The 70,829-nt window shown below is 45.4% G+C and overlaps 4 protein-coding genes across 10 annotated transcripts; all 4 read right to left on the bottom strand.

Annotated features, from left to right (window-relative positions):
• Positions 1-3,492: 3,492 nt before the first annotated feature.
• Positions 3,493-10,303, bottom strand: LOC119218727 (homeobox protein NOBOX-like). The gene is made up of 9 exons (XM_037473325.2): positions 10,173-10,303; positions 8,393-9,129; positions 7,100-7,262; positions 6,916-7,022; positions 6,585-6,736; positions 6,362-6,477; positions 5,774-6,041; positions 4,911-5,215; positions 3,493-4,369 (listed from the first exon to the last, which is right to left on the bottom strand). Exons 1-9 carry the CDS (start codon positions 10,204-10,206, stop codon positions 3,924-3,926), a joined length of 2,328 nt encoding a protein of 775 aa, XP_037329222.2. The 5' UTR covers positions 10,207-10,303; the 3' UTR covers positions 3,493-3,923.
• Positions 10,304-13,461: 3,158 nt separating this feature from the next.
• sdc3 (syndecan 3) lies at positions 13,462-42,236 on the bottom strand. The gene is made up of 5 exons (XM_037474343.2): positions 41,567-42,236; positions 22,169-22,262; positions 18,483-19,297; positions 17,756-17,945; positions 13,462-16,440 (listed from the first exon to the last, which is right to left on the bottom strand). The coding sequence occupies exons 1-5, from the start codon at positions 41,618-41,620 to the stop codon at positions 16,274-16,276; spliced, it is 1,320 nt and encodes a 439-aa protein (XP_037330240.2). The 5' UTR covers positions 41,621-42,236; the 3' UTR covers positions 13,462-16,273.
• Positions 42,237-43,238: 1,002 nt separating this feature from the next.
• On the bottom strand, positions 43,239-62,926 carry pum1 (pumilio RNA-binding family member 1). Of its 7 annotated transcripts, none has more exons than XM_037474177.2 (23): positions 62,804-62,926; positions 59,375-59,547; positions 58,073-58,195; positions 57,715-57,786; positions 57,050-57,155; positions 56,525-56,718; positions 56,142-56,314; positions 55,782-56,046; positions 55,461-55,554; positions 53,366-53,464; positions 53,089-53,231; positions 52,822-52,960; positions 52,512-52,646; positions 51,582-51,932; positions 51,198-51,440; positions 49,994-50,264; positions 47,889-48,018; positions 47,606-47,740; positions 46,806-46,943; positions 46,052-46,177; positions 45,735-45,856; positions 45,383-45,575; positions 43,239-44,939 (listed from the first exon to the last, which is right to left on the bottom strand). In XM_037474177.2, exons 2-23 carry the CDS (start codon positions 59,534-59,536, stop codon positions 44,808-44,810), a joined length of 3,546 nt encoding a protein of 1,181 aa, XP_037330074.2. In that variant the 5' UTR covers positions 59,537-59,547; positions 62,804-62,926; the 3' UTR covers positions 43,239-44,807. The 7 variants fall into 7 exon arrangements, with proteins under 7 accessions (XP_037330074.2, XP_037330078.2, XP_037330076.2 ...); XM_037474181.2 differs by having other exon boundaries at positions 51,633-51,932; XM_037474179.2 differs by having other exon boundaries at positions 57,050-57,152.
• Positions 62,927-64,209: 1,283 nt separating this feature from the next.
• Positions 64,210-70,375, bottom strand: nkain1 (sodium/potassium transporting ATPase interacting 1). The gene is made up of 8 exons (XM_037474245.2): positions 70,036-70,375; positions 69,422-69,824; positions 68,420-68,557; positions 68,240-68,320; positions 67,637-67,834; positions 67,376-67,436; positions 66,421-66,502; positions 64,210-65,974 (listed from the first exon to the last, which is right to left on the bottom strand). Exons 2-8 carry the CDS (start codon positions 69,473-69,475, stop codon positions 65,965-65,967), a joined length of 624 nt encoding a protein of 207 aa, XP_037330142.1. The 5' UTR covers positions 69,476-69,824; positions 70,036-70,375; the 3' UTR covers positions 64,210-65,964.
• Positions 70,376-70,829: the final 454 nt, after the last annotated feature.

Raw genomic sequence — 70,829 nt, 5'->3', positions numbered from 1 at the left:
TTCAGCAAATGTACTACAAGCCCAGCACCAAAAAGTTTCTCCTCTTTCTCCCCTTGATCCTTGTTCAATTCCAGAAAACCATCAAATCTAATATAAAAACAAGCATATTTGCTTTATATTGAAAAAGGAAATGTTCCCGTAAGACGCCTTTTACTGCCAACGGCCAAACCATCATGGGGAGCTCGATTTAGAGGATATTCATCACAACAGCACTGCCATCCCATAGTGTAAGTGTAACCAGCTTCGGACAAACACATCCCTCCATCACAGCCACACTGCATACCATTGGGCATCTTTACACAAGGCCATTTAAAAAAAACAACCCTCAGAAAAGACACTTTCCACAAACATAATGAGGTGAGATATTACGCAGCCTCAAGTCCATTCATTTTATCCAGTAATTTGTTGTTGCTTATTTGCTCCCTCGTGTCTCCTCCAAACCCAACACCAGTCTGTTATCTTTACAAAACAAACTAAACCTCATCCGCCTGATGCCTCCAGAACCAGAGAACCAAAGAACAGGAGGATCTCCGGTCCAAGTCTGACTATTACTATTATTACTGCTGTTATTACTTGTAACTATATTACTATATTACTTTCAATCACTTAGATCAATAAACTTGATTCATTAATATCAACAAACTTCATCACTGGACTGTATCAAAGCAGTGTGTGAGGGTGTGTGCGTGTGCGTGTGTGTGTGTCCAAACACTCCCAGGGTTTGGACATACTGTGATGACTTTGTGTTTGACCACATCCATAAATATTGAAACAAGTTCCCTTTCTTCAAATCTCAGAATACCGAGTAAATATTGACACGTGGAATCGGGCTGGACTGAAGCATCCCATACGTGTGCTTACCCACTCTCTCCCTCACACACACACACACACACACACACACACACACACACACACACACACACACACACACATATACACTCACCGGCCACTTTATTAGGTACACCTGTCCAACTGCTCGTTAACACTTAATTTCTAAGCAGCCAATCACATGGCGGCAACTCAGTGCATTTAGGCATGTAGACATTGTCAAGACAATCTCCTGCAGTTCAAACCGAGCATCAGTATGGGGAAGAAAGGTGATTTGAGTGACTTTGAACGTGGCATGATTGTTGGTGCCAGAAGGGCTGGTCTGAGTATTTCAGAAACTGCTAATCTACTGGGATTTTCACGCACAACCATCTCTAGGGTTTACAGAGAATGGTCCGAAAAAGAAAAAACATCCAGTGAGCGGCAGTTCTGTGGGCGGAAATGCCTTGTTGATGCCAGAGGTCAGAGGAGAATGGCCAGACTGGTTCGAGCTGATAGAAGGGCAACAGTGACTCAAATAACCACCCGTTACAACCAAGGTGGGCATAAGAGCATCTCTGAACGCACAGTACGTCGAACTTTGAGGCAGATGGGCTACAGCAGCAGAAGACCACACCGGGTGCCACTCCTTTCAGCTAAGAACAGGAAACTGAGGCTACAATTTGCACAAGCTCATCGAAATTGGACAATAGAAGATTGGAAAAACGTTGCCTGGTCTGATGAGTCTCGATTTCTGCTGCGACATTCGGATGGTAGGGTCAGAATTTGGCGTCTACAACATGAAAGCATGGATCCATCCTGCCTTGTATCAACGGTTCAGGCTGGTGGTGGTGGTGTCATGGTGTGGGGAATATTTTCTTGGCACTCTTTGGGCCCCTTGGTACCAATTGAGCATCGTTGCAACGCCACAGCCTACCTGAGTATTGTTGCTGACCATGTCCATCCCTTTATGACCACAATGTACCCAACTTCTGATGGCTACTTTCAGCAGGATAATGCGCCATGTCATAAAGCTGGAATCATCTCAGACTGGTTTCTTGAACATGACAATGAGTTCGCTGTACTCAAATGGCCTCCACAATGACCAGATCTCAATCCAATAGAGCATCTTTGGGATGTGGTGGAACGGGAGATTCGCATCATGGATGTGCAGCCGACAAATCTGCGGCAACTGTGTGATGCCATCATGTCAATATGGACCAAACTCCCTGAGGAATGCTTCCAGCACCTTGTTGAATCTATGCCACGAAGAATTGAGGCAGTTCTGAAGGCAAAAGGGGGTCCAACCCGTTACTAGCATGGGGTACCTAATAAAGTGGCCGGTGAGTGTATATATATGTATGCTTACACACATGTGCCTTCCAGCTGTGATCTGAGGACTCTCTGTTCAAAACATGGAAGACCTGGAAAAATTAATTACAGGGTTAAACGTGCATGAAACCTGCCTCAGTCACACGTGCGAGCTCACTGACACACGAGAAAGAGAGAAAGATGGAACCGTGCCGGGGAACACAAGAGAGGGATACACACAGCGTCACAACAACACGGACACAACCCGAAATCCAGTGTAGACGTCCTGTTCCAGCAGGTTTGAATAGAGCTCTCACACTCAGGTTTCATTCCTGAAATGAATGTGTGGTGTGTTTCATTATGGAACAGACTTTGAGAAATGAATTTTTTATGTATGTGTGTGTGTGTGTGTGTGTTTATGCTGCATGTCTCCTGCCAACAGTAACAGCTCAGTAGCCAGTGAGCAGGAAGAGAGAGGTTCATTAAAAACCCAAATACAGCAGTTACATAACCAACAGTCCTGTTCCTCCCAGAACCCCTCTGTGCTACAAGCGCTCCTCCCTCATCCCCATCTTCTGCTCCCTCCCACGCCTGCTGGCAGAGCCCGACCATCATCCTCTCCTCCTGCCATAGCAACAGCTCATCTCGGCTCTCCTCCCTTGTTCCCAGAGACACACAGAACCCCCCCTCCCCCCCTCCCTCCCTCCCTCGCCCCTCCTTCATCTGCTCCCCTGGTCCCTGCCACCTCCAGAGTTCCTTCTCGTCCTCCCACATCATCGTCATCCAAGCTTTGCTTCAAACTTTACTTTACACAAAGCAGCGTTGCGAAACAGGAATACTAACTAAGAGTTAAAACAGGAAAGTTTTTAGTTTCACTTGCACTACTGAGAGGGGGAAACGGCACAATGGTCTCCGCCCTCTTCTGATACTTCAGAGGCGGAGAATAAACAAGAGAATACAGCAGAAGGCAACAGCGATTAAGGATTTGGGTTGCATCAGCAATTGTCTGGGCCCTGGCCCTGCTCGCCCCCCCGCCGGATTAGTGACCGTAGCACACGTCTGAGAAGCTGACATGCTGTCAAAATACCTCCCAGCAGGCGGTCGTCTGTCGTGACGAAACAGCGCGCTCAAGTGGCCTGAAGACAAATGAGCAGCATGTCAGCCGTGACCCACCTCAGGGCTGCGGACTGAAAAAAAAGATAATATTTGAAGAAAATTATAGTTCATAAATGAATTTAAGTAAATATATTAAACCCGTGTACATTTGTGTAGCTATACGGAATTCTTTGTCCAACATGCTCATTTACTACTGGCATTTAGGTGATTTAATAGTCACATAATGTAAAACTTCTGGAACTTTGAGTGCGCTCTTTTCTGTAATCAAGGCTCATGGGTGTGACTGGGTTCAAAAACTTAATTAAAAATGTTTATGATTTGTGAACACACATATATACCGAAGAGGATGAGGAAAACAATTACGCTCGGCTATTAACCCACCTCCCACGCCCCTCTCAGTCGGGCTTGTAACTAAATTGTCTCAATAAAACACTGTTCCCTGGTGCAATGAAATGTTGAATAATAATATGATGATGGAGACTGTTATTTAAATCAAGAGAGTTTAACGTAAAAATAAAAAAGGATTGGCAGAACAATGTGCATTTATTGAAGTCAAGCTAAATGCAGCTTATAATAATATTTCAACCAGCATCCTAACAGTAATACAAATACAGAAATACTCCCATTTACACAGGCTATATCAACACCGATACTTTGATCGCACTCTCTCACACAAACATAGTTAGTAGTCAAAAGTGTATGGGGGAGAATTCGCATTGAAAGTGGCTGTGAATCTCTCGAGGGCTGTCATACTCCATTTTGGCACCAGGGGGCCCCGGAGAGCTGTCTGGAGAAGCAGGGCTGACCTGAGAAGACAGCAGGGAGGCAGCTTTGGCCGGAGTGATCTCTGCTCGGAGGCGAGAAGGCCGCAGGGTGGACACTGGGGGGAGGACGGTGCTGCTGCTGCTGGAGTTGTGCGTATGGTTGTGTGATGAGCATTCAGAGGTTACATGCGAGGAGCCCTGGTCCCCCTGGGCGAAGAAGGAAGGTGGAGGCAGGGTGGTGGAGGAGGGCTGATGATCTCGAGCACCTTCCAAGCTGCCGGGGTAAATTGGAGGGCACGGAGTCCGCTGGTGTAGGGCTGGTTGACTGTACAGTCCGCCCCACGGGTACGACTGGTACGCGGTGATCCCCCCTGCAAGGAAACACACAGGGATGAGAAAGCTGAGCTGGATTAGATGTAATGCAGCTCAGGAGCAGGACCACGCCTCAAACACTCCACTTCCTGTCATACTAAAAATGTCTGCTTGCCAGCGTACCTGTTCGTTACCGTTTTTCTGTGCCTCTCTGAGGTTCCCCCATTTTGCTCTATCATTGATCCCCAAGGCGTCTCCAAAGCCCAGGAGCTATTGTGTCTCTTCCCCAAAGCCTTTCCCATCCCGCAGTAATCATCCTGCTCCTCCAAGCTCATCTGCCAATCTCTGCTTATAAGTGTAATATTCAATAAACACTTTTACCGGGGCGTCCCAGTGCCTAGGCTGAATACTACTGAATAGGAGCTTTTCATTTTTGTGAAAATGCTTAAATAAATACAAATTATTCATAGATTTATATAAATAAGTTAAAAGTATTCCTCAATTTTTGAGCAGACTACGACTAGACGCTGAGCACTTCCAAGGCACGGATGGATATGATTCAAATATAAATCAACAATATAAAAAAAAAAAAGGACTCACCGCGATGACCTGCCGACTGCAGAAGTATTTGTCCGGTGCTCTGCAAGTAAGCGTGGCTTCCCGTCGAATAGGTCACCATCCCAGTGGAGTTTCCTCCGGGGCCAAAGGTCAGGTACGAGGTAGGGTTGGATTCCGGAGGGTTGGGGGGGAGGTAGGGGGAGGGGGTGAGGTAGGTCATGCAGGGCAGAGATGCTTGAGTTTGGTGCTGGGTGGAGGAGTAAGAGGTCTGCAGCTGGTAGGAGAGGGGGTTGTTCTGCTGGCCTGAGGTCAAGAAGTCAAACTTCTCCCCAAATTCGAAGAAAGAACTGAGGACAAAACAAAGAAGAGCCTGGTCACAAACACACACACCTATATATATATATATATATATATAGCGTGTTTCTACAGAGATTGGTATATCTTGCATACTCAGGTACTTCCATTTATCTCAGACAGTCCGTCTTTACATGACTGTCCTCCAAAAGGTGATACATTACATTTCTCTACAGAACTGTGACTGTGAACCGATCAAAAAAAATCTTTGTTGAGAAGTTACAAGGGCGATTTTTAATTTGGGAGAACTGAGCCTTTAAGTCCCTTACCACTCATTTTGTTATTTGTCTTTTCTTCTTTTTTTAGTGCTGTGATTCATCATTGTAGTCTAACAAACACATTTTTTCGCTCATGATTTCTCAAATATTTCACACCGGCTGAAACCGACTCTCCTCTATTACAGCCGCTGTCTAAGGAATCATTATCGCAGCACGTCACAGGATCTCTGCTCCTGTTCCACAGCCTCTGTCATCGCGTGTACCCCCAGGGCCCTGCTCAAATCAAATCACCCGCTAGTGTTCAAGTCGCTGTCGGCTGCGAGTGGAACTGACCAGGCGTCAGTCTGCAGTGACTGGGCGTCGCGGTGGGCCAATGCGGAGCCCCCCTCCAGGGCGTCCAGGAACAGAGGTGGGGTGTGAGCCAGGGTTTTAAGGAGAGGAGGAGGAGGAGTTGGGTTTGCAGGGTTGTAAGCCACTGGAAAAATAGGGAGACTGGCTCGACGCAACGGGGGAGGGCTCGGCAAGGGGCGGGGGTGGTACTCTGCCAACCCCCCCTGAGAGGAAAGCTGGTGCTGGCCCACATCCCTCCCTCTGGGTTGACCTTGGAGGGAACACATGAGACAAAACATTGGTCTGCTTTCCTGGGGAATTGTACAATCTCAACATGCAGGTTGAATGTCCACGGAATTCAAAGCTCAACTCTTACACACACTTTCCCTTAGAAATACACCTTGTCGTTCAGAATGGGAAGACTGAATTTTGTGGCGATTTCGTTTGGGTGTGAATGTGGTGGTTTGTGCCAAACGACAGTTCCTCAGAAACCAAAATGATTTTAAATAGTAACTGTGGAGCACAATGACCTCATAATGACCAGTACATTTGCGAAAATAAATTGCGTAAATGCAAAGTGGATTTCAACACCTGGGCTCGCCAGAAGGTTGTTGTATGGGGGCGGAGTCTGGTTGGGCAGGTTGGGGAAAAAATTTGCTGCAGGGGCAAGCTGAGTGGCACAGTGACTGGAAAAACAAGGTCCCTTACTGGAAAAGAGGAAAAGACATGACTTACTACATGTCAAGATATCAATTCATGTTAAAATACATTTCATTTGCACCATTTAAGGGGATACAGGCAAACAACTGAAGACCTGCTGGGGGCCAGTGAGGGCAGGGTGGGATTGATGTGGTGATGTGGGGGGCTGCTTCTGCTGCATCCAACTTTGCTCAGTCTGTGGTCAACTCTTGCCGTATTGGATCGCTCCGCCTTCCTCCACTTAGCCCGGCGGTTCTGAAACCAGACCTGGTTCACAGAATGTTGCAGAGAGAGACAATGAAAGGGCTTTTAGTGAAAATGACAAGAGGGTGGTGCAGGGAAATGGAAGGAAACGGGATGTCGGAGCGGAGGGGCGGAAAACGTCAGTCCCCGTTTATTCATTTGTGTTTCTTCCAGGAGGCAGGTAAACGCTAAAAGAGTCTAACCATAATCCTTTGCGGTGTGACACCAACTGACGCCGCGATGACTTTCCTCTTCTCTGCGTCAGGATAGTGGTCCCCCTGGAACAAGGCCTCTAGGTGGTCTAACTGATCTGCACGCACAAAGTGAAGGTAAACTATTTGCATAGTTAAATCTGAGCACACCTGGCCAAGCGGTCAGTAGGGTTACCGGTACTGTAGAGTGTTCGAGTTTTCTTCTTCTGTGCAGGGGGAAGCATGCAGTTGTCCACAGTTTCTAATGCCGGCAGCAGAGGGACGCTCAGAGCGCGGCCTTGTCCCCTGCTGCTGTAGCGGATGGAGCGTCGGGTGGAGTGGACCTGGGTTATCTCCATCTGCCGGGAACCAGATAAACTTTTTCTTGTCTCAGTCAAATTCAAAGAGGAAAATAAAATGATTATATACCTAATTAATTTCCAGTGTACCTTTTGGAAAACGGGGAAGGAGTAAAGTTTTGCTTGGAAAAAGCTTAAACAGTTCATCAACTTTCAAAGATGATGATTATTCTTTTGCAGTCAATCAACAATTGTTTCAGCTCCACTTACATTTAATTCAACAGGTTGCTCGTTCAAGATTTAGTTTTTGTAAAGAGTGACGTTGAGCCCCGAAATCTGGGTAAATTAAATGCCTTGTTGTTATGCTCAGTGTATATATAAATTATATTTATAGATCCATTCTGCCATTTTTGCAGCTGCGTCATTAATATTCCAGAAGGTTGTAGAAATGCATAATAAATACATGTTACACAGTAATTCTATACAAATTAAGCATTATTAGAAATTTGGAGAATTTGCCAACGCGTCGGTAATTATTTTGTGCAAGTTAGAGACCTGCGCCAGCACAAAGACTCTACCTATACGGGTCCATGTGGGATAAGTGTGATGACATACTACTGAGTGGGCCGGTTGAAAATGAAGGAACATTAAAAGTAAAATGTCTTCTTTGTTAATCCTCCAAAATGATCCTTAAATCTTTTCACACCTTAGAGAACGTAATTCATATTTTATTGCTGTATCATTCACAAATGACACAGATTATCCACACATTTGCTTAGCGGCAACCTTTGGGTCTGAAAAGTGAATTCAATAAGGAAGGTCCTTAAAACCTGCATTCTCTCTACCAGCTGGCAGGAGGCGACTCCTGCGGATTCAAAAAGTATTTTGATTTTAAAGAGGTCCATGAGAAAAATACTCTACTTCTCATTTTGCTTATTACCCCTCAGTAAGCATTATTAACACACGGTTATGGTCTCAATCTCTAGTTCGTCTTCTGTTCATTTTTTAAAAATTATAATTTATTTAGAGTAAAATAGACCATAAAGCCAGGTGTGCTTTAGTCATAGTCTATATCGACAGTCTATGGTGCTCGCGTCTTTAACTGCAATCATCACATCACTACCGTGCAGGTACAACAAGGTTCCCCATTAACTCCCAGTGATTGATGAACCATGTCCATCTATTCTCACCTCGAGCGGCTGAAGGCCCTGCTGGTGGACATGGAGAGGTGGAGGAGGGCTGTGAGGCCTTTTTGTCCCTTCGGGCTGAGGAGGTGCAGGTTGGATGGAGGCTGGAGGCTGGGAGGAGTGCGGCGGGGGGAGAGGGACATGCGTCCCCGGCCCCTCAGAGTCCAGGTGGACGGGATCCGAGAGGCCACAGCTGTCTGTCAGTCCAACGGGAGGCTCCGACGGAGACAACCTCTCCTCAGAGTTCACGGCTGACGCCTCCTGTGTTCGACTCTCCTTCTCCACGAACTGCTCGCTAACATCTTTTAAACTTCTCCTGTTTTTTACCCGCTCACTTTGCTTCCTCCCTCGCCGCTTCCTGCTCTTTTTCTTTTCGTCCCTCTCCTCTGGACTTCTTGTATCTTTGTCCTCTGGCTCTTCAGCGATTGTTTCCTTGATGTTCTCAATCTCGTGTTCCACCTGAACCTCCTCGGTCTCCTCTGCTCCACACTTACTCTCTGGGTTCGCCTGCTCCTCCTCTTCTCCCTCTGCTGCCGTCCGCTGCGTTTCTGACACAACAACTTTCTTTTCTTTATCCTCATCCCCCTGTTCTTGGTCTGCCTCCACTCCAGCCTCTTCATCCTTGCTCTGATTAAATCCTTCCTCCTCTTCCCCTTCGTCCCTCTGCCACCTCCTCGTCCTCCTCTGGTAAATCTTTGTTTCCAAATCCTCCAGTTCCTCACACAGAAGGCGTGAACAGTCTGCAGTGGAGTGAAGTGAGAGTTGTCATTTTCATTTAGATAACATGAGGTCGGTTATGTCCAATTTACCTCTAATATTCTTTGTTTTGATGAAAAACCACCTAAAGAAGATTCATTGCATATTCATTCAGATTCATAGTTAAATCACCAAATCAGCTTCTGGTACTGACTTAGTAATGTCTCTTTTATTCTCGCTTTTAGTCTCAATTCAACTGAGTGAGTCTGTCTATTGTTTTAATGCTCCCATTTGCTGAATACGGCTCCCTGAGGACTTTTTTTATTGGTATACTTATATTCTTTGTTCCCTACTTCTTTATGTGAAGGACATTGCGTTTTCCTGAGTGTAACGTAATATCATTTGATATATTCTGTAAATATAGAGCGGAGAGGTTTGGAGTTAAGTGTCTAGTTTAATAAAATCAGCGTTTTGGTTCAGGCACCTTTGACAGAGATATATTCCAATCAATGTGTTTAACTGCCAACGAAGTAGTGTCTAGTAAGAAATGGATTTTAAGGGCATTTCTCAGGGGTTACATAACCTCGGAGTACCACAGACAACCACTTACAGAAACCTCCTTTGAAGTGCCTAGGTATAAAAAAAGTAGTTGGGAGTGGCATCTTTCATATTGCATGAGTCATGCGACGACCTGCAGGTTCAATACCCCGGAGAAACGTCATCCTGCAGTGACTTAATTAATTTCCCAGCTGTGCGGTCGCGCGAGCCGCCTCACCTGCCCGCTGACGTTAATTAACTCAGAGCGGCTAGCTGCGGCTAAAGCGGCTAACCTGTCCCCATCTACCGACACCGGGTCGAGAATGTTAATAGCAGAGTTTTTAATTCCTGAATTGTCTCAGTGGAGCACAGAGAGCTGCATCTAACAGAGAAGATTACGAGCCTTAAATACACCCGGGGCGTTTTTTTTAAAGTATTTTAAAAGTTCGCAAAATGACACAGAAGTTTCACAAAGAAAGTCTTGAGTCGACAGGGGAAAATGGCCGTAGCGAGCCAATAAACCAATAAATGGCAGCTGGACTGGCCTTACCGAAATCTTCAGCCACGCCACAGTCCCCCTCCATTGCGACAGTCAAAACCAATAAACTTGTGCTAATAATCAATTAAGCGGTGCACGGTTACGAAGCGATTTGCTCCTGGGCAGGAGCCTAATGAGGTTGATTGATTGATTAGCCTCCCTCGGCGGCGTGTGACGCACAATTATCGCGTGAAGGTTGAACCGGAAACAGCCAATCAGTGACTAGAACGGCTCTGAACCCAATCTATTGATATCTGATAGAATGTGTCAATACAAACTGTCACCCTTTACCTCCAGTTTACATTGAGAAAAGTTGAATGTTGTGATCAATTAATATTTATGAATGCACATAATCAAATCCAGCAATAATCAACAAAAAAAGCACCAGTAAGCTTTACAAAGCTGCCACCTATAATCTTTATTGGATTGTTGTACACATGTCAACTTAACATGATTAATTTGTTAAAAAAAAAATTGTGGTGAAATAGAACAATATACTATGTGTCAATAGTGGAAAGTAGCTTTGTTTTCTCAAGTACTGTATTTAAGTTCAAATTGAAGGGGCTTTATTGTATTTGATGTAATCCTCTTTTCTTTGTTACATTTACATTTACATAATGTTAAACTGTATATAAAGTTATACAACTTAAGACGATACCTTCATTCTGAACAGATAATACATTATTATAGCTTGTGTATTGATGTTATTAGTATCAGTATAATAAATCTAATAATATAGGGTTATATTTTAGTCACAGTTATTCTGCAGGACGTCTTTTATTTTTGATACATTAATTACATCTTTGTTGTACTGGACTATTTTACATTGTCAAATTGGTATTTACGAGGCCAATGTGTGAGAGGATTGTAGCGTAACTTAAAAACAGAAAGCTCCCCTGGTTTCTCAAAAGCTTCCATTGTATCACTTTAATGTGCCATAATTATGTTAATCCTGCTGGGACTCGTGTGGAGCATCTCAATGAAGCTGACTGTTATTATCACAGTTATTTTCTGTAAGATTGGGTAGCCTATAAAAAATGAAAAATCAATGGCGCCTGCCATTAAAAATAATAATGCCACATGAATCGCATCACTATAAAAGATACTGGTTATTAAAAGATCTTTAACGCGTACTATGATGTGTTTTGAGTTTGCAGTGCAGGTTGACTGAACAGTTTATCACCTATGCGTTGCAACTTTTCAGATACTTTTATTCAGACTTGGCTGTGACCTAAAATCAGACACACAACTGAACTGAACCAATGCTATCAAGAAGTTTGGCCTTGTAACTCCTTTCGAACCTCAGTTGAAACCAAATTTTCTTTTTTATCCTGAGTAAAAGTCAGAAAGGACTGTGTTATATCTCGTGTTATATTTTTTTTGTCTTACGCCAAAAAACAAAAAAAAACAAGATGTATTTGCAAAAAAGAATACACATGAATCAACTCATCATCGGATATTCAGGTTCATTTCAGGTTGTCTTTTTTCAGTTGTTCCACACTTACCCACCAGATGGGGTACTAACTAGATCCCCAGGCACCTGAATCTTCTTCTGTCTACCCCAACTCTGCTGTTTGACTCCTCCCTCCCAAGCAGAAATTGCTCACATAAAACCCCCATCCTCCCCTGTGAGCGGTTTCCATTTCAGCAAAACGACTCAACGCCAGTACAGCTCGTTGTCTTTTCGGGATCTTCGGGAGGTTTTGGGAAGACTCCCATGTCCTCCTCGGCACCAGGTGACCTTGGTTTTCATCTGGTTTGATGCAGATAATATAAACTGAAGCCCCATTTCGAATATTGTGCTCTCAAATCCCCACAGACCGTTTATCTGATCACTTCATGAGTGTATTTTCATGCGATGGCTTAAGAAGAATCTCTGGCTGTATCTCCTAATGAGGGCCCACTGAGGTCAGCCAGTGCAAATAGGCTGGTTAGAGGCTGTAATCACACATATAACTAAGCACACACACGCATGTGTATATATATATATATATATATATATATATATATATATGAATACATATATGCACACATGTATTTATATACACGGAAGCTTGGCCCCAGAGCGTATAGTGTTACTGGGTCAGAAGCGGTATGGGGGCCAAGCTGCTGGTGTGTGATAACACCCCAAGCGGGAGTTCCTGTCTGCATGCAAGTTCCCTAAAATGTATGCTGCTAGAATATATTGCCGATCTGAGCAGCCTTATTTTCTTTTTTTTAAATCTTCCATTCTGAGTGACTTTATGTTTGAGATCAGCCCAACACTAGGAGGAGGATGAGTCAAAGCCATGATGACATGAGGCCATGAGAATCCAAAGGGTCAGCCCACACAAAAGGTAACCGACACGCTGGCGTCTCGTGTTCTTCTTTGAGATCTCCGACCCTGCGAGTTTTCCCTTTTCACCCCAGCAAAGTGAGAACAAAAGGAATTCCATTTGCAATGCTCACAGCGTTGAAATATCACATGTAAATAATTCAACAATAGTGTGTCTCTCCAAAAACTCTGTGTCCTGGTTACTATGGTTTCCTCCAAAGACCACGCTGGCAACAGTTTTGACTGGAATCTAAGCACCAGTATCCAGGACAGTTGCTATTTCTGAAATGACCAAAAGAGGTTTGGTAAGGAAATATGTTGTAGTCAGGGACTCAATCTAGACATTTAAAAAAACTGCTGCTTAAATCAAGGACTGGATAGATGAGATGATTGAAGAGGTCAAAGGTACTTGCGTTAAAAAATACACAAACAGCTCTTTTTACAGGTACATGTGAGGATGGCAATAAGTAAGGAATAACTAACATTTATAGCCACACTTTATATTATACAGAAAAGCTTTTTGTGACATCATCTTTGTAAAATTGTTGGGATTAAATATGTAATTTAATTTGTATTTGCGTTTCACCCATTATCTACAGACCCGTATCTTTTTTTCATGGTCGCAGGAGGTTTATATCTGGCTATTTTAGTTTATATTGAGCTCACAGTGGTGCCTAAGTTCCTAATTGAAGTCAACCAAAATTGCCCAAACCGACAACTAGAAAATATTTTTCCAAGACAGAGGTGCTGGTTGGCAACTAGGTCTTTGAGAAAAATACCGAAGCTGTAATGGGTTGACTGGTGAGTGCACTGCACTCAAAGGAACAGTTTGACATTCTGCAGAAGGCCGGGAGTAAGAGTAAGAGGTCGATGCCAGCCGCAGCTCAGCATTAAGGCTTGAAACAGCTAACATGGCTAACAGCTAACAGCTAACGGTTGTCTTTGTCTTCATGTATCCGCCTGAATTGAAAAGAAGACAGAAGAGGAGAGATTTACCCAACCAGGTTTTTTTATTTGGAACAGAGTGGCAGATTAGTGACAGGGCGGTGGCGTGGAGGATCCGCCTCCTCTCGCTCACTCAGCCAATGACAGAAACTCAGCCTTAAAAAAATGCAAATGTATAAAAACAGGAATGGGAACAGCAAACATAGAGTAGTGTAGCCTCCGTTGGGCTTCACACACACGCACGCACACACACACACACGTACAAATTCACCCTCTTTATAACACACACACACACACACATCTTATTTGGCTACGCAGGCTTAAATGGGTACAAACACACACTTTGACAGTCACTTTAAAAAAGACAGTACGTGTTAATATCATTCCTGCCTGTGAAGAAAGTGGCGTGTCGTCTGGCCGCGAGAGACAGACAGGCAGACAGTTGGACAGTGAAAAGACACAGTCAGTGTGTGTGTGAAAGCCACTGCGAGGACCAGCTGTCCCTCGCTCAGCGGTGAACTGACGAGAACACTCGCAGACACACTCAGGAGCACGTCGACGGGCCGGTCAGTGTACACAAGAGTCTGCTGTGAAATACCAAGGTGAAAAGCTTAGGCGCACACACACGCACACACACACACACACACACACACACGGGTGGCGGGTTTAGATGAAGTGTAGACACACACGTACAAACGCACACACGTATATTCTCACACTGGCGACATACACACACGTACACACACACACACACAGAAGTGGAGGAGGTGTGTTACCTGTCTGTGGAAGAGCGTGAGAACTGCTGGAGTAGGTAAACACACACTCAACCACAGTACATTCCAACCTTAACTCGTCCCCAATTTTCTTTCAAATCGCACAAAACACACACAAGCATCCACACACACCCAGACTAGTATATTGTTGACTCCCATGCATTTATATTCTACAGTACTGAGTATAATAGAAGCTACTAGCCCAGTCACACTGGTGTGGTTATTGTTACAATCTTTTAGATAGAAGCACAGCCCTCGTTCTGACATTCCTCTTCCCAAACAGAACCCCTGTTCCCCGTTGTCCCCCGTTGTCCCCTGTTGTCCCCTGTTGTCTCCTTCCCCAAAAGTTAAAGTTGACCCAATGAACACTAATCCAAAGTCCTCTGCTTCTCACAACCAATGCTTTGGTGAGGAAAGATTTGGACTGAATTAGCACATCTGTGTGCAACTTACTGCGAGGATTTATACTTCCTGGTTATTCATTAACGCCCCCCCCCCCCCCCTGCTTCCCAGAGGCCCCTCCCATCCCAAAACAGAGAGCCAATGGTGGAAGAAAAAGAAAGTGAGGCATGCTGAAGGTGCGTGGAGGGGTGTGGTGGAAGGGGTTTGTCGGACGACGCGATGACTGGACATGACGTTGTGCTTTTACACAAACAGACCAAACTCAAAACCAACCGGCAACTGATCGATAACTAATCAATAACGTATTGAAACCACCTGATCTTGCTCATTACACAAGTGATGACTTTCACAATGACGATGATGATGATGATAATGGTGGGGGTGGGCTTGATATGTCTTTTATTGACATGATTAACAGTATACTGAACGTCTGTGTGGTGTATCTAAATGCACAGCAGGTTACATATCTGCACGTGTGAGGGTGTGCGAGTGTGTGTGTGTGGGTCCGTGCGTGTGTGTGTGTGTGTGTGTGTGTGTACATGTGGCTGACGAGAGCACAGCTCATCTAAAGTGATGACAGAAGTGATGAATAAAAACTCTTCATGATCATGCAGATGATTAGTGATGCCAGAAAGGATATGCTGATATTTACATATAAACTTTTTTTTTAACCTGCTAAATACACGTCCTCCTGTTTAAGTATTATCATTATTATTATTACGGTATCATTATTATTATTACTCACCATCCCGCCCAAAACATTGATATATTATTGGTTGTTATTACTATCCGGAATTAGTCTTTGTACAGCTTAGAGGAGCAGATTGGCCGCTTAAACACAACTTTAACCTCGACATCGTGAAACACAGCGAGGGTCGAGCACTGTTTTCTGATTGGCCGAGCACAGAGCGCGAGGCCCCAGCCACCTTCAAGCAGATGCGAGAGTGTGTGTGTATGCATGCGCCTGTGCGTAGGCATGTGTTCATGTGGCCGTGTGGATGTGCTGATGAGTCTTTGAGCACCAGAGGGATGGAAGGCACAAAAGAGACCTTTCCTCTCACCTTTGACCTCTGGCTCTGTGCGGCCAACCAGACGCTCTGTGTGTTTTTTGGGGAGGGGGGGTTTGAGGGGCAGAGTCAAGCCTCGAATTTTTTTCTTTTGTGTCTCGCTCTACTCGCCCCTCTCCTCTCCCGTCTCGCTTTAGCCTTTTCAATCGCTCCATAAAAAATGGAAGAGGAACTTTTTTTGTACCGGAAAACACAGTCAAGAGCTTGTGTTTTTGTTTTGATTTTCTTACAAAATAATCATATCATTAACATACACAACAAGATAATCTGTAGAATATTAAGAACAACACTTTAAAAACATCTCATGTGTATGTGTTATTTTTTCAGAATATATTTGGATTTTTTTTTTTTCCCTCTTTTCCGTTTTCATTGAAAAGAAAGTTCCAAGTCCGCAGAGAGAGAGGCGCTCTCGACTGTTTTGGAGACGAGAGGAGAGAGAGGGAGGAGGAGGGGCGAGCAGACGAGGAGGAGGCAACGACGAAGAAGAGAAGGAGCACGAGGAGGGCGAGGTACACCGGGCTTAGAGTATCTTCCTCTTTTCTCTCTCTCTCTCTCTCGCTCTGTCTCTCTCCCCCGGCGGGCGGTGTGTCTCTCTGGCAGTCTCTGGGAGCGTTACGCGTAAAACTCCTCCTGCTTGTCTGGCTTCTGGTAGGTGACGGTGGCCTGTTTGGGTTCCTCCAGTGTGTAGCTTCCCTCATCCTTCTTCTTCATCCTGTACACCAGCAACATCACTAGGAAGGCCGCGAACAAGGCGCCCACCACTCCTCCCACTATGACCGCTGAGGGAACACAGAAAGAGAGAGGGTGGATGTCTTAGACAAAAACCCTCCGGAACATTACGAATCCTAAGAAACACTTCAAACAAACAAACAACAAAAGCGTCGTTACAGACACGGCCTCCGACGGACTACAACACCACTGCATCAAACACTCCCAGACTGAAAAGCGGAGCGAAACTACCACCGCCTCCCTATCACCTAGCTGCTAAGTGGAGACTGATGAGCCTGAATGTGCCAACATACACCCTGAGTTGCCAACTGCTTGGTGTTAAATGGCGCTCCTGCAGCGCTACATGGTGGTTTAGCCCAACGTGGGGCTGGTGTAACCCATCTGAAGCAGCTGCATTTGACTGCTGCGTGCAATGGATTGTGTGGTCATCAAATGAGAAAAAAAAAGAAAAAAAAACTTTCCTATGTAAAACTAATCTAATAAGGAGAACAAACTATTCACTTGTTTCAATTTATTGTGTGGGAGGTGTTTATTCCATTCATGCCAATATCTGAATACACAGCCTGCGCTATTTGAATAATAATGAAGAATAATAAAAGTAACTTTTCACTGTTGCACTATTACTGCAAAAGTATTCCCTAATCTTGACTTCTCCTAGTATCTCTTGCATTAAAATCAATGCCTAATTCATAATTTTGACACACTTTGGCGGAAAGTAGATTAAATAAATGTACCTGCCCGTCCCTGTTCATCTTGTATTTGTTACGGTGTTACTTTCACAGATAAAGATGTACACAATGTCTATACATGTACAGCACTATGCATGGATGTACGAGTCTGACATGGCTCTATCCCACATACAGTCTACTCTAAAGCCTGTTGCCTCCGGCTCTTTACCGATGACAAGGAAATCAGCAAAAACCACCGCCAGCAGTCCACCAATCAGAATAGCTGAAGGAGAAACAGAGAGCCAGTCAGGTCAAGCAAGTTGGCTGGTCCCTCACTTTCTACACAAGATCTTTGGGAAGAGGAGAAGGGGCCACTTGAAAAGAAATTGGATTCACCCAGAGGGAAAATGATGGGGAAAAAGGAGGGGTTGGATAAGCCAAGAAGAGGATTGCTTGTTCTCAACGGGTCAAACTGGGCCAAGTAGCACATTCAGTTATCGTGATGAATCTTCACTACGTGGAAGCGAGGTGATGCCAGTTTATCTCAGCAGCTCCCAGGAAGCAGGGACCGACCACAGGAGGCAACGGGGAAACCTCATCTGTTGATCTAAGAGGTGGCTACCAAGTGGTTTATCCGACAGACACAGAAGAAAACAAATAAAAACATCTTTGGAAGTGACTCGAGTGATGTTCTCACCTATCAGGACCTCCTTTCTCTCCAGGATGTTCTTCTGCGGCAGCTGGGCGGCGGAGCTTCCTCCGTCCACCGTGTTGCCGATCAGATCGGGATCCACTGGCATTACACCTCGGCCGAGATCATTTGGCTGATTATCGCGGACCTCGGAGTCCCCGCTTGGCGCCGCGGCGCCCGCCTCGTTGTTGCCCTCCTGGGAAAAGAGCAGGGAAGGGGAGACTAAAGACTGGAAATCTACAGTTGATGTGATCACATTTGTTCCGCGCAGCTTCCACTGTAAAAAACGTATGCAAACCAACACAAGCACACAAGAGCCTTTCCATGGCACACGCGTTCTCCGATGAAACAATGAGCCTCTGTGCACCGCGGCTCGGGGGGAAAGTTTCACGACGTCCATTGCGGTAAACACACTTCAGGAAATCTGGCAGCTCCATTATGAAGTGGAAAACCAGACGAGCGCAAATGCATCGTCCCTCAAGACGACGGATGCGAATAAACCGAAACGCGGCATTCTGTGAATAACGGAGCTGAGCAGTTTATTGATACCGACCGGTGTCCGGGGTCAGATCAATAATCGCAATAATCAGTAGTAAATGTATGAAGCTGACATATGCGTCACTGGTTTGGTTTTACTTCCATTGGATTTGTTTACTCTCCACCTCCTGCTGTTGAGTCTGGTTCTTTTCTATTCTGCTCCTGATCCATAAGCTCGGCTGCGTGTCACTCTCACCTGTGTAACTGTCGGCTGCTGTGGACGCATCGTCCTCGCTGTCTTCACCGCCGGAGTGGCCGTCGCCGTGGGAACCCTGGGCCTGAAGGGCAACCTGGTCTTGACAGTGGCGGCGGTGGTGGTGGCGGCAGGTGCGGCTGTCGTGGGCTCGGGGGTGGGCTCTGCTGTGGTGGACATGTCTTCCTCTGTGGTGGTTTCCATGTTTGAGCCCGGGTAAACGGCCGAGGGTTCAGGTGACAGGTAGACGTCCTCTTCTTCTTCTGTGGTGCTCAAGTCGTCCCAGCCGGCCGCGGGCGGCGCGCTCTCTGTGGGGCTTGTTGGAGCGCTGGTGGGCACCGCGGGGGGTCGTGGGGCGGCGGTGGTCCGGGCGGCGGCCCTGATTCGCTCCAGCTCTCTCTCCCTTTCGAGTTCGCGCTCCCTCTGTCTCTCTCTCTCTTTCTCCCTCTCCCTCTCGCGCTCCCTCTCTCGCTCCCGCTCTCTCTCTCTCTCCATTTCTCGGACGCGCTCCCTCTCTCTCTCCCTCTCTCTCTCCCTCTCCAACTGCTTCTCCCTCTCCCTCTCTTGCTCTCTCTGTCTCTCCTTCTCTAACTCTCTCTCCTTCTCCAGCTCCCTCTCTCCTTCAGTGAACACACCGCTCTCTCCGTCGGCCTCGGTGGGCAGCAGGGTGGCGTTGGGGTCCTCCGGGTTGGGGCTCGGCTCGGCGGCGGGTGAGGCGGAGGGGGCGGGGCCGGTGGCCTGTGTGGTGGAGAGGAAGAGGGGCTCCTCCGTGGTGAAGGACACACCTGCCGATGTCGGCTTAGAACTGATCCCAGGAACTGGAGAGAAGAAGAGAGAGATTTGAAATTGAGAAATGACTTAATTAAAAAACACAACCAGCAGGGGAGTAAAAAACTATTTAGACGTCTCTCTCATTCGCACATCGCCGTCATCACACAACGCATCTACACACTCACACAAACAAACACACAGGATATCAGACACTCATTAGCTACTCCCTGTATAACACTCACTCATTTACTCTCTACTGGTCTGTAAATTAAAATTTCAGACACTTACAGCTTCACTTTGTATCATTAATAACAGGTGTGGTGTTGGGTGATATTTGGGGATCTGTAACGCAGTGCGCGGTGCATTTCATGTTTCTTTTTACTGGGGGAAAGCTTTTTAGAATGACATGATGAAATACACGTGTGTGTCCAAATGGCTGCTGTCAAAAAGGTCTTTCGCAAGTTGTGGGACTCACAATGCACAGCCTCAAAGAATATGTAAAGAGGCCTAGCTGTCCCTACCCTTTAATGATTGTATTATTCAATTAACAAAAAGGCTGGAAACTACACTTCCAATAATGGAACGCTAGAGCTTCCCGGGCGAGTCCCTTCTCAATGCTGGAAATGTCCAACGTAGCATTCTTCTGAGGGCTGTGTTGACATTAATATTTCCATTCACGAGGCTCCACAGAAGAAACGATACAAAACGGAGTACTATCCATGACTAGCAAATTGGACTCTTTGTGTAAAATCAATGCAGTTCTCCTTCAGGAGACAACTGTCTGTCTCCTCTCATCTGAAATTCAATACACCCTATCACACACAGAATGACTATGACAAAAAAAGTCGTAAACGACAAAAACTTTAGTAAACATGTAGCGCAGAAAAAAGGTTGAACCAACTGAGACTTGTGTAAAAATGGGAATAAAATAGTGGTTTCTGAAAAGGTTAAGTTGATGCACGTTAACGACCCTGTCAAAATCAGCTTGCTTGGTGTTGAGATAGTGTGGAGGAGATGAGAGGAGAGGAGAGTAGAGTAGAGGAGAGATGAGATGAGAGGAGGAGAGGACAGGAGAGTAGAGGAGGAGAGATGAGATGAGATGAGAGGAGGAGAAGAGGAGAGTAGAGGAGGAGAGGAGAGTGGAGGAGAAGAGGGGTGAGGAGAGGAGGAGAGGAGAGTAGAGAAGGAGGAGATGAGAGGAGAGGAGGAGGAGAGGAGGAGAGGAGTAGGAGATGAGAGGAGAGGAGGAGAGGAGTAGGGGGTGAGAGGAGAGGAGGAGAGTAGAGGAGGAGAAGAGAGGAGAGGAGGAGGGGAGAGGAGAGGAGATGAGAGGAGGAGAGTAGAGGAGGAGAGGAGATAAGAGGAGGAGGAGAGGAGAGTAGAGGAGCTATTGACAACGATGGCGCAGACTAATCCTTTTTCTCCTTAAATCTTATAATAGTATTATACCACCTTTCATTTTGTTATAGCAGGCGAGCTCTTTGGGGTTGAAAGAGAAGCAAATTGAATTTACAGGCACAAAGACATGAAGGCTGACATAGGAGAAGGAAAGGATATCGAAAAAAGAACTCGAACAATGTAGCTTGTGTTGAACCTCAACATGCATCACTGTGACGCAGCAGAGACACGAAATGTGCATCTGTCTGTTGTAAATTAGCTTTTGAGATAAAGCAATTTGCAGAGCAGCTTCTACCTTGGTGGGTGCTTCTGCTGCACTCTCCTGCTCTGAATTGTAATTATTATTTTCTCCAGGAGATTCTGTTTGTGCGTGGGTGCTTCAGTATGTGTGTGTGTGCCTGTCCAGGGATAATTTCACAAACACTCCTGGACCCGTCAGCCTAATATTTGTTGTGTTTCTTTATTACTGTATTCTTAAGGCGTGTCGTAGTTCAGTGATTCACACTCTCTGAAAATCTTTAGTGTTTTATACCTTTATTGACTTCTAACTCTTGGCTCCTTCTTATCTTGCTGGTGGGGGCTGTGAAAAACCACTGCTTCAGTTTGCACCATTCTCTCCCTCTACGGCTTATGAATTCTCCTTCTCTCGATTGGCATAGGTAAAACAATTTCATGAATGCATGTATGTATATATCTATAATTCTTGGCAAAGAACAAAGTGAACTGTTTTTTCCTTCGGTGTGTGAGGTTAACAGAGCTAACAGGGCTAATTCAGTTTTAGCCACACAGAGCCAATGCAATCGTCTGCATAGATTAAACTGAGCGCCCATTGTGAGTCACAACCCAAAGGTCTCTCAGGGGGGGGGTAAATGGGGCTTTTGGTTCATTCACTCAAACGTCACTGCGGTAGTTGAAGACGCAGCTGGCATAGATCTGCACTCAACTGATTGCATTTTTCTAGTTTATATCGAGTGCGCTCGCCACTAGCCTTAACCCGGGTAAACGCTCAATGAGAAGAGCCAATGCTCGGGATTCACCCGGCAGATCATAAAGTCAGACTGAGCTACACCAACGAGATTTACGCTTTAAGTAGGTAATTCCTACACGCGCAGCGAGGCAGCTCACTCAAACGCAGACATGCGCTCGCAAATAGGTGCACACAACTGCCTAATCTGTGTGGACTGTAATCTCATTAGAGCAAATAAGATGTAGGGAAACTTCAGCCCCGGGTCGCGGTTCGTTGGTGAGGCTGTGCCTGTGTTTAAAGGCGCAATAAATCTGCACCGAAACTCGACGTTGTGTGTATGTGTGCGCGCGTGGCCTCCGCGCACGTGAGCGGGGAGGGGGGGGGGGGCGACATGAGCGGCCATAACTCACAGACACTGCGCGGGTGTGGGGGGTTGGGACTTTGGGGTCAGCAGATTGAAACCCAGCAGCTGTCGAGTTTGAATAAAGCAGGGTGTGAGTGTGCGACCTCAACAAACACACTCACACACACACACACACAAATACACACTTACAGCCAGAGCCGGAGCCCGAGTAGAGGTCCTCGTCGTCGTAGAACTCGTCTCCCGCTGAGCCTTCGTCATCGATAGACTGGGACCGGGTCTGTCCCTGGGAGAAACACAGATCACAGAGATTAAGAGTTATTTGTCATGAAAAACTGGGCCGTTTGTTATTTGATTTGAATAGAGAAACCACTTTGGCAGATTACACGCACTCGCAGACGCACACGCGGGTGGTGAAGGGAGCTTTATGGAGGACAGGGTAACATCTGTCCGTCCTAGGCTCCATAGAGGAGCATATTTAATGAGTTCATCTAAAGCTGGGATTTTGGCAGAGGAACATCAAAGCTTTTAAGGAAAGAGGGGTTTCATTCAGTCGCTGCTTACAGTGATGCTCGGCCTGCAAAGTAGCAGAGTATGGAGTAGAGTATGGAATGGAGTATGGAACAGCGTTCAAACACATATACTCATGAATCAGTTAATTGCTCATTCATCAATTTATTGTTCTAATATAAATGTTAGGAAATAGTGTAGAATTCTCTAATACAAAAGCCAAATGTCTTATTTGGTTCAACCAACAGTACGAAAACCAAAGACTAATCCATCAACTCATTACACTAATGTGTTGATCGTTAAATGTCAGTGAAACAGTGAACAAGATCAAAGTGATGGTAGCACCCATTCGTACTTGCACGATTTGAAGACATTCGGACTGTCCTCATCTCCTTTTTATGCAACCGGTGTGACACGGGAGAAATGGCTTAAATGTCCCATGACCAATATTGGTAAATTATCAATTCACCAACTCCTTTTGAAAAGCTCCTCCTGTGCATCTTCACAGCCGCACTGCCAAACTGTCTCCCACGGCTCATTTCACAGCCTCCGCCCCTGGCACCGTAATCCGGACATATTTTCATGTGCATCTGTGAGAGGAAAGCGCAACGGCGTTCGGGGTCAGGTAAGAGAGACGAGTCGTGGATTGTTGTGAGTGACCTCGAACTCTTTCATCTTTCTCTCTCTTTCGCTTGACCTCGATCCCGCGTCCCTATGATGCTGAAACATGCGCTTTAACACTCACCCCTCACAGAGGGCTCAATAAACACTGCTGTCCATGGGCACCGCCCGTACTGCTGCGCAAAGATACGTTTCACACCACAGTGCATCCCACAAGACACAAGTACCGCTACTGGGAAAGGTCTATTTTGAATATTTACAAGCAGATATATTCTTATCGGATGTTCATTTTCTCTCTCCTTAGATCTCTTTCACGATGTTGAATGGGAATGTCATTGACATTCACATTGACATTGACATTCAAGTTTAACTACTGTCCTGTATGCTTTCACTTGGGGTTTGTTTGTATATTGCCATTTCAATTTGACTTTATTTCACTCTAGTATATTTATCTGGTTCTTGGTTATATTTCCAAATATGGTTTTACATGCAGAACATACAGCACTGAATTCTGTGGTCAGATTCAGATCCCTTAACAGCTAAGTGGTACAATGTCGCAATGCCGAGAACAACAAGCTCAGTTTATCCCCAGGTGTTGGAAAACAGTCAGGCCACTGCTGCAAATTTACCAAAAACAGCCTAATCTCCTCAGCAATCTTAAGCTATCCTGGGGCCCTGTAGAGATGTGTCTTTACTGGCCACTGTGATGCTAATTGTGCACACACAGAGGCAGAGGCTCCTCCCCGGCTCCAGACACAGGAAACCCGATGCCTTTAAAAGCCAATAAAAGCATAATGGAATCTAGAAACCCGAGAGCCTCCGTCCATCACATCTCAGCGTGAGGTGGAGTTGAAACGCTATACGTACCTCATGAAAATGGTATTGACTTGAAGTAGTTTGGGGCCTCGACACACAGAGGATATGGGCCTCGCAAAGCGGAAGGATGAAAGTGTGCGTGCATCCTGCTTCGGGAGCAAATCTGTTTGTGAAAAAGTGAGTGTGTGAGTGTGTGTGTGTGTGTGTGTGTGTGTGTGTGAAGGCCTGGTGATCACGACCTAGGAAGAACCGAAAAAGTACTGAAAAGACGTTTCGGTGCAAGCATGGTGCCAATGTGTGTGTGTTGTATTCCAAGGATCAGTTTCACAATGAAGACCGTTGCTATTGGCAACCTTTGCCTTTCACAGAGAATTCCATCTTCCCACGAGAAGCTACCAGACACACACACACGCACACATCGGCACACACCCTCTCGCATGCATACAAGAGCTCCAGCTGCAGAAGGAAAGGTGTTATGTAACGTCAAAATAAACAACCCTAAAAACCAACATCAAAACAGTCTGCTGCTCCAGCCCCCCTCTCTCGATCTGTCCCTCCCCCTCGGCCTCTCTCCGTCTCCCCCCCCCCTCTGGATCCGCAAACCCTGTGCCAGTAAATCCTCATCCTTGCCCCGTTTTCTTTTAATCTTAAATTCACATTTCTTATCTAGAGGCTAGCCTCCATAGTAAGGTGTAACCCCAAAAAGCACACACCCCGAGCCCTCATCGGGGGTGGGGGGCTTTACAAGTCCCCTGTACACACAACAATCTCCAGGGCATACTGCAACTGCAGAGGCTGTGTTTACTCCAACCTTAACCAGAAATATGTAATCACCCTCTGTGTCTCTACATGTTTCATTTATGAGACAATGTTTTAAGTGTGAACTCACGCAATAGTGGGCAGTAGTGCGTCACTGCATGTAGTTAGTGTGTGTGTGTGTCGGAATGGATATAATCACGGGTTCTTTGTGGTGGATGTGTTGCACGCAGAAATGCCCCTTAGACCCGTGTTTGTGTGTGTGTTTCAAGTGATTCGGGGGGATTCGAATAGGGCAAACTCTGCATTTTGTCTCAGCCGCACAGCTAACAAACCACAACGAAACAGATCGAGCTCCTTTCCACCGCACACGTAACCCGAGGCCAAAAAAACGCCTGTATGTTGCCCTCAATTTCCCTACTCCGCTGCATTTTGTTCACATTTGTTATAAAAGGAAACCGTAAGATGACAGCCGTACTCTACTGGATCTGCGGATTGAAAGCAATCCTGGTTCTTGGCAGCATATGAAGCAATGCCAATTGTAAGACATGTGGTGCCGGTTTGAGTCATTTTAAAACAATCTGGGAGCATTGGGCTGTGAGATATATATATATATATATAATTATGTATACTTTTTTAAAACAAGATGGAGAAACATCCAATTGAAGGACGAAAAAACGCAGAAATCTGTGTTTGTGAAGTAAAGTCATGTTGTGACAAAGTCAACACAGGTGTGTCCTCTGATGGGGGTTGCAACTTCTGCGGTGACCCATGTAGAAACGTGATCTGAAGCTGACTTCATGCGTTGCACTATTCGTTTTGTTCTGTGCACGTTGGAACTTAAACCTGTGCTGACTAGGCTGGGGTTTGCAATTATATTAACTTGCTACTCTGAATCGTTGCAGATTTTAATTTAGTATCCGAGTGAAGAAAGGGTGAGTGTTTGACATTAGACTGTAACCTGACAGAGAGTCTGTGTGTGTGTGTGTGTGTGTGTCTGTGTGTGTGTGTGATTATATGACAATTGCCAAACTCCGTGTGGGAGGAATAAAGAACCAGGTGTGTTTTTTCAGTAGAAACAAAGGGTGCATCGAGCTCAGCTAATTCTAAGATGCAGGAAGTCTAGTAGCAAAAGGAGGCAGAGGTAGTTAATAGACAATTCACCAAACCAGGTTTCACACACACACATACACACACAGGGGCGCAGGCAGCTTGTGTTAGATGTCCATAACCCAAGGATGGTTTTCTTTTTGGGTTGATTTTCTGACTGGTCTGATTCAGTTCAGATATCCCTTCAGGGCAAGCTGGGCAGATAGAGAGTTTCATTGTGATTGACTTCAAATGCATTCCTCAGTAACCCGAGAAGCTGCTGCTCCTGCACAATGCCTGGCGCGCACACAAACACACACACACACACACACACACACACAACCATTTTAAGCTCCTGATACAGTAGACGCAATGCCGCCCCGCTTTACAGAAATAATCGTTAATTGTGTTTTTTAATATGTGAGATTTTAATCGGAGCAAATGTTCTCGACCGCTGCACCGTTTCTGAGCTCTCGAAAGAATAATTTGAATACTGCCCGTGCTTTTGTGGCACTGTATTTCTATGAGTAGCACGCCTTAAACCAGCCCCCATCGACTGCATCCACACGGGCGAAGGAGAAGAGGGAAGAGACATAGAATGAACAACATTGACAGAGTTTTCTCACGTGGCATTACCGAAATAACGACCATAAAAAAAGGGTAATTCCTCTCTACACCTCAGCAAACCACAGTCTAAAAATACAATTCAGAAACAATGAATATAACCGCTGTGTAAGGCAATATTTAATTTTCTTTCCAAATGAATAAAGCATCTTGCTGTTCCTCGGATGTCGGCCTGACAACCGTTTCTCGAAGTTCAGTCAGGCAATTCAACACATTCAATTCCCTGTCTGGCTCATAACTGCCTCTTCACATAGAGAAGATCCGGTGTGTTATTGTTGCAACAAATGGCTTTAACTTCGATGTGGGTGTCCCGACTGAGCTAAAGAGCTAAAGAACGTGTGTCACTTCAACTTCAACACATCAAGAGAACTCGGGCTACAAAACAATAATCATCCGGCGGACGGAATGAGCCCTACGACGGAGGAGGTAAAGGGACTTTCATTTCAACCCTCCCTGCAGTTTAGGTGACTGCAGGTGGGGTGCCCACGCTTCGTGAAGCAGCTGCTGATTGACGGCCGTTTATGTGTCTGCTTCCCTCCAGAGAAGACCCACACTGATAACAGGGGGAGAGCGACGGGCCTTTGATAATTCTCCGTTCATCTGGAATCGGTCAGACTGCACGGCACATGCCCTCCGGCTCCTCGCACACTTACAGGAAGGAAAAAAAGAGGAAAAAAAGCAGCCTTTTTTTCGGTTTTCTGTTCCACACCCACCTTTTTTCACTGAGTGGCATCCCGGGCCTGTCAGTAGTGACCTCTAATCTCCCTCCATCTTTTGCTTTTCCACCTCGCCTCTCTCTCCGCCCTGCTCTCCGTCTCCTACCAGCTGGGGATGTTGGATGGCGGCCAGCCAGGACGCTAACACGCTCACAGTCAGATGGCCAGCAGACAAGGAGATGTGAGCGAGATGGAGGGCCGTGCAATGTGTGAGTGTGTGTGTCTATGTGTGTGTTTGGGGGCGTGTGAGTAGGTTACCAGGTGATGGCCTGGTTAGGACACCTGCCACCTTCAGCAGAGATTAGCATAGAAAGGACAGAAAGCCGCCGCACAGAGGTGTCAATGACACCATATGGAACACACACACACACACACACACACAGGGTTTTTAATTTCCACACAGCAGGATTTTAATCTCAACTTTTAACAGTGACGTCGTTAGGCAGCATTAAAAAAAACCATGGATTGCGCCTTTAAACAAGAAGACTGCATTCAATAAATGATATATAAAAATCCTCCCCCTGTGGGTCAAAACCACTGAGCATCCATCAGACTCATTTTCCAGCTCTATTCCTAATGCATAAATTTACTGTCATAGTGTTAATGTCTGTGATGAATGTCTCCTCCTGTGAAATAGGGAGTATTGCAGCAGTAAATCCTGTAAAAACTGCTCCAGATTTCTAAGTCAAATAATCATTGAGTGTTAAGAGATGCTCTACTGTAACAGCTGCAGCATCCCTTTGTGTTTGCATGAAGGAACCCACTGAGCAATTTTACACTGATTAGCCATTTAAAAGAAGACGTTATGGGTGTCTTGTATTAACTAAGGGGATTATTCAAAAATATTTTTTTGTGTCAGTGTTTGACTATTTTGGGGAATTAAACAAAATAAAAGTATAGTATTTATTTGTGCTTATGTTGTTTTTTAATCTAAAACTTCAATTAAACAGTAAAAAGATGCCTGTGGGCATGCTGCTGCAAGGAGCACTGAGTGGGAAGGTTGAAACTGCTATTTAGCCCCCTGCCAAAACACATTCTGATCTTCTCCGGCATGTTTGTCCCAGTTTTTCACACTAGAGTGATCCCTGCGACCAATGAATGAGAAAAGCTGTAAACATTTTTAGTTTTTTTTCCCCGACGATCGTATTCCTGATAGCACTTCTGTGGCTGATCTACATCGCAGCCAAGCCGGCCATATCACTTCCACAAACAAAACCTGTGGGAGGATGTCATTACATCAGCTTTAGTTTATTATTCCACCAAACCAAACCTGAAAAGCATCCAAGCTCTAATATTACCCTACCAAACATTATCTTTCTTCTCTGAGTTATGGAGGACAAAGAAGATCTAAGTGATGAACGACCCTACGGAAATGCTAAATATGGTATACGGTGCAGTGAATGGCTCGGTCAGAGAACTGCGTGGATAGAACAGGTGCAGAATGGAGGGGAAAAGGCCCGCAGCTGGATCAGTGCAAGGCAATTGAAGTCAGTTTCCCTGCAGAAAGAGTTTTGATATTTATCTATATGTGTCTGCACAAAACACGAGACTCAAATCCCTTCATTGCGATGTTCAGTGTACCTTCAAACGTAGCGCAGCATTCATCTAAATCACTCAAAGGCTTTTGCATCTGCTTCATCGTTAGCCCCACGATTAATCCTCACTAGGTGGAAGGCTGCTGCCCTCCCGCTTTTATAAAATGAATTATGGAGGTCATGATGCAACCTAAAATTGAGAAACCAAGGTTCGCTTGAAATAAATCCTTTGATCAAATAGAAATCTTCATTGATTTTGTGGGGAATCTTTTTTTCCCCTTACAGGCCGATATTTTGACCTCTTGTGGACAATATTCTGCTCTTTCGGTTTTACCTGTCCGTAGTGAATTCTTTATTGAAAGCACGGGATTCAAACGGTTAGCCTACGCACTCTGGGTTCACGAGAAACAGTGCATGCACACCTGTGTTATGTAATCTAATGTCATCGGATCGATATCGACTCCGCTTGTCTGCAGTAATATCTGAATGCAGCGAATGCAGTTTTCAAGGAGCTCCTTTATTGTGAAGGAGTCACAGGAAAGCCAAAGTGTATGTTTCAGAGGTTGGGGCACACAGGGATTGTTCATCATAAAACCGGAATTCGGGGGATTTTTCTGTGATCGTGAGCAGCGCGAAATGAGGTCGCCATTGAAATGTTTAGTTAGCGAATGATTAATTCAAACAAATTGCGTTTGTTTGGCTGCACTGTAAACAGACACACCAGCTGCTCTTCTGTTGTATTTCTGATTATGTAGCTGCTCAAGGAGTGTTTGTTGTAGTATTTAATGACGCTTGCCATTGCCACGGTAACCAAAGGTGATGCCCAATTAGCAACATCCAAAATCGCAAAGATCTCATCAATAATCAGTATGAATGAATACTGTGTGCTTAACCTGTAATGTCTCAGAACCTTCCAGAACGAGCAGCTGACACCGAAACTCACCGCAGACTCAATGGATATCACATGACTGTGCAGTGTCACATTGGGCCCAAACCGTGTAATGGACTGGAGCTGTGAGGCCGCCCCACACACACACACACACACACACACACACACACACACACACACACACACACACACACACACACACACACTAAAGCTGTAGATCAACTCATCTGTTGGTTGTATATAGGGGAGGAGGAGTGATACACAGGCAGAGAGAGGCAGAGATGTATATCTGTATGTGGGACCCAGCTGTTACACTAATCTGACAATCCAACAGGATTAAAGACCCCATCTCAATGCTAACTCACACACGCGCACACACGGCCTCTCTGCATGGAATCCTCTTCCATTATATATGACCTTATGAAACATACATCTTCAAGTGAGAGAGAGAGAGAGTTAGAGAGAGAGAGAGAGACCGTGAATGTGTGTGTGTGTCAGTGTCCTGTTGCCAGAAATGCCTTGAGATTCTTGACACAACTGCTGCTCCCACACTCCACAGTACGCCACCGTGTCTTTTGTGCTTCTGAGGGTGTGTATTACACGATTTGTCCATGGTGTACAGGGAGGGCAAGTGTGTGTGTGTGTGCGCACATCGATGTTTGGTTGGAGAAATGTTGCTGGTTGGCTCGTGGGTCATGACTGTGTTTTTGTGGCAGCTTCTATGAAGTGCCTGAGAGAGAGCAGAAGGAAGGAGGCTGAATGCCGAATTATATGTGAGTGTGTGTGTGTGTGTTTGCGTGTGATTACAGCCTAGCTCAATGGGCCTATTTCTGCGGTGCCAGTGGGAGGGCGTGGCGCCTGTGGTTGGAACTTTTCTCGTGTTTCTAAGGAACTTTTCAAAAGGGGCTCAGAAATGTGGCTGCGTGTGAGAGAGAGAGCGCCCGGCGGACCATGATGCCTTTGTGTAGCCCAGAGCGAGAGAGAGGGCCACTCAGAGTACACTCAGGAACGGTAATCAATGGTCCCTTCTCGGCCCCGAATCGAAGACCTTAAAGCACACTTATAAGCAAATTTCACACACACACACACACACGCGCACACAGAGGGAATGGCAATCACATTTTCTGCACACAGACATTGATGCGAATCACAAGGCGGCTTCACATAATTACAGCTTGTGTAATCAGGGTAATGACAGTCATGCGACTTGTTAAACCCCCCCAAAAAAGGAGTGGCAAGGAGACGCACGATGCACAAAAGGCAGAGTTTCCTAGAGTAAAAGGTGCCAATGGAGAATACTCAAGAGGGGAGGGGGGGGTAAGGTGCAAGAGAGAAGTGCTTTTGTCTCTCATGCAGAGGAGAAAAATCTAATCAGCCCTGTGTAATTCAATCTGGAATGGAAAGACGCACCTTTGCGACTGTGGGTGCACAGGGCATGATGCATATCATTATCATGCCGTGCCACTATTTCTCTCTCTCTCACACACACACACACACAAACACACACAGAGGAGGTAAACAAATTGCTGCTCCAGGGGCACCCTGAGCAGCTGACCTTGCGATGCTCTCTTGGCTCCTTCCCATTGGTTCGACTGGCTCTCGCAGACGGCTATTTAGCCAATGAGTGCGTGCGCCAAGGGGCCGCCGATTGATTCTTGGTGCATCATGACGGCTCTTGATATCGAACACTAATTAGGCCGGTTGGTGATAAGGCGGGAGCAGCGCATGCTGCTCGGTCATAATGGGCCATGTAGACCTATTGCTCGTGACCCGATCGGATGTTGATCGCGGGACACTGATTAACCCCAATGAATCACTGTCAGAATCATGAGCCCACAGGAAAACCTCTTCAGGCAGTGAGACATTTGCTGTGTCCAGATCGGTTTCAATAAATGGCCATGTTGTCTCCGCGGATGTACGGTTTGAGCGTGTAAGAAAGAGGGCGTCGGCCTGTTATCAGGAGCCACCGAAGGGATCACAAGATGTTTAACCCTCCCACTCCCCCGAGAGACACTATATTTTTAAGACTTCTTTTCTCGTGCAACCTGAATTATTGATGAAACCAGGCTTTCTCTTGTAAAATATGTGACACTTTTTCATCTTCAGGCCTCTTAAAATGTTCAAATGAATAATTCGAGCAGGGAAAGTCACTCTTTGGTTGAGCTGCTTGCAGCTAATGAACGCAGGGAGCTACGGATGATTATTTGCTTTCTTGGTGAACAACAAGAGAAATCTTGTTGTTTTTAGAACAAAAGCCTGCGCTCACGGACCCTATCTGGCCACGCCTGCTGTAGCATCGTTTGTGGTGCTTCGTCAATAAACAACGCCAACGGTGCAGCTACGCCCTCAAATCACCAATTGTCAGCTTTAGGTTGGTGTAAAGCAAGCAGATAATGATGATGAATGGGTTAAATGTGCAGAACAGGAGTTCCCTGTTGCAATTCAGGCAACGTTATCTTCCCTCAGCCTGCGCTGAATCACCTCAGCTGAAGAATAAATGTTATACCGAGCTTCAGGTGGGAGCGTGTTCATCCATCTCTGATTGTTCTTCAGCAGTAAGGAAAGAGCTTCATCCCTCTGCAGGCAACATTCCTCACTGACTAATTAATTAAGAGGCGGATTTAAGAAACTAATGGCAGGAGAATGGTTGCCTAACACGTAGATTAGCACCGCAGCACTTGTTATAACAACCGGTGATCATTAATTCCTCTCGCTTTAATTAAAGAGTGGGGTTTTTTTGGAGCCTTTTGAGTGTCGGTGCGGTCAGAGTTGGGAGTAAACGAGTGGAAACGTGTATCTGGATGACAGGCAGATATATGGGTGATGATACCCTCTTGCTCTTACAGCCCTCCCATCTCTTCTGCTTGGTGTAATCCTGTCCAGGTTGTTCTCCCCGTTCAATCTGTCTCAGCTGCTCTAAGCTCTTTACAGGCCTGCTAAACCACCAGAGTGTGTGTGTGTGTGTGTGTGTGTGTGTCTCTCTCTATCTCTCTTATTAACAAATTATAATCTGTCTCTGGTCTCCTTGCCTCTCCACATCTGCTGGTTCTTCTATCCAATCTCCTTCTCCTTTTTTTTATATTGGTGCGCTGCACATTTGTCGCCACCTCTCCTTCATTTTCCCTTTTGTCTGTGATTGCCTGTGACCTCATTCCCCTTCCATTCTCTTCAAATCTTCTCTCACTCCATCTCAAATCACTTTCTAACCAACCTTTTCTGATTTGATCAGGGTTTTTTTTTCCCAAAACCTATTGTTGAGATATAATTCATGTTCCGTGATTACTACGCCAAATATGTCTGGACAAAATGAGGGTTTGGGTATTGAACCTCAAGGCTTGGCATTACAGGAAATGAGGGGATCGAAAATGCAACAACAAAAAAAGTTTTAAAAAAAAGAAAATGAATCATACTGGTGACCTTGTAATCATGGTCTTGGAATGGCTCCTAACCACCAGACGGCCATGAGGCTTGAACCTCAAAACTATTTTGGTCCCGATGGAAATTGGTGTGCAGCAGCAAAGTACAGAAGGAGAGAGGAAAAACTTCTGGTGAAGTAAACCTTTGTGTAGCAGAAATGCAACTGTTTTATCTTGTTAATCAACACTCAAAGTCTGCCTATTAACCCTTATAAGTTCTTTGGTAAAAAAACTGAATCTGTGTGTATTTTCTTTTTAACACATAATCTGCAACTATTTTGATTATCAAATCATTGTTTCAGTCAATTTATGCTACACATTTGCTAGTTGAATTTCTTCATTCCTTTTGGTGTTGTTGCTAAATGTTGACTATCTGCTGCTTTTCCTTCTTTTAGTATTATTATAAACATTTTGCATTGCCTCCGATTGATTATATAGATTGGTGGAAATAATTGTTAAGTGACCGCCTTAAAAGTTTAACCCAACTAAATAAAACCGCAGTGATTGACCTGATTTTATATTTTTAGAAAAGGAATTAAAGCCTTAAGAAGTCATGCCCTCCTCCTCCTAATGTTTCAATAGTGAGTGTCAATCTGCCACGTATATCTACCTCAGTCATATCATACCCACTCAGTCCAACATGGGAGGACAATTATCATGAAACACATACGGCTTAATACACACGCGCACACACACACACACACACACACACACACACACACAGTCAATGTCAGTCAGCCTTTCAGACCTGGGTCTCTGCTGGCTAAGATTAGGGCTAATCCTGAACTGTTGGAAGGAAAGATTAAGAATGAATCACCTACGTGTGTGTGTGTGTGTGTGTGTGTGTGTGCGCATCTGTGTGTGTGCATGTGGAGGCATTTATAGTAAGGCCCTATGGGAAAGAGAATTTGTTGTAACCACCAGGCAATATTACGGAATCCCTTCCCTTCCAACCACACACACACTTCTTGTCCCCTTTTCCCCTCCACACCAACTCACACACACACAAACACACACACACACACACACACACACACACACACACACAGCTCATTAGCTTCAATGGCTCGTTCAAACTGCAAAAGCCTTTGAAAGAGCCCTTTAAAGTACCGGGGTTTCAAAGGTTTACTTGAGAGACTCCACACAAACACACATACTCGCACACACATACAAACACGCACAGTGGGTTTCAGCGTCTGCATTTAATTGGATCGATGTTCTTCCCTCATGACTTGCCCATAATTGAGGGGACATGAGTAACATGTGGGAAGCCTTTTGTTACTAAGTTCCTGTTTATTAAAACAGGCAGATAAAAAGAGGAGCTCTGCAGCTACAGAGGAGGAAAAAGAGGGAATAGGAGGAGAAGGAGGAGGGCTGGTGGGTGGAGGGTGTACAGATGGATTGACGGAGGGAGGAAAAACGTTGCAGCAATGAGCTCCTGACCTCGTTCACTCCTCTGTCGGGACGCCGGGCTAAATAATTAAAACGCACACATACAGTCACATGCTCTCTGCACACAGTACTTCTCGTTCGCACAAGCAGCCTCCTCGGTCTCCTTCACCGACTTCCCTGCCTGCGCACACACACACACACACACACACGCGTGTATAAAAGTCTCCCTTTGTGCAACACAGGACGATCCCTCCGGACTGAAAGCTTGAAGGCCGGATCTATAAATACTCATTTCCTGTGTCCGTCCTAAAATCAAATGAGCAACCAGTGACCACTTAAGTCCACAAACACACATGCGCGCGCGCGCGCACACACACGCACACACACACACGCAGGTTGCCTACATCAGTATGCAACTGAGTAGATCTCTGTCACAGTGTGAGTCTTGATAAAATCATGATGAAATGCCGCTGCCCACAGATAAGACCGGCACATATGAAAAGTAAAACTGCAATCCATTTGATTTCAGCTGTGATGAAATGTGCTCATCAGAAATGGAGTTCTGTAAATCGCAACTAATAAAATCTCTTTGATATCGGAGAAAAAGATGACATGAAGATCGTTTTTGAAAACAGAAACTGTGACGCTGACAAGATCAGAGATGAAACCATGACAAATTGGACAAAACATGTATATATCTAATCGTATTAAGGCATGCGTCTCCTAACATCTAGCTGTGATCCGCTGTACTTTTCTTTGTGGACTTTTGGAGACAGTGAAGCACTTTCACAAACGTTTCACTGTCCAACGAGCCATTCAAATTTTCACGCGCATAAAATCCTTTTACATCTAGATTTGGCTCGACGTTGTTCCCGTTTTACTTGATCTTTACCTCCTCCGCCTGCAGCACCCCAGAGGCCTTCCCCCCGGGGCGACGCACTCGCTTTCTCCCCCCCCCCCGTGTCTTCGTTTACGAGCACTCTCTGCCACCATTAAGGTGCAAACAGACTTAGCGGCCTTTGAGTGACCAAAGAGGCCATTTTCTATGACGCTCTTCCGGAGGAACAGCGATGGCGTTTGCAGCCGTCAAAAATGTCTCCTCCGATGACACGCAGCCAAGGAAACAAGTTCCTAAAAGCTAGATATATATTATAGAAGGTATTTAACAAAGTTATAATGCATCACTTTGTCTTTTTAATCTTATATTGTGATGTTAAGGTGACTTTTGTCCAGGGACTACTGATCAAAAACAGCATCTTGGATAACGTGCATTTACAGAAATGCTTTATTCATTCGCTACCCAGCAAAAAAAGAAACAAAGCAGGAAAAAAGAACTGGGAGAAAATGATTTTTGCATCATTATTGACTGCGAATGAGAGGAGAGAAATTGGGAATTACAAGGAAAGCGAAACAAAGTGGTTCACTGCCTTTGTGATGGTCAGCATCATAAAAGCCTTCAGAGGACCTCAAATGCTCGGGGCCTTTTTCTAAATCAGGGACAAACAATTAGTCGCCGATGAGAATGGTTGGCAATTTAAATTCTTTGACGAAACAATCACGACTAATGCTCCACTAATGGAAACAGTTATCACATGTAACTGCACCATTGATTGAGTCTAGAAGAGATCCAGTCACAAAACGGGAGTAAATGTAAAGTTGCTGACAGAATGACCATCAACAAGCAGGCCAACAGAGGGAGAGGGAGACGGGGGGGGGGGGGGAGTTGTGTGCTGTGTGTGAGGTGAGATGGAGACGCTGGGGGTCTAATTGGTCCTTATCACGGCCTCGGACCGCTCTTATCAGCCGCCTGCCAGGAAATGCACATTCCAGCTGTCCCATTGGACCGCGCTGGGTTTCGGTTCTGCGTGACCCCGCCCCATCCGGCCCTTTGTTAACCTAATTGACCCCGTCGTTACCGAAACGTGACAGGAATGAGGGAATCACTCATGAGACAAGAAACAATGTCCGTATTAAATAAAACTAGCGAAAGATTATAACATTGTCTCAGCAGCGATGGTATCCCAGCGGACGGCACACACACACACACACGCGCACACACGCGCACACACGCGCACACACGCGCACACACGCGCACACACAGGTTTGTTAGTGGAAAAGAGGCGCCCTGTTTCTGAGGTTTTCGTCTACAGCGAAAGCTCGGACACACAGAAATCTCCGAATGCTTGGTGGTTTTGGGAAGCCGGTACTGCGTTTATGCTCTCTAATTTAGAGTCCTGTAATAGCACAAACACACACACACACCGTACTTTTTAATTTAATGTAGTGGGACCGAGGGGCGGGAGAGGAGGAGAGGAGGGAGTAGAAGCACGAAAGATGAAGGAAAAGAGTCCAAAAATAGAGAATGTGATATGAGGCAACAGAGGTGATGAGAAACAGAATAAAAAGGGAGAAAGGGGTGACGGAGAGGACGGAGCGGGGGGAAAGTAACGAATGAAGCCGTGACACCGGCAGCCATGCTGGTTGTCATGGCGACGGGCGCTGAGAGCAGGTAGAGCACGGCCTCCTGGGAATGAGCGGCGCATGCACGCCTCCCTCCCTCCCCCCACCCTCACACTCACTCGACATCCCTCCATCCGGGCTCCGTACTCCTCCGTCCATCCCCATCACCCATCTGCACCCCCTTCTATCTTCCGTCCTCTCTCGACCCGTTTCCCTTCTTCTTCTCCCGTCTGCTATCTGGCAACTTCACCTCGCCATCATCCCTAACTCTTTTTCCATCCTTAGCTCTCTCATCCTTAGCATCTTATTTCCTCCACTCTTTCCTTCCTTCTCATTATCCGGTGGTTTGTACACCTCCCTTTTTTTTTCCATCCCACCCCCACCCCTTGCACACTCCCCTCCGTCTTCTTCTCTCTATATTCATCTAACACCCCCTCTCCAGAGAATATGTATGTGAGTATGTCTGCACAGCGCTGCCCAATTACTGCAAGGGAGACTCTGTGTGTGTGTGTGTGTGTGTGTGTGTGTGTGTGTGTTTAGTATCTACACTACGCTGTGTTTCCAGCCTTTTTTGACCTACCTACAACACCTCCAGCGTTCTCCGTCTCCCTCTGACTCACTGAATCAACAAAAATGCAGCACAGCACCACAACTATTTAGTAGTACCGCCACTGTTTATGTGTGTGTGTGTGTGCGTCCATGTAAAATAATCATGAATTTAATGTTACTGTTCATTGGTGCATATATGAGCAATGCATGCCGGCACTTGAGTGTGTGTGTGTGTGTGTGTGTGTGTGTGTGCGTTACTGGTCGAGCCGAGAGGAGCCAAACGTTTCCACTGGGATGAATTCCGGCTGTAACTGCGTTGTTTCTAATTCGCGGGTCGACTTGGACACATTCCACAAGGGAGGCTCAGTGTTGCACAATGTTGTGAAAGCAAATGATTGAAGAAAACAGGTACTTTCTAATATGTGACTGGCAGTGAGACATTCACACTGACTCAGCCTGGGGTTTCCGCAGGTAAAACGCATTCAGATCCTTTATTTGAGTGAAGATACCGATGCAAAAACCCAATGACTCGTTTTCACGAGTAAAAGAAACGGCCTCTGAAACCCTTAAGTCAGAACTTATTATTCCCTAAATGGAGATAAACTGTAAAATGAACATTCTGCAGGAATGGTCCCCTGTGACTAATACATCATTAAGCAACAATGTTTCTCCAGCATTTTGCTGTTTAAGCCGGTTTGAATTGGAGCTATATTTAACTGAATTCAAATGATTAATGAGGAAAGGAGGGAAGTTTATAGGTGCAACGTTTTTAGACCCCCTCAAACAAATATTGACTAAAATCTAATGTTGACTTTTGAGCTTCCCCGGTAGCCGATGGAGGGATGTCAGCGCCGGAGTGACGAGCATGGCTCCACCGCGTGGGAGACGGGCGTGAGCCTTTTGAACCTTCTGCAAACACACTGCAGCTTGGCGGGAACATAAAGAAATACTGTAATGCGATATATATATAAAAACATGTTTTTTTTCTCCAAGCACGATAAAAAAAAAGGTCTAGCTTTAGTTTATAATGTGCTTTCTCCCTCAGGGACGATAATTACGGCCTGCGATTCATCATCACCACTCGGGTTGATGTGTAACCTTCTACTCGAGGCTGAGCTTTTACGGCAGGTTCTGATCTCCCGTTGTTGTCTCGGTTCAGAGGGAGGACGCACGGAAATAGCAGGTATTGTGCAGGCGGGTTCCTACGTCTCCACACGCCGCTATCAGGCTAACAGCAAATGGGAAATTCCATTCCCTCCGAGCTGAATGCCGCTCTGAAACTTTCTCCACTCCGTGAGAAGGAAGAACTCATTTTAGTTGAATGCGGCGCATCTGCCACGTGATAAGAAATTGCTTTCAGATATGGGTGAGGAGCATGTGTACACACACACACACACACACACACACAAATAGACAAAAGGGAGGAGACGAGTGGAGGAAAGGCCCTCATTATTCTCTCCCTCTGGCCGCGCTCACTGCCAGACGCCGGCCTTTTGAATGCAGCTCCGGAAATGAACTTAGATCCTTTTTTATTTCCCCTCCATAAGGTGACACCCACACCGATGCTATCACACACACACCTGAAATGCCTCTCCCACAACACGACTGGTTTCTACCTGCCAGTTTGCGTGTGTGTGTGTGTGTGTGTATGGGGAGGGTGAGAAGTACCCACTTCCTGTGTCAAATTGCCTCTCACATTCCACACTCTCCCCCGATCCGACGCACTCGGGCTATTTTTTCCTCTTTCTTGCTCCTTCTCTCTTTCTTCGCCTCTCTATGGGGGGCTTTGTCAGCTATCGGATGTACAAAACACTGATTCATTCCGTGAGTTAAACATGATCCCCAAGAACACAGCACTTTTTCGCCAAAAACACACACTCACACACACACACACACACACACTTTTCAAGAAGCGAGGGTGAGAATAAGTTTGTGGCAGTGAAGATTCACTAGTTTTGAGCCCACACAGGCAGATGGGCAGTCAGCGCTCTCGAGAAGGCAGATGGATGCATGCGCACACACACACACACATACACAATCAAACGCACACACACGCACACAGACAGGCTGTGGGATACAACAGATGTCTGTGGGAAAATCGGTCTCCCATGTAAAATATAGTCACCGGAAATTATGTCACAAGACCGATAACAGGAAATACCCTCTGAGACGTGACACTGGGCATCACTCGTCAGAGGAAACACACACACGCACACAGACACACACACACACACAAAGAGTCAGTTGGTTTCAAGCCAAGAGGCTTATAAAGAAAGATACTGTCAGCAGGTGAGCGTCAGGTCATGTGTGCGATCAAGGCTTGGGTTGCTTGAGGTGAGTCTTGCAATTATTTGACTGTTGACATGTGTGTGTGTGTGTGTGTGTTACCAGTCTGTGCACTCCAAACCCAGGGTACACTTAAGTGTGTGCATGTTTCTATATGTGTCACACCTGTCTCTATCTGTGCACTTAGAGACAGATTAGGTCAACTGGACGCCAAGGATCACAGTAATAATCTGCGTGTGTGTGTGTGTGTGTGTGTGTGTGTGTGCTTTGTGTTGAAAATCCCTGTTGAAAACCAGTGGAGCATCAAAGTTGCAGCAGCACAAAGGAACTCCAATATGTTGACAATACAAATATTTGGCCCAAGCAAAGACAATGAGCCTGAACCAGTGATAACACCGGGTCGAGACGCCGTCAACCGCCTTCGAGCTAATCCACCATTTTGTCCTCACCTATCGGCCTGTAAAGTTTTGGGACGTCACCGCTGACGCACAAAGTGGTGAAAAGTGTTGGCACGACTCGCACACACACACACACACACACAAACCGAAGACGATGCCATCCACTCTCTGGTAATTAGGGGAGGTAATCGAGTGCCCTTGGGCCCCAGACCCTGAGGGGGCCTTCGTGGCCTCAGGTGCTCACTGCATGCCAATGAGTTTTGTAATTTGGCCATAATTATTAGAAGTTTGTTGGACCGTTAAAATGGAATATCAGCTAAGATGACTTTTGCCGTTTTGGGCCATTTGTCCACTTTTTAGGTTTTCCGGGGGTTATTAATGAAAGCAGATTCAAAGAAGATTTAAACACAATGCAGTCCCATGAAGAGTACTATAAACTCCATGCAGTAGTAACACAGACTAGAAGCCTTTCATCAGCTCGTTCATTTACATTCCAAAATAGATTCGGGCTATTTTTAAGCACGCTTCCTTTTCTCTCAATGATTCAATGAGCTTCCACCTCCTCCTCTTCCACCTCGTCACAGGACAAATCCGGAGTCATCGGTAACGGAAGGTGTGGGCGTGCTATGGGGGGATGGTGGCTATGGGGGGGCACTTGGTGCGGATGGTTCCGGAGATGAGGTGTCTGGAGAGGGAGGTGGGAGCATCGCGTAATCCTAATCAGCCTCCCCTCGCGCGAATCCCGATGACATCATTCCACCCGCGCCTGCATTCGCGCACCGCATCGCCGGTAACGTACGCGTTACCCCACCCACTTTTAACGGACACGCACACACACGCGCGCGCGCGCGGGCACACACCGACGGTCACAACGGGGGGAAGCCCCCGGTTGGATAGAGGCGTCCGTACAGTGAGGCCGCCGTTATCTGGTAGTTACGGGAGTGTGCGCACCTTCCAGGTTGGAACAACCCCACCCCCCGTCTCTCTCTCTCTCACACACACACACACACACGCACGCACACGCGCACACACACACAGACAGACACGTCCGGCAGCGGGACTACTCGGTTCTAAAGTCGTTGAAGCCGCGGTCTTGGAGTGGAGCAGAGGCTCGTCTATGAGGCTCCGCACAAAGACCTGTAATTAAGCTCAATTAGAGATTACCCGCTAATTACAGACACACACATGCACGCACCTCTTGACTCGCAGAGGGGTTTAGGAAGGGAAGGGGGGGGGGGGGCACAATAAACCCCGACACTGAGACACAAAGGCTGGTGTGTGTGTGTGTGTGTCTGTGCGTAAAACCGGAGGTTGGGGGATGCACGGGAGTCGCCAGCCCCCCTCGCGGGGAGTTACGGTCGTCCGGTAAGGGATGATAAGTAGGTTCGATCCCCGGCCGCCACCGTCTCGTTCATGATAGCTCACTGCAATGCACACGCGCTCATGCACGCGGACGCATGTAGCCTAAATGCCCCGGTGGCTGTGAGCACCGCTCTCCAGGTTAACAAAAGGAAACTAGAGGCTCGCGCTTACCGTGGCGGTGTGGGCGAGCACTGCCGCGAGCGCCAAAAGCCAAGGCAGCTTCATGGTCGGGGTGCACGGGCACGGCGTCCCGGTGCCTCCACGGGGTTCAGGAAGAGCAGGGGGAGGGAGGGGGGTCGGGGAGAGGGGGAGGTGGCGGGAGGGCACAGAAGCTGCTCCGGCGGCCGGCTGCTGTTGCCGTTGTCTCGGTAGCGTGTCCCAACTTCAGAGCGCGCAGCGCGTCCCCGCCACCATCCGTCCTTCTAGTGGGGCTTGTTTTAATCCAAGGATTTTCGAGCTGCTGCCGGTATCAGGTCTCTTCTGTCCTCTGTCTCCTTCACTTGAGCTTCTGATAGATTTACTACCGGGAGACGCCAGACCTCTCTCTCTCTCGCTCTCTCTCTCACTCTACACTCACTCTCGGGCGCCCTCTCTCCTCCCCCCTCTGTCGGATGAGGGCAGGATGTTCCGTATGGCGACGTTGCTTGGCCTGGGAGTCTGGCAGAAGGAGGGGTGCGTGCAAGTGCGCGTGTGTGTGTGTTCGCAATGCATACGAGAGTAAGATAAATGGTTGTGATCTCCGCGAAGAAGGGCGAGGATGCCCCCTGCAGTTCGTTTAGTCTCACGCAGCCCTTAAAAACGGCCTTTTTTTAAACACACATGCAACGTGTGCGCAGAAGGCAGCGGGGGCGCGCTGCGCGCCGCGGTGCAACCGTGACTGTTACCCGGTCGTTGCTCGGTTTGGGTGTTTTTCACGTCTCAGGGGGTCGCGATCGGCTGCACCTTTAACGCGGTCGCCTCCGGTGCCCCGCTGTGATTGGCTGAGTCTCGGCTAAGTCGGTGGACCTCAGTCACACCTGTGTCTACGTCACGAGAATTAATATTTATGCCCGACTCGGTACGGTAACCTACTTGTGTCGCCTAGCAACGGTGCGTATTAGCTAAACGGTACTGCTCAAGGACACGAGGCGAAGAGTGGCATTTAATCATTTAATTATCACTATTAATAGGTCCAAACGGAACGTTGCTAATTCTACCAAACCAAAATTAGCCAGTTGCTTAATATCTGAAATATTGAATAAATAATGTCTAAGTTCTCACATCATACTTATGAGATATACAAAACCTTTTAGGTACACACCTTAAGCTCAAAGGTTTATAATTTACTTTAATAAAAACATTTTTAAAAGCCATGGGCTTGCTGCCAGCATCATCCCAGTCAACCTGTCTAGTTCAAAATAACCTCCGGTTTCCACTTATGCTCCAAACAAAGCTGGACCTGTTAGACAGGAGTGTTTTATCGCCTACAATTGAGACCATTACAAAGATTGTGAGTTTTTGATACACACCCTTTAAGCGTACCTGGATGATCCTTGGTTACAAACTGTGAATCTATTACTCTTACAGGAAGTCTCTAGTACTATTACATTTGTAGTTAACGTGGAACAATGCAAGGCCCAATGAATCAGTTACTTTTATAGATCAATTAAAGCAAACTGCACAACAGCCTGACTCATTCAGTCGGTACTCAGTCCTTCCTTCAAATGGATAGAATAGAAACTAGGCACAGATCCTGCTCATCTTTTACAATACACACTAAAGATAAAAACATCAGCGCGCGCACACCCCCACCCTTCCCCCTCCTTTGCAAGCACATCAGACAAATGAAGCACAGCTGAGACAGTTAAATTTTCAAAGTTTTTTTTCAGTTTGGTTTCAAAATAAAGATCACACAATTGTTTAGAGACAATCTACAACAGGAGTTACAAAAAATAGTTGCCCAGGCAATAAGCATACACAGGTTCTGTTAACTATACACATATGGTTACAGGTGTGCTCGTAGTAAATATACACAAGGCTGCTCCAAATGTACACCGCACCGTGGCGGGCTGCCTCTCTCACCCAAAAGGACATGGACAGTATGATACAGCACTTACAGCACTAGAGAAATGCCAAAAAACACAAGAATCTTCTCTGTACAATCCATGGGTTTACCCCTCTGAAAACAGTCATGAATAATAGAGGGGCGGGGGGACAGGGAGAGGGGTAAATGAGTAAAAGGTTTTTATCCCACCCGGCCAGCGTACCCATACACATGACATTTCGTGGGGGTAAAGCATTCCTATAAAAAGATCTTAAAAAAAGGTCAAAAACAAAACAAAAACCTTCAACATAAACCAGAAGACACCACTAAGTCTAACAGAACATGTCCAATTGGGAGTCAGTGGGAGGTCGACGTCTTAAGTTAAGCAGTGACAAGATAAAGATAAAACCAAGCGTGGCGAATCTTTGTACAAGTACTACGCTGTATAGAAAGGGCTTTTCAAAACAAAAATTTGATATTACAATTTACAATATACAACAACTCATATGTCACAACCAAGGAGGTGAGAATATACACTGAAATGCACAGGGTTTTTTTTCTAAGATTTTTTTCAGTGAACATTTTTCTTTTCCTTCTCATACCAAAAAGGGTGGTAAAGCACTTTTACATTACAAGGGTTTACAAATGTACAATTATACAGTCAGAAGTATGTGGTCACTACTAGGATACATTATAGATACAGATTCAACATCAAAAACCAGAAAAACTACAAAGTTTTATATATATATATTTATATATATATGCAAAGGTCTACACCAAGTATACACGTTATATTTATAGAAGCAAGACCAGAAAACGAATCTCCCATGCTAAATGATCTGTCTGCTGGTTAGCCGATGAAGTGTGTGCGAGTGCGGGTGTTCTCCTTATGATTCTGTGACGTCTGACAAATTAAATACTCATTCCATCTCGTAGTGGTGAATAGGATGGGAGGAGAAGGGGACAATAGGATTGTGTGTGCAGCAGTAGCAAAAAGTGAAATGATTTGAGTTTACCAGAGAAGAGGACATGAATGGAAACAAAACAGAGAAAAAGGAGGGAGTGAAGCGATGAGCAGAACAGGTCCCATCTCTCCCCACTCCCTGCCCTCCTTCCCTCACTCCCCCAGATCAATGGGCCTGGGCGCAGGTGGGGGAGGGGCAACAATATCTGACAAAAACTAAGGCTGCCTGTAGCAACAGGCTCCTCCCAAAAGGTTGTCATGGGAACAAGGTTGAGGGGGTACTCAATGTCCTCGGTGAGCAGGATTTGGAGGGGGAATGAGGGTATGATGCCCCATCAAGGGTCAGACAGCTCAGGAAGGGTTGGGGGCAGGGGAGATCAGGTGGTAGACGAGGATTTCAGGCTGGAAAGGGAGGGGAAATCGGTTTACATGATGCCGTTGGGAGGGCCGCAGAGAGGACCCAGGTCGACGCCGTTCTTCATGTAGTATTTCTCCAGCTTGGCCAGGATGTGTTTTCCATATGTGTACTTCCTCAGGGTGGTAACGTGAGGCCGGATCTATACAAAGACGACAACAACACATATGTTGCAGGTGTCCAGACTGGTTATGGACGGTGTGTGCACTTCCCACACACCCTTACTCCCCCTTCCCGCTTGCATTTTGCTCTGCCACAACAGCAAATCACCCATCACCAACACATATCTATTTGAAAAATCCATGATCACTGGTGCTTATCGCAGCTTCTCTGCCGTTGCCTAGGGAACCACTGAATGCAGTGACCTTGTTAAGCTTTATTGACGTGCAGGTAAGTGAAGGGCTGGGTTTGTTGGGAGGACAAGAGGCAACACTGAGCGCCAAGCTGATGATGTCAATACAACATCGCATCTCTCTAATGCTAAAGATCTCAGGTTATATACCACCCAAAAAAAAATCTTGTAGAGGAACAACCTCTGATGCACAGCATTGTTATTCACATACAAATAGTGTTCCTCCCACCTACCTTGTGCATTACGATCTTGCGCTGGGTCGGCTCAGCCACGTCGATCATCTTCTGCACCACGTAGTTGGCGTACTGGTCCTTCATCATGGTGTATAAGGCACTGTGGGGGCCCTCCGTCAGGCTGCACACCTCATCTATCAGCACGGCCCGTTCGGCCCGAGAGGCGTGGGTCACGCATTTCTCCACCACATTACTGAAGACAGGAGGGGAGGGGTAGGCGTCACGGTGCATTGAAAATAAAAGACAGAAAAAGAAAAAGTTCTGGCAGCAATTGCACAGAAACAAAATGAAACTGGTTTCAAAGAAGGGGGGGAAGATAAAACCGAAACAGTGTGTTGGTCCTGGAATTTACCTGGCAAACTTGTGCTGGCTCAGTCCCAGTACATTGCCTCGAATTTCCGCCACTATCTTGCTCTTATCTTCAGCTCGGCCGTGCTCCAAAACATGCTGGATCACATAGTTGCCGTACTGGTCCTAAATAAAACAAACCACACAGACACATTCACTAAAACGTGAGGACACCAGCTGGTGCTTCTGACGTCACATGAAATACATAGCCAACTTCACAAATCTAGATTTAGACAAGTTTTATTTAGAGCGCCCTCTCAACTGTCTCCATGCTGAAAACCATAACTGGTGGAGGAAGAGAGACAGCAGTGTGTGTTGTACCTGCACCAGCTGCTCTGTGTGTTGATGGAGCTCCTCCAGTATAGGCAGCGTCTGTTCAGGAAGGCAGTGTTCGAGAATGCGCTGAATGACTCGGCAGCCATAAGGGTGAGTGGAGAGGGCAAAGACCTGAAAGATACACATGATTACATGTTACTTATTCATGACATACAGACAACGGTCCCGGAGCGTCGACCAGTGAGTTGAACACGGCACTAATTTACCATTGCTCAAATCGCTGTCCTTGAGGCACAGAAAGCCTCTGGGATTATAGCACCAAATGATCATAGGCATTCTTCCACGCACCCTGCCCCCCCTGCAGGGAAGGTGAAGGCTAGTTCCTTACACGCTTTCCCCCACACATACCAATCCCAGTCGTCGTGTAAAAAAAAAAAATACAAATGTGTGAGAAGAAAATCAGAGATTTACTGTCACAGGAAGCAGAGCTTCTTTGAAAATTCAAAACCTTTCATTAGCGTCGGACAAAAAGCGACTGCATGGACAACAGTGTTCATTTAACGCTTTATGCTAATGTAACATTTAGCTGGCAGATAGAAGATGGCTGTTGCCACAGGGCTTAGGTTTTCAGTTGCCATGGCAACGTACCCTGTCCCTGGAGGGGACCGAGTGAACGCGCCTATGTACTGTGGCGGCGACAATATGGTTGCTGCCTTGTGGCAGCGTGCGGATGTCAGCCGAGCACTGTGATGGAATGCGGAAACACTTTTCGGGGGACATGCTATCGGAGGTCACCCACCTGTCCCTTGAAGGCGTCTATGATGAAGTGCAGCGCGTGAGGCTGGACGCACTCGATGCACTTCTGGACCACGTGGTTACCGTTCTGGTCCTTCACGCACTTCAAGACGTGGCCGTCCAGCTCCCGCACCATCTCACTCTGCAGGGAGGACAGAGGGGGGGGGAGGGGGGAGAGCAGAGCAGGGGGAGGGAGGGCGGGAGATGTAATTGTTTGTCAGAAATCAAATATTGCCTGAAAGCATTTTTCGAGTCCTCCATTTTTCAGTGTCTCAGGGCCCAACGAATAAAACTGAGATTGAGCAGTTGCACTGGAGATTTTATTGAAATCCATTAAGGGGAGATGGATCCCTTTCTCTCGCTCCAGACAAACACTTTTACATCGAAACAACTGAATTTAAGCACAAGGTTTTCATTCCCAGCTACATTTATCTTTACACCTGCAGTTCAACATTTGCATTTAAAGCACGGTATCAATACCCTCATTCATTGTTGATGACAGAGTGCCTGAGGGGAACCTGCTGCTACACGAGGAAGCTCAAACATAAAACCCATAATGTTAAAAAGTGCATATCTGCATAAGGAGCCCACCTCCGTTGGTTTATACAGCATTCTGGCATATAAACAGGAATTAGTGATCCATGCAACCTCATTCGTGGATGAATTATGAGCTTTTTTTTTACGCTTACATCAAAAAGCCAAAAGCATAGCAGGGTCAAGACAGTAAAGGTTCAACTACCGTCTTTGTACTCCGTTGTCATTGTTAATACTTTCATAGACTACAACGAGAGCTGGTGTACTTACAATGACCTGCTGATCAGAGGGGATGAACTCCAGAGCTTTCTGAATGACCCTGCAGCCATACATCTGCAGAGCCAGAGACAGCACATGACCTCGGATCCTCTCTGCCAGAGCCAGCTTCTGGTCCAGGCTGCCAAACTGAAACAAACAAAAACATAAATAAGCTTGTAAACCCTCTCATCCATTTGAAAAAACACAATGTTTATTACACAGCAACACGGACCACAAAGGAACGACTCAAACATCCTAATGAAACTATTTTGGACTATCAAGACTTCACACACACCTCAAAAAACTTCTGGATGACGTAATTTCCAAAGACGTCCACCATCAGCTGGTAGGCTGCCTGCAGGATCTCACTGAAGACGAGCTGGCGCTCTGCTGAACTGGCTCGCTCCAATTTCAACTGGATGAACCTGTTAGAGATGGAAAGGATGAACATTATAACAACCAGATGCCTCTTGTTTGGTTGTTATCCAATACAATTTTCTTGGGATTTGCATGTTTACAAAAGGCCTCATGAGTGCATTCACAAAGTTTAGATGAACTTGAAGACAAAGACTAATAAAAACAGCAGACAGTAACAGAATAATAATGTGAAACAGATGTACAAAGACAGAGAGAGACTTCTAAATCTTTAACCTGAGGGAACAGTAAGACAAAAGGAAATGAAAAAGACAAGGAGAAGAAAACAAGTAGCCTGTGAGGTGAAGTGATGGATGCCAGGCGAAAAGATAAAAAGAACAGTGAGGTTGAGGAGACTCTAGAATGAAAACGTCTGGAATGTGCAGACCGAACGTCATGGTCTATTAATAGTTCATTTTGGTGGAAAAGTGCATCTGCATCTGAGGCGCGTTCAACCCAGAAACCAGAACCCCAAAGTGCAGCTACCTCTTCCACAGTGGTATTCAATTAAAATTCAATGAGATCCATTTAGACACGATTTCCTCACGCAAGATCAGATGAAAAATATCTAAACAATATTTACCAGTAGTTTATATTTAACTGGGTAATTTATAAATAAATCTAAAAATGTATTTATCATCTCTTTAAAAGATCCAATTTGTATTCAAGGATAAACTTTGATCTGTGTTTATTAAACAACCCTTTGCAGCTCTATTCTCCTCCGTTTACGTCACTCACACAGTGAATTCATGCCTTAACTTTCTGATGGTATTGGGCGATTACATTGGGTTTTTTTTGTGCACTAATATCGGAAGCGAGGGGGTACGATTGGTCAAAAGAGCGGCGCTTCACATTGCTGCTTTTGATGAGCTCCACGGTCTCGTACATTCGAGGCTTAGAGCGGTAAATCTTTCTCGGTCATAAAGCTTGTCACAATACACACACTTCATCGTCTGAGTTCCATCACATGAAGTGATTTACAACGCAATTAATTGAATGGTACGTTTACCAGAGGGAAAAGTGCTGCAAAGCCTTGAAAAACAAAATAGTATAATTATCAATTATCAATCAGTTTTAAGTTTGGGGTCAGTGTTTGGATTCTACGGCTGCCAAGCTGCCTTTTAGTGAACACTTGTTTATATTACATTACATGTCATTAAAAAGATGCTCAGCGGGAGGAGCCCCGTTGATGGCTACAGCAACAGCAGGGGCATTTTTTGTGCAGACTTGCAGCCCATAGAGTTGAGCAGAAGTTCATGTGACTATCTTCCCAGTGCAGGAAGGTATTAAATATGACAAATATTGGATAAAAGCCTGGTATGGTAACAGTAATAGTTCAAATCACAGATACACACGACTATGAATTTGATAGGGGTTCAAAATGACAAACCCCTCCGAACTATCGATGAGCTGTCTAAAATAGTGTGCCATCCAAACTTACATTCTCTCCCAAGAGTTACAGCTCTTACCCTCTGGCAGAAGATCCAGGGACCCCAGAGAGAGCAGGCTAAACGGCTCATTCCTGCATTAAATCCTTATTTCTATTCAAAGGGCATAACGTTTCAGGACTCTGTACCGAGTGGTAACCTTCAAATATGACAGTATAGTCATATATAGATGCTGAGGACTAGAACTATGAAAAATAGAGCCAGCTTAGTAAGTGTTGAACATAAAAAAAAGTTTAAAAAGTGCTTGTTTTCCCAAAACTAAGTCACAAATACAAAAGATTTTGGGCTCTACGAGATGAAAGAATTTTTTTGGATGGAAATGTAGAAAAGTCTTTGTTGCATCAGAAACCAGCGGCCCTAGAGACTCTTCCACCGACAATACAAAAACTCCAACAAAATATGTATATACACACACACACAAAACTAGATTACAAGGCTTCTACTTGCAGAGAACTGATGCATTATAAGTGGCCTGCGTTTTACCGACGTGGCTTTGATCTGTCTATTTTCGGTTGAGCTAATATTTGCGTGTGCGTACCTGCTGCCGTGCTGGTCCTGGCTGAACTCCATGATGTGACCGGCAATGTCTCTGAGCTGCAGGTTGGGGTAGCGGTTGTTCCTGAAGTCCTCCAATAGGCGGCTGCGGCCGGATGGCATCACGTCCGACATGCCATAGCGTAGCCGTGACGACGGGAACAGCTGACTGCTGGGTGAAAAAAGGGAGGAGCCTGAGCTGGCGGCACTGCGGTACTTGGCCTCTGCCCCCGGAGCTGCGGAGATGAAACGCCCACTGCCATTGGTCAGGCCTCCTGTGGAGTGAGACGGAATAGGGAGGTGGTTGTCAGAAGGAGCGATATTATGGGTTAACATGGATTTCTTTTATTGATGACACTGCAGAACCAACATTTTGAGATTAATTTGTTGAAGCTATGCAGCACAGAAACCCCCCTGGAAAGCAGCACTGCCTCAAATATTAAGAAGGCCAGCACTAAGAATCACTATTCAACTGCATTATATTGAAGGTTTGTTGTAATGACATTGATTCAAACCTGGTGCAGAGCTCAAGGAGGGTCTGTGCTGGGTGGTCACTTAGCACATGTCTTAGTGCTTTGTTGCGGGTGTGAAGGACATGATTTGTATACACAATAATATTCCAGTTAAGACTCTTTACACAGTGTAGTTAAGGACATCAGAGCTTAGTTTTGTTTGAGGTTTCATCACAAGCAACGGTTACACTTCATGCACACTTCATTCAACTGTCATCATGGAAACACATGTAAACCCTACGTAACCCTATCAAATACTTTACCCAAGAAAACCTGTAGTCACATTTCAGTCTGTCACGGGATAGTTTGAGCTAAACGGCACACATTTGTAATGCACATTTAAAAACAGTGAGCAATTGCTAACATCTAAATGAAGACTAGGAGACCACACTGGGTTCATCTACACAAATGTCCTGCTTATGCCCAATATTAAGATAATATTTATGTGTTGCTTAGGTCTACATCAAACCAATGTGTAAAGCTTCAATAAACTGTTGCTGCAGTGAGTCTTTAGAGATTTTTCTTTAAATAAAAAAAGAAAAGGGCTGGTCTGGTGTATTTCGCCAACTGATTTAATCTGGCTGTGCATTTACCAAAAGAGCCCCATTGTCAGAGTGGCTCTTCCCGAGGCATTATGTTGAAACGACACAACCAATTACATTGTTAACCTAAAACAATTGAATCAAAGACACTTACCGAGATTGAGGTTGGAGGAGGAGCTGTGGTTGGATAGAGAAGGTGGGGGTGTGAGGGAATGGGAGGGGCCCTGGTTGGGCAGGGGCATTCCCACGGGGCCAGGGGATGGACTGAAGCCCAAGGTGCCGTTGTAGAAGCCTCCATGGCCGATGGGGGTGAGGCTGGAGGGCGTGCGTTTGTACAGCTCACTGTTGCCTGTCAGTGAGTCCCGCCTGGAACCGCTGCCACCACTTGAGTTGGCCACTAGATGGAGACAAAGAGGTAAAAAAAGATCAATGAAACATTAGTCCACTGATTCCATCTTTGCTTAATCATTAACAGAATTGATGAAAATCACTTTTATTATAGAAAAAACTATGAAAGAAGAAATACCAAACAACTGACCGCTTTGATAAGACTCCAGCAGTAGACTCCGTGGGAAAGGTGTAGTCCTACCTGCAGTGCCGAAGCCTCCGAGCGTGGCCCCCAGTGTGGCACCGAGGGAGGAGGAGGCCTGCTGGCTGAAGCCCAAGGAGGCAGAACCTGGTCCTGGCTGGCCTGAGCCTTGTGAGAAGAGGGAGGAGCTCTGGGAGGACGAGTTCAGGGAGGAGGATCCGTAGAAGGAGCTTCCTCCCAGAGCGCCACCGGGGCCACCCTGCTGCTGAGGCTGCTGGGACGTCATGGCTCGAAACGGACCGTTGGCCCCACCGCCGAGACCACCGTTGGCACCACCTGCGGAGGCTGCTGCTGCTGCAACTGGAGGCAGTGACGTCACAAGAAGTTAAACAGGTTGGCCTTCTGTCGTTTACAACAACAGTAAAACAGTAAATGCTGCTTTGGCATTCCAACTGTTGTTCTTCAAACATCTATTCAACTTCATATTATTGGAGTGCTTTTAACAATTCAAACAATACATTTAATGTTTTAAGCTCTATTCAACTTATTTTATCTCTTCTATACATTTGAACATGGTTTTCCAAAGTATTTTTTCTCTCCAATCTTCTTTCAAATCCTTCTACTTCAGCCACCATTTAAACTATAAAATGTTGACAAAACCCTAAACTATTTAGTTTTTTGAGCCAGAGTGGAGCCTGAAAACCTAGAGTAGAGAACAGCTTCAGAATTTGGTTCAAAAATCTTTATATTTCCCCTGCATTGCCACAATTTTCCCTCTTGGTGCTTTATTTTTGAATCAAATGATAAGAGATGTTGTGCTGGTCATAGCATTTCAGCCACAAATACGTACGTGTTTAGAAATTTCCTTTCAGCTTTTCTCATTTCTTTAATGAAAAAAAAAAAGAAGTAAACCTGGCTCTACATGCATTGCCGTCTTACCTGCTTGTGCCGCAGAAGGAGATATGATGACGGAGGCGGGGCCCATGAGGCGGACGGGGCCACTTCGACCTCCAGTGTTGACCACGAGGGCTCCTGTCTGGTCATAATAGGCTGCAGGGGCCAGGACAGGGTAGCCTAAGATGGAGACCGCAACAAATGATTATTCAGAGTGCACCTACTCCTTCCGAGTAGTAACAGCCGTGTTCGGCTGTTGCCGACTGAACAGTTTTATAATTTGGATATCTCCATATCTGTTGTATCAGCAAACGCAACTGGATTTGTTGGGAGTTTTGCAGAGCGAAATACTCACCGGGGACTCCTGCTGCTAACCCTTGCCCGAAGGCGAGGGCTGAGTTAACTGCTGCTGCTGCAACCAGCTGGTCATTCTGCTGATTCTGTTGACCTTGGCTGGGGGTCAAGGGTCGCTGGTTGCCACCAGCACGCATTACCTTAATGAAAAGAAAAGTGAGAGGCATTTGAATTGTCATCAATATACAAATTGAATTGTATAAGATAAAAAGTGGCAGAACTGGAGACGAGACTAAGCATGACAGCATTTTGGCACCAGCCAACTGACCTGCTGTTGGTTCTGCTGGTTCTGGTTTGCCGCCTGCTGATTGGCCGAGCTGTTGGCTGCAGCAGCCTGCTGCTGGAAAAGGTTGGCAGGGTAGACCCCCCAGGGGGTCACGCCGTAGTACTGGGGAGGCATCACTGCAGGACCTTAAAAAAAACATGCAGAATACAGGTAAGCTGGGATGTGTGTGTGTGTGTGTGTGTGTGTGTGTGTTTGTGTGGCCTTAGTCTGGGACAATGAGTGATGGTGCAAAAGGTTTATTTCAGAATACGGGCCTCACCGAGTGTAGCTGCTGCTGCCAAGCCGGCTGCGTAGGGGTCCGTCCCTGGTGGAGCAGCACTTATGATGTAAGGATTGGGAACAAACGCTTGCGCCAGACCTGAAAAGACAGATAATGAATTTATAGAAAGATCACGGCATTAAGTTCAAACACATCATAACCACTTCAGGATAACCTCTAACAACGTAATTGAGATTCTAACTAAAGTGAATCTGTAGAGGGTATTTTATTTAACGTATAACCAAAACATTAAAATATTCTTTAGGTTAGTTAAGCTTTCATTATCTTTGAGTAACCCTAAGAAATATTATTATATATAACAATTTGACTCAACATGGCATTTTATTTCTACAAAATGAAAAAGCTAATGAGGCTCTGTGGTTGAGTCACCAGCACTGAGTTAAACAAGAACTTCCTGTAAATATAAAAGTGCATCCAGTAAGTATTCACAATGCTTCAGTTTTTCCACATTTTGCTATGTCACAGCCGCATTGCAAAATCGGATTAAAAATTACGACAAGTTAAAAAAGAAAAAGCAAAAGTGAAAAAAGCGTGATAATTTTTTCTTCAAATTTATTAAAAATAAAGAATGGAAAGATTATGTACATAACTATTCACAGCCTTTGCTCAATACTTTGATGAAGCACCATTGGCAGCAATTAGCGTCTCAAGTCTTCTAGAGTACGATGCTTGGCACACATATTACTGGGCAGTTTCTCCCATTCGTCTTTGAAGAACCTCTCAAGTTCCATCGGGTTGGATGGTGAGCGTCGGTGCAAAGCCATTTTCAGATCTCTCCAGATGTTCAAATCAGGTTCAAGTCAGGGCCCCTATAGGACATTCACAGAGTTGTCCCAAAGCCACTCCTTTGTTGTCTTGACTGTGTGCTTCAGGGTGGTTGTCCTGTTGGAAGATGAACCGTCGGCCCAGTATGAAGTCCAGAGCAGGTTTTCATTAAGGATGAAAAACATCCCCATACTCTACCATATTAAGGCCTAATTTGTAGAGTGCAGCAGAAATGATTGTCCTTCTGGAAGGTTCTCCTCTCTTCATGAAGCACAGTAGCTCGGGTCCATGATCTCGATGACCTTGGTCAACTTTTTGGACCCTTCGCCAGATCTGTGCTTCAAAACAATTCTGTCTGAGGTTTTCAGACAATGCCTTGATTTGTTCTGACATGCACTGTGAAATGCAGCACCTGTTGTAGACAGGTGTGTGCCTCTAAATCATGTCCAATCTACTGAAAATAGCCAGGTAGACTCCACTCAAGTTATAGAAACATCTCAAGGGCGATCAGGAAACAAGATGCACCTGAGCTCAATTTTGAGTGTCATGGCAAAGGCTCTGAATACTTTTGTACATGCAAACTTTTTTTCACCTTGTCATTATGGGGTGTTGTGTGTAGAATTTTGAGAGGAAAAAAATGTAATCCATTTTGAAATAAGGTTGTAACATGTGGGAAAAGTGAAGCATTGTGAATACTCCAGATCCATTGTATAATGACACTTTTGGTCTGACATTTCAGGTAATTAAATTAGAAAACCGTTACAGATAAAATCATGTGGTTGCACTTTCCATTCAGTTTTGAAGCCTCCTGTAGTGATAAACGCTGTATGTATTGAACCATTGCATTCCCGCCATTAGTAAACCCGTGGGTAAAAGGTTTTATATCAATGAGAACGATGACCACATCAACATAAATAGTTCAAAACCACTCTCTCTTTAATTTGTGTCAGTTCAAGCGAAACTTTGCCAACTTTCAACTGAGTCCCCACTCACCTGCTGGCAAAGGTCTGAGGGCTAAAGTCCACAGGATGAGAGGGGTGCTTCGGGACCTGATAACATTAAAAAGGACGCCGAACCCTTAATTAGCATATTTTGTGATCTCACTAACAAATTCCGCATTCATATGCAACGGGACAAGATTTGGGTCTTGGCAACGTTCCGGGTTGAGTCCGACTGCTGTTCACCAGTCTGGTTGTCTCTGAACGCTAAACTCCCGTCCCGCGAGAGCCGATCGGTTCCGCGACTGCCCGCAATGACCCACTGTGAGCATGCACTTTAACACACGACCGTCACACAAGCACTCCCTTACCAATGTGAGACTGCTGTGCTGCTGCCAGGGCGTACTGCTGCTGCTGGGCGGCCGTCAACTGCTGCACTGCTAGCGCGTTGTTTCTCTGAAACAGCTGCAAAGGCAAGAACGACAGGCAAATAACCCTTTAATATATCACGCAGAGGATCACATCGGCATCACAGTGTGAGGCTAGATATTGTAATATGGACGTGTTTGGTTCCTGAGGCTGCGTTTACAGTTAACGGATGTAATTTCCTTTGATGCTCTCCACTTCATCCAGGTCTAAGGAAGGGCTAATGGCAATTATTTATTTACTACTCATTGGCTGTTGCTCATCACCTGCTGCTGGTTGGCGTAATCAAATAGGCCCACGGTGGGCGCATTGTCCATGGGCATTTGTGAGTTGTAGTCAAACTGAAGCGGCTCCATCACTGACTCCATCGGGTCCATGGCGACGCCACCTTGTTCCACGCCAGAGAAGTCTTCGGGAGGTTTGGGGCCTCCAACGCCACCCATGGGTGTCATGCCATCAGGCCCCACACCCCCGGGACCTCCAAGCAGGTCCCCTTCAGGACCTGGGACCGGCATGTTGCCAGGGGGGCGACTAGAGGGGAGGAGGAGTTCAGTCTACATCTCAAAGTCTGCCTTTGAAACCAGAAGCATTTACAGCGAGCGAGTCTCTTTCACGCCGAGTCTCACCCAAACTCTTTGACGTCGACGTCGAGGCCGTTCTGCACGGGCAGCCCGTTGGGGTTGATGACGTCGTTGATTATATCAGCTTCAACTTCGGTCAACTCTTTCAGTTTCTCCCCTTCGAATGTTGCCTTCGGCTTCTCCCGCTTCTCCTCCTCCACCTCTCCATCCCTCTGTCCCTGTGCGAGGGAGAAAAGACACATAGCAGACAGTGAAAAGCTGAAATCTAGAGGCACCGAATATGTGACAGATGGCAAAACACGCAGAGTGGGAAGGACAGACTGACATGGACGAGGTGAAAGACACGTCTCCTTTTGACAATCACAAGCAGTGAGAGAACAATAACCATCAAAAGTAACCTGAGGATAAAGTGATGATGAGAAACTTACATAAGGTCCTTTTCGGAGGCAGGAATCCAGTTTTTCAGCCGGTGAGGAGGAGAGGACGTACTCCACCATGCTCACTCCCAGCCCTCCACTCTCAGAGCGCGGTGACATCACAGAGCCCACCCCGACTTCCCCACCGCCATGGAAACCTTGGCCCGGCCGACGGGACACCATGATTGGCTGAGACACGGAGTGATCTAACATGACAAAAAGAGGGACTGTTAACAGCATTCATGCACAGCAGAAAACTGTTCAGGCACAAAACTACCATCTTCAAACACAGAACCATGATTAAAGGGATCATATTTTATTATATTTTACTACGCCTTACTCTGTTTAATCTTAAGCACAATTGAGCTTGCAAACCTCTTCGAACTGCATTTTGTTATTATGACACACCAGGAATCTACGAGAATATATGTGGGAAGTTTTTTTAAGAAGAACCTAAATGTGCAAGTCCAAGACAGCAATGATTGTTCTATTGGTTGGTTCTTGTCTATTAACAACCTGAGGTCGACTGGTACATACCAGAAGCCCCCCATGCGCTGTCCCTCCACTGGTCCAGAAAGATCCCTTTAGGTCCGTCCTTCCCTGAGTCGTCCGTCTCCCAGAACTTCTTACCAGGTAGCATCTGCTGCAAACACATGAAAAACAAGGTGAAAATGGTTGCACATGGAATAATAGCCAAAAAAGGAACAAATGAATGCATAAAAAAAACTATTAGGTTGTATAACTGGCCATGTGAGCAGAACGGCTCCCAAATCTCCAACAGGATAACAATCAGAATGTCTTTTGCTTTCATGTTTAGTTTCCAGCGCTGCAGTCACTGTAGCTTCCACTGTGATACACACATCTGTAGCAACTACTTTGATCATCTATTTTTGAATACTTTCAACTAGTAAGTGTTTGGACTAAAAGACAAGCAACTAAGCAGCAGCTTATTTGAGTTTCTCTCCATAACCCGCTTCCCTTTCCATTAGTCAGCATCTTCCCAAATTTAACAGACTGGCTGTTCTGGACATGTGACCTGTATTTTCTGGCAACAAGAAACTCTTTGTTGCATGGGAAGTCAAAATGTGTTTATTGATCTGCCATTTGTAAGTTATTTTTGCTTCGTTATCAGGGTACATGGTCTCATAAATCATCTCCTTCTAGACCATACACAACCCTGAATATTAAACATGACGTCTCACCTCTCCCATGGCGCGTCCCTCCAGAGCCAGAGCCTGAAAGTCATGGTTCAGTTCGTCCATGGATCGCACCTGCTGACAGAGAGCCCAGTCATGTCATGTGGTTCAAACTTAACTAATGCAAAGATAAGGCCAGTTTAAATGTTCATTAGCGAGTGCCTTCAGAGACAAACATTTTTCCAGTAAATAAAAGACTTTTCAAAACTGGAATCAAATGTTAAATTGTGTTTGAGACTTGAAACAGATTTCTTCCCGGTGTAGTAATGTCTCTGTGACTTTGTACCAGCACACAGTATTATCAGCAAAAACAGTTACAACATCAGTGTTCCAACTTGTACAAAACACGCATACAAACACACACCTGGCTGTCATGGATGTTGTCTCCAGTGGGCCAGCGATGTTTGCCAGGTTGTTCACCGTGCTGCCGCTGGAAGAAATAGTCTACCATGGCATCATCCTGGGAGCGTCCAGCACCTGCCACACCCTTAGAAACACATACACACGTTATCCTGTAATTACTAACAACTGTAACAGCAGCAGACAGCTGGTGACTCGCAGATATAGGCTGGATTTGAAGTATTTATTTAAACATGTATTATAGTGTTGATTATTTACAAAAACAACAAACTCAAGCATGCCTGAATTCAAATATCTGTATATCTTTATTATCTGATTGCATTGCCTATTACATTTTTCATGCATAGTTCTAGGATAATAAAGGCAGATTTTTCAGATACAGACGACACACTAAAATATGACTATCTAATGTTCTCAGTAAGGCTATTTCAAAGTCTCTGTGCGCCAATAAAAAAATATACCATTCATTCGTTTAGAACATGGGACCGAAACTGGTTTGTTATTATAATCAATCTACTAGACATGATGAAGAAAGGAGCAGTGAAAACAGCACCATTTCTTGAGCAGTTTAGTCTACATCCGCTTTCTAAAACTCAAAAGGATGCAGATTTTTCCACTGTTAAACTGAAGTTGACTTCCTCTCTTACTGGACTGATTTCTCTTTTTCAAGAAGAAACAGTTTTGAAATTCTTAAACAAACAATCTTTACTGAACTTGGAACAAATTTCATACGCTTTAAATAAAGTCAACAAACTTCATATACGACCAAACCACTTGAATTACTGCTCTTTGCCCCATGTTGTTATAATTTATTCTACCTCATGATTAGCAGTTCCTGTAGAAATGACGCCAATTATTGGGCTGAAAACAACTCAAAACTGTTTAGCTAACAGCAAACAATATGATTAAGTTAGTTTCTTTTTTATGATCAGCAGAAAAGGACAATCAATGTTGCTAATAGTTGTTTACTAAAGTAAGACGTCTACATTTTCCAACTCTTACTGACTGATTTGGTAGTTTTGCACTGCATGGGTGCGTTTTCTTTCACAAGGCTAACATGATAAGGCTCTTGGTCTGATAAGCTCAGCCAAGTGGTTTTGTCATATAAAATAATAAATAGAGGGATTGTGAGACTGCTTGATAGACAATCCGAATTTCTCCATCAATATGAATGCCACTTAAATGGCTGCCTTCTTATCTGCAATACAATAACAAGTACAGACTGTGCAGCCAAATATTATGTAAAACAGATGTTTGTCAATTAATGAATAAAATAATATAAAGATATTATAGTGGTGGGCTTTACCTGCTGGCTGGGGGGCATGGCCTGAGGGGTCTGCCCTGTTGGAGGGGCATGTCCTCCGCTGCTCAGCACCACGGGCATGCTGGGGGATGTACTTCTATGGTGGGGGCTGAATGAATCCTGCCAGAGCACTGCTTTCCTCTTCAGCACACACACACTGCTCATTCCACCACAGCCTGTCCAGAGAGAAACACATCTGTCAGGCAAACAACTTTGATACATTTCAACTAATGAACATTTTTGATCGGACCAGTTTGACACAGCGATCAAGGGGCAATCTGCGCTTAGAAGTTAGCATTACACCGGAAATAAATAGAACAATTGCAAACAAAGGATCTGTTTTATTAACTGCATTAATATTTGCATACATAATAAACTGGCATGCGAGTGTGGTTTTAGCACGCAAACCTGTTGTGCTAAAATAAATCTAATTAGTGATTCAGCTACGGGACTAATCTTTGTAACTCTTCATCAGCAACACATGTACTTTTTTGAAGTCCTTGTGTCAGCTTGTTCTGTAATAACTAACAAAGACGATCCATGAAGCATTTGCTACAACCACACAAAAAACAACAACCGGTTGTTCTATAACTATGAATACATTAGTCCAACAGGGACAACTAAGCACACCGTCGTCTTTTGTTAATGAGCCTCAAACATTTTCCGGACAACTTCAGGACACACCAATGATGCAACAAATATCTTATAGAATACTCTACATTAAACCGGTTTTCATGTCAAACTACAATCCTACTGCAGTAAGGTCAAATAGCATTTAAGACTTTTCCTGCCTGATTATCAGGAATGGTAGACTAAATATTAGAAACACCTTTCAAAACATACTAAATATTGTATTGATTCTGCAAAAAAACACTGGTGAGCACTATGCTCACTAGTGTGTGTGAGATCAAATGGAACCCAAATGGCACATTTCAAATGGAAAGTAAATTGTCAATTTAGTGTAATACTAAATGTACAGAATTTTGCAGGATGCTACATTAGACTAGAAATGAATCGCACAGTGCATCTATTTTATACATATATATATATATAAAAATACAAAATGGGTGGCTTTCTACCATAAGGAAGAGAAGAGATCTGGGAGCTACAGATCTAAACAGAATCCAAGTCAAAACTTGCCTAGCAGCAGTCAACTGTACGTACACTTTACCCTACCGCTCTGAGCCGTCATCCAAACATATCCAACTGGACCACACGGATTAAAATTTCACCATATATAAATTCTCTATAGCTCATTACCCAAAAGAAAAATAAAGACTAACAATTCTACAGTAGTCTTCTTTACTTATCAACGCTTATTCCAGCAGTGATGGGAACACGTCACCCAGGTGCACATGCAATGTTTTACCTCTTTTTGAAGTAATTTGCATTAAAGTGAATTTATGTTTAATCTAAATCAACAGGAGTTTGGAGTTTTTACAGCACAAAACATGAATTTACAAAGAAAATCAGACTCGCCACATCCATTGACTACTAATTATTTTATTGCTGCCGCCCGGCACATGTTTGAAGATCTTGAAGAGTGTATATATTAAATATAATTTGGCCATTTGTCCCAGAGATGGGCACGTTGGTAACAAATGTGTTACACTTCTCAGGTTCAGGATGTTCTTTTCAAAGCAATTTGGTATGAAAACCTGTAAAAGGCATGGCTTTGGGCATTAGGTGGTTGCAGATCACCATTTATTGTAGAAGTTCACACTGTCATAGCTGGTATGTCATAACCCTAACCCACAAGGAAACATACCCAGTAAAACAAATGCAGTCCAATGAATCAGTCCTGCAATTAATCTCTTTCAGGTTAAACTTTGATGAATTTTGAGATATTTATTGAACTTTGTGAACATTTAGTGGTGCCTTGTTGTGTATTTTACAGAGGTCTCTATTTTTTTTTTCTACAAGGGTAGACTCAAATTTAAAAGACACTTTAACAGAATAACATTTCCCAGCACTGCAAGCAACATCCTAGGAATGACCACAATGCTGATTAATGAATAACAATATTACCTGAAAGAGACTGCATTACATTGTTAAACTTCAAACTAATTGCGTTGTGTAAATTTGCACACTGTAGGATAACAACTACATTTGCCAAGCGATTAGGACAAACTAGTGATCTAAAGGCACCTGTCATATAACCTGGATGAAAGGGCGTTGAGCAGATTGAGATGTGAGCTTTCATAAAGAAATATGCAATGTGCACAGGACACACACTACTGTGGTCATGGCCAAAAAACTTGAGCGGTTTAAGCAGTCAGAGGGATATCATTTGTATTTTACAACCTGATCTTATCCAACAAGCTCTAATCCCTCTGTTAGAATGAACGGTTTCCCATCAAATGTCCCTACAGGTCATGAGGAAATTACAAGCTCTTCTTTTTACACTGGGCATACACAGTAATTAACTTCGTAAGTGTCTGTCTGGACCGTGACAGCGTGAATCCTCAAACGTTTGCAGCTTGCTCTCCAGTGTGTCGAAACCGCCCGTTCAACACATCGCCTCCATAAAAAAATAAACAAACGATCCCAAAAAGATAAAAACAAAGCGATGGGATGGTTCACATGCTCCACTCTTCATTGAGCAACATGGGGGAGATACTAGCTCATTTCCTCTGCTTGATCGCCAGATCAGGTAGAGAAACACCCGGAAATCCACATCATTGGGGCCATTCCCCAGAGCGAGACGCACACGGCACGTTAGGCTACCGGTTTTAACCCAGCAGACGGTAACGGGCGCCATGTATCTGGGTTAATCATTATTCAATACCGGGGATCAAACCACCGCATACCGGGCACAGACAGGGGTGTGACAATACTAGCAGGCGACCTGCAGCTAGCAGGAGATAACGTCTGGTGTCTCAACACAGAGCAAACATTTCCCTCCTAACAGACATGACACAACAAAACAGAGGCTCAGTGAAAGGGGTCGCGACACTTGACGGCTGTTTTAAGTCCACGAGACTGCGTTCACTAGACGGCGGTGTGGGAGATATTGTGACGGGGATCCCTGCCCATGTCCACCAACAATAACACGGCCTCCCGACACCAGCTCAGGCCGGGCGAACCGGCGGACAAACAAGGGCTGCACACAGTTTTTAACGGCGACAATGGTGCCCTAACGTCAACGCCCTCTTATTAATGAACACACGGGAGTGTCCACCTGTCAGCCGGGCCTGCGGCCCTACAGGTTCCCGTGACGGGGGGATGCTAACAAAGGCCCCGAGAGCCGTCTGGAGCGGAAGACCGACACAACGGGAGGAAGGAGGCAGGCAGCGAAGAGAGGTAGCCGCCTCTGCTGCTCAAAAGACTCATGTTCATCCTCTCTCAGTACCGCCATTGTTACAATACCCGCACTGACAAGTTGATAAGGACGGCTCGGCGCTCCCGCAACCGGGAAGATGTGATACTCACCGGCGGAGAGGGAGGATGGACGCGGATTTCAGCCCCGGTTTCTCTTTGACACCCCAGCCTTTCACTCCAACAACATGGCGGCTCAACGGAGGCGCAGGCGAGAGCGCTGCATGCTGGGAAGGCATGAGAGAGAGCGTGCGGTTCATTGCGCCAACCGGGAGGGGAGGGGAATATGGGGTGGGGGGGGGTCACACATTGGACCGATCTCTTTGTTGTGAAGTCTATTTTCATCGTGGGGTTTTTTTATTCACATTATTTGTCAATGGAGTAAAGAAATTTTAATTTGCTGCACAGCCGTAGTGTCGACCTCCTCGAAATGAACTGAGAAAACGATTTTTAAAAAAGATTTACTTAATGGGAATATAAATGTTTATCTATGTTTTAATATGACGTTGGTGGTACTTGCAGTAGAACACACTGTGGAAATACAGTTATTAGTAGTTGTCTACTTGTATATTGGGTATATTAGGTGAATTCGTCGGGGGGTAGACAGTGCACAATATACCGGAGTCTCTACGGTAACTAGGTGCGTGGCAGCCATGGCAACGTGCTGCGCAAAACGGTGTGCGCCTGCTGCACGTTACTCCTCGGGTATGTAATGATGGTGGGAAAATAGCAGCGTGTCCCCCAAATAACCAAAATACCCCCCTTTGATTGGCGACCCCCAGTTCGGTGTGAGGATGACATAATGCACCGAGATTATGGCAGGCCTTATGATAATCACATGGGTTTTTAGGACAGGCAAGCGAGTGTTTCTGTCGTATAGGATTAAAACGTCTAAAGTGCTACCGTATAAAGTATATACATGAAGTCAGAGTTCGTTTTGTACTCAGGTAGACATTGAAACAGGGCGTGCTTTTGTTGCATCTCAATCAGTTGCCATGTCTGAAAAGAAACGTCACCTACGTGCAGGATCTTCCACATGGTTGTTTTTCGTAATGGCTAGGCCACATTTGAGTAGCAATACAATAATTTTTACTCAGTAAAAGCACAATGCGATTTTCTCATGGTGGATGACTATGAAATTATTTTGTTAACCCTAACTTTAATTTAATACCATTAAAGGGATCATAATGGAAGGGTTACAGTGAGCTTGCTCTTTGGCACTCCACATAAAAAAAATAAGTCAATTTAGTTTCATTCTTTTTGTAATATTGGGCTGTCTTTTTATATCAATTCATCATATTATTTTTGACAAACAAAATTATCATTGCCCAATATCAGCTCAACAGAGTCCATGTTTTTAAACAATCTTCCAAACTAATCTGACAAAATGTTATTCTGTGCTCCATAATAAAGATATGAATATAATGTAATACAATTCATGAATGAAAGCATTCATTTTATTAAAACTTACAAAAGCCCAGTGAGGCGAATGTGTCTACAGATGACAACCGAAGTAATAGTTAACGTAGAAAGTGTATGTTTTTATTTCAAACTTTTCCTTACATCCAGTAAGGTATTCACCTCATACCTGACTCCCTTCTCCCTCTCCATACCTCCAATTACATTGACAAAAACTACTGTTCATGACATTAAGTTCCTCTCAGGTCTCCTTGATCAACATGAGCTGCTAAGGTGAATGCAGTTTTTGAGAAAGATGACGTGGAGAGTTAGCTGCAGATGGGTTCGGAAGAGAGAAGAAAGAGAAACAGGAAAGAAGAAAACATTTTATGTGTACAACCCCCACCCTCCTAATGCAACCCCTCTTTTCTACGTGGAACCAACAAAACAATCATTGGCTGGTTATTTACATGCACAGTATCCCCCCCCCCCCATAGACACACTAACACCTGATCCCAAAGCCATCATCCCTAGTGAACAGCAATACATGACTGGTAGGATTCATTTTATTTCCTGAAAACAAAATATCCTGCAAAGCACATTAGACTTGATTTTTTGAAGATTACTAAGTGAAGAACACTAAGTGTGTCTGGTAGTATTCTACATTTTTATTATTTTCAACAAATCACGTGAAACAAATGCGATAATCCTACTAACAATTAGTGTTTGTGAAGCCATAGCCTGACACACTGAAACTGTCCAAAATAAAAAAAAACTCATCTATGAGCCACTTTGTTGTTGGTTGACGTGTTCCTTCACGCCAATGAGGCCCTGGAGTTTATTTTGAGATGATCCTGCATTCACGTTCCTGCTGCTCAAAGCACCAACGACTTTAAGCACTAGCAGAGCTTATGGATATAATCCTCAACAAAAGCACCAGTTGCTGCTGTTTTAGTGACTTTTGCTCAAATTTACAGTGCCCAATTTCCCCCCCCGCATTTCTCTGAAATACATTTCTGTGACAGGTTTATGAATTATTTTCGCTTTGGGCTTATGAATTGGTTCAGGCTTGAGACATACAAGCTTGTAAATATGGATCAGTGAAGTTTTTAGCAACGCATAAACGCATTGTTGGTTGGTGAACAATAAAATAATGTAAAAAGCTTGATTTGAAACAGTGGTTTTAACCTCATGGGAGGAAGGACAGATGGCTCTGGGAATTGGAATCGTAAGACTGCTCTAATTCAACATCACCACATTCTAAAACGACAACAGGTACGAACCGTGCCTCCATTTATTATGTCAGCCCCCCCCCACACACACACACACACACACACCGAAAACAAACAGACAAATACACACACACACACACACCCAAAAAGAATTATCCAGAGGGACAGTGAGTGGTAAGAGTCCAGGGGGGCCGACACATAATTGTGGTATTGCAGACACACAGACGTGCACACACACACACACACACACACACGCACCCGCACCCGCACCCGCACACACACACACTTGTATAAGTGTTGAGAGCTGGCAGTTTAGTGAAGATGTGTCTTCTGTGAATCGACAGAGGTGTCCCCAGATCTGGTTCTCTGCATCTCCCCTCCTCCTCCTCCTCCTCCTCCTTCGTACCACACCACCCGACATGCTGGTTCTTCCCTGAGCTCTGTACATTCTATTCAGGGCTTAATTTTCTCTTTCTCAGACACAAGCACACATGCACACACGCACACAGGTCCCTCCCTCTGGGCGGGGTAAGTCCATTTCTCCGGTAAACTGTGACACGCAGGGTGAGAGGGATCGAGTCACACGCCGCTTTCCCTCCGCCGTGGCACCGTCAGGGTTAGTCCTGAAGATGGCACTGCAGACAGTTAACCAGCCCTGTGACGCAGAGAGGAGGAGTTCAGTGGAATTCACAAAGACTGTTACAGTGTGCTTTGTGCATGAAAGGGGCCCTCCATTGATTTCACACATCGAGTCTGATTTACTCGTCATGCGGGACACATTATGTCTTCTGTGGCTCCGGAGGGTGCTTGAAAAAAAATAAACCTGAAAGCGTCCTTAGAGTTTTCTCGGCGTGCGTTTGAGAATTTGCACTAAAAAGAGGAAATGTGGGGTCTTAAAGAAATGTTCCTTTGGGATGATCGGAGTTGCACACTGGGATTACAAGTCTGCAAATCTTGGTCCACTGCTACATTGATTTTGATCTGGCCAAAAATTTAATTGGAAATTGGAATAAACCGCTGGAGTAGCCCTCACAGTAAAAATGTTCAACAATAAGATCAAAAAGTAAAGGAAAAGCAGATATTATTATATGTATTACTCACGTGTAAAGAGGCTGGAGTTGCAGATGGGAGGACTTCTGAGGAGGCTGGTAACCATACGAGTCAAAGCCACCGATGAAATCAACTTCAAAAGGAGAAGAACAGAAAGATGACATCATGCCCTTTTCCCTTAAATACGTATTTATTTATTTATTTTTAGACCAAGATCAGATTTGTTTCTAACATGAGGTGTCATAATGCTTTCAGTGGGCCTTTATTACACTGTAAATAATCTGCATAAGCAAACTGATACATCATCTCTCTCACTGCTTCTATGTCATTGATACATCATCCTAAGCTCTCTCAATCGATTCAGAAAGAACAAACTTATGTCATCTGACTTCTGCAGATGCAAGATCTGACATCTTAATAAAAAGACTTCTGTAGGGTTATATTGCTGCATTTAATGTGAAAGAATGACATCATGGGACTTTAAGTAGAATCTAAACTGGAGAATGTGGTATTGATGACAATTGCTTAATACACCATATTTCACTCAAATGAAAGAATTATCAATTATAGTCAGAGATATTTGCCAAAGTATTAATTAAGACGTGACACTGTGACACCTACTGTCACAGGAAATCAAGCTCATGACGCCATATTCTTACTAAAATACTTAATTACACCTCTTAAGTGATGGGGAAATACTTGAGGAGAGGAACCATTCAGACACACAGATGGCCCACCCAAGCAGCAGCATGACACTCGTGACAGTGGGAACCTTCTGGCAGACCCCTCTAATAAAGCCCTCACATCCCCCAGAGGGAATCCTCTGCGGTGATATTGCTCGACATGACTCAGGCGGGAAAAAATGAGGTAATAAGCTAACAGAACTCACATCCGAAGGTGCGGATCGCTTACACAAAAAACCCTTTCAATAGTGTGACACAAGTAAACCTGATCGGCTGAACAAAGTGCTGGAATAAGATCAGCAGGAGAAGAGAAAAGCACTCACAGCTGTCCTCGTCATCCTGGAAGACTTTACTCACGTAGCAGGCGTATACAAAGCCAAAAAGCTGTAATAGAGGAGATGGTGAAAATGAGTTCAGTGTTGCTGAACAGTCATGGCTGACTTAAGCAGGTTGAGGGTCAAATAATACTTAGAACAATATGGAACTTTTTGGTTTATGTGTGGGTGCAAAAAATAGTATAATAACCTGCGTGTGTATGTGTGTGTGTGTGTGTGTGTGTGTGTGTGTCTGCGTTAGATACGTACAGCCAACAGGACCTGAATGGCCGAACTTAACACCTCTATGTACTGGTAGTCAAGGAGACACCCAGAGACAGTGATGACATGGTGGTCGTCAGGGGCCATGCGAGAGTCGAGCACTGCCGTTACCAGGCAACCAGGACCATGCTCCATCCACCACGAACGATGAAGGGACGTGTTGAACGTCATAAGAAAGTCTCTGTCCTAAAACCACAAACAGGCGTACCATTATTCTCACTGTGGATTCCTCAGTTAATTTTTAATTAAATCTCAAAATGTCAGAGATAGTGAAAAATATCCCAATGTACCAGAGACTAATCCGCACTGGTATAAAACAGAAAAGGCTGCTGATCTTCTGACTTAAGAAGCTGCAACCAAAGATTGTTAAATATTTCATGATGATACATGATTTAAATCAGGGCCCTGTTACGGGGTCGCAGGGAAAATGTCAGGAGACACGGTGCAAGAAGAAAAGAACCATAATTATGCAACACCAAAATTAGTGTTTTGTAGTTGTTTTCAACAACCGGGTGTATAAGATTTACATAAAGTATTCAAATGTATTTCCAAAACAATTACAAAAAAAATGACTCTTGGGGCAGAACTCACCTGAGACAGGTTTCCAACTTCCAGGTAGAAGCAGATGATGAATGAGTTCCAACCCACCCAAAGGACCAGCCATACTGCATACTGACAAACAGAGAAACAGATCAGTTTCTCCACAACATCAACGCTGTACTAATTTAAAGACGCTGTTTTAATTTAAGAGAGGGTGAGGGATGTACTCACAAAGATAAGGTATCTGAATCGAAACTGCACGGTGCCAAACATGCCGAGGATGACGGCCATAATGTGCAGGAAGTTGGCCAGGATGGGAGCCCATTGGTAGCCCAGAAAATCAAACACCTGCCTCTGAAGGGCGGCCACCTAGGAGACAGGGGGGGGGGATACAGACACACACACACACACACACATTCAAGGACAAATACCACGTTAGTAACACAACGCACACAAGTAATTATGGTTTCACACACACCAATAAATACACGCAGAGACAGTGACAGGGACACATGCATAGGTCTGCCGCAGCTGTTTCCATGGTAACTGCCTGGAGCACCAGCCAGTCCAGCGACTGTAAAAGAGGAGCACCCCCTAAAAGCTCCCCCAAACTAATGAGAATCTATGGGCCGAATCCCCGGGACACACAACAACTCATCAGCCGTGCAAACAATAGCCGACATAACCAACCCTCCCATGGCTGTGGTCCATGCTTGCTTCATCCTCATTACAGGAATAGCTCAACGTGTCTCATATTACACACTTATTACATTTAGGGATAGTCTCAAGCTATTTGTAGGCACAATGAGCAGTTAATTTTAACTACATGGAGACCAGATGGTGAACAGGGCCTCTTTGTCCCTCTTTGCGCTTAACGTTCACATGGGGTTTTTGCCAGATTGGGGGGTATCACCCTTTTCTCACTACAGACAGGACACCCTGACACCAAAAACAGCCCCCACCTTGCCCTTCAACGACACACAAACACTCGCACACACCCTGGCCTGTAATGTACTGTAGTAGCATGCCACCCCCCCCCCCCCCCCCAAAGCAGCTGTAGCGCATAGCTTTTTTTAGTGTGACTGTACAGAAAGACTGGACTAAAAGTGATTACATTGTGTGTATGCGTGTGTCTGAAGTGTGCTACTAATCCTATCATGTTGAGTGAGAAGAGCCAGTTTTGGACCGTGCACACAAACACACACACTGAAAAACACACATGCACACACTCACCAACTGCAGTGAACATATCACCAGCAGCGTGCATCTTCCGTCGCACTTCCCCATCTTGGAAGGCTCGGGACGCGGCTTGGAGCCGCGGAGGCTCCGGGGGAATGACGGGTCCCCGGTCAGATCCAGACTGCCTGGCCGTCTCAGCTCACACCATGCCCGGCCGAACAGACCTGCCGGAGGCGGCCACCTCCTCCTGTAACGCTGGTCCGACCCGGCAAACTCACAGCGAGTGACCCATCCTGGCTGTTGGTTTTTAGTCGGTAAATACCAATAGCGAGGAGGGGAGGGGGGGGGGGGGGGGGGTGAGTGTATGTGTGTGTGTGTGGAGGAAAGGGGGGGGTCCACTCCACACCGGCCTGCTGCGGTCCGACTGCCACCGACAACCGAATCACCTCGGCCACACCTTCCGGAGGGGGGACACACAAAGACACAAAGAGAGACGGAGAGCTGTCTTAATCTGCCCGCGGGCCACAGACACAAACGAGCATCATATGATACCGGATCACACGCGGAGGAGGAGGAGGAGGAGGGGACCGACCCCGCAGCGTTACTACGGCTATCGTGTGGGCTCCATGCGATCTGCCCCGGACACAAAGCAACCCGTTGTGACTCACGGTTTTTCAAGAGACGGAAGAGTCCTCGTGTCCCCGACCCCCCGCTACAGCCCCAACACCCGTCGTCCCGGTCTTCTTCCAAGTGTCCGGTAGGGAACGAGGTTAACGGTCTGCTCACCAGTACCGGGCTCCGGGCTCCTTCTCGCGGCGTCTTTTGTCAACAATCGGTGCCGGGGCGGGCTCAAGAGGAGCCGGGGGGGTGGAGAGAGAGAGAGAGAGAGACGAGAGGAGGGAGGGAGTGGGGGGGGGGGGCTCTCAGTCACCGCGACCCCCTCGAGGAGGAGCTGCACTGATTCTGCAGACCCTCGTGCGTACGTACGTCCGTGCGTGGTTCTTTTTTCCATTTTAACTTGCACATTTTTTTTTATCCATCTTTGGTAAAGCACTTCCGGTTTGAAAGGCAAATATAGAAAGAAATCATACTAATAGATTGGAGTTTGAAAAAAAAAAAAGACAACAGCAAGTAGGAGAAAGACTATGAAACAATCTTTTTTTAAGAAATCAATGTATGGCAGATATCACTCCGTAATTTGAATAAGACTTTTCTTCTAACACAATGCTAATTGAACAATTAAGATAATTTCCCCAAAATACAATTGAATAAGAAAATATATTAAAAAGGCAGGTTAACGACACAAAGAATTTCCAGCTAATTTTTCTTCAAAGTCCCATATCTCCAACCAGCCGGGATGTTCCACATTAGGAGAGTTTGATGGTTGCAGTTTTACGATTTGTCATCTAAAAATGTTGGATGTTAGTCTGCTTCTCATCAGCAATGTTGCTGTGTCCTGAGA

This window comes from Pungitius pungitius, chromosome 17 (assembly GCF_949316345.1).
Source record: "Pungitius pungitius chromosome 17, fPunPun2.1, whole genome shotgun sequence".
Classification (NCBI taxonomy): domain Eukaryota; kingdom Metazoa; phylum Chordata; class Actinopteri; order Perciformes; family Gasterosteidae; genus Pungitius; species Pungitius pungitius.
Note: the sequence above shows the minus strand (reverse complement) of the source record. Positions and strands in the feature narration are given on the sequence as shown.

What these genes read in the sequence shown, in the direction of transcription:
- LOC119218727 (XM_037473325.2), bottom strand. Translation starts at nt 10,206, where the DNA reads ATGGAGGGGGACTGTGGCGTGGCTGAAGATTTCG. An exon ending in TGGCGTGGCTGAAGATTTCG is followed by an intron (nt 9,130 to 10,172) that starts GTAAGGCCAGTC and finishes ACTCCACTGCAG; the next exon opens with ACTGTTCACGCCTTCTGTGT. An exon ending in TCACACCGCAAAGGATTATG is followed by an intron (nt 6,737 to 6,915) that starts GTTAGACTCTTT and finishes TCTGTGAACCAG; the next exon opens with GTCTGGTTTCAGAACCGCCG.
- nkain1 (XM_037474245.2), bottom strand. Translation starts at nt 69,475, where the DNA reads ATGGGGAAGTGCGACGGAAGATGCACGCTGCTGGTGATATGTTCACTG. An exon ending in TGATATGTTCACTGCAGTTG is followed by an intron (nt 68,558 to 69,421) that starts GTGAGTGTGTGC and finishes CCTGTCTCCTAG; the next exon opens with GTGGCCGCCCTTCAGAGGCA. An exon ending in CCATTCAGGTCCTGTTGGCT is followed by an intron (nt 67,437 to 67,636) that starts GTACGTATCTAA and finishes CCTCTATTACAG; the next exon opens with CTTTTTGGCTTTGTATACGC.
- pum1 (XM_037474177.2), bottom strand. Translation starts at nt 59,536, where the DNA reads ATGAGCAGTGTGTGTGTGCTGAAGAGGAAAGCAGTGCTCTGGCAGGAT. An exon ending in ACACAGAGCAGCTGGTGCAG is followed by an intron (nt 45,857 to 46,051) that starts GTACAACACACA and finishes TGTTTTATTTAG; the next exon opens with GACCAGTACGGCAACTATGT. An exon ending in AGCCAGCACAAGTTTGCCAG is followed by an intron (nt 45,576 to 45,734) that starts GTAAATTCCAGG and finishes TCCTGTCTTCAG; the next exon opens with TAATGTGGTGGAGAAATGCG.
- sdc3 (XM_037474343.2), bottom strand. Translation starts at nt 41,620, where the DNA reads ATGAAGCTGCCTTGGCTTTTGGCGCTCGCGGCAGTGCTCGCCCACACC. An exon ending in CTCGGGCTCCGGCTCTGGCT is followed by an intron (nt 19,298 to 22,168) that starts GTAAGTGTGTAT and finishes TCTTCTCTCCAG; the next exon opens with TTCCTGGGATCAGTTCTAAG. An exon ending in AGCAGCCGACAGTTACACAG is followed by an intron (nt 17,946 to 18,482) that starts GTGAGAGTGACA and finishes CTCTTTTCCCAG; the next exon opens with GAGGGCAACAACGAGGCGGG.